Raw genomic sequence first — 72,089 nt, 5'->3', positions numbered from 1 at the left:
TGCAGAGTTCCAAAGAATAGCAAGAAGAGATAAGAAAGCCTTCTTCAGTGATCAATGCAAAGAAATAAAGAAAACAACATAATGGGAAAGACTAGAGATCTCTTCAAGAAAATTAGAGATACCAAAGGAAGATTTCATGCAGAGATGGGCTCGATGAAGGACAGAAATGGTATGGACCTAACAGAAGCAGAAGATATTAAGAAGAGGCAGCAAGAATACACAAAAGAACTGTACAAAAAAGATCTTGACTACCCAGGTAATCACGATGGTGTGATCACTCATCTAGAGCCAGACATCCTGGAATGTGAAAAGTCAACTGGGCCTTAGAAAGCATCACTACGAACCAAGGTAGTGGAGGTGATGGAATTCCAGTTGAGCTATTTCAAATCCTGAAAGATGATGCTTTGAAAGTGATGCACTCAATATACCAACAAATCTGGAAAACTCAGCAGTGGCCAAAGGAGTGGAAAAGGTCAGTTTTCATTCCAATCCCAAAGAAAGGCAATGCCAAAGAATGCTCAAACTACCGCACAATTGCACTCATCTCACACGCTAGTAAAGTAGTGCTCAAAATTCTCCAGGCCAGGCTTCAGCAATACGAGAATTGTGAACTTCCAGATGTTCAAGCTGGTTTTAGAAAAGACAGAGGAACCAGAGATCAAATTGCCAACATCCGCTGGATCATGGAGAAAGCAAGAGAGTTTCAGAAAAACATCTATTTCTGCTTTATTGATTATGCCAAAAACTTTGACTCTGTGGATCACAGCCAACAGTGGAAATTTCTGAAAGAGATGGGAATACCAGACCCCCTGACCTGCCTCTTGAGAAATCTGTATGCAGGTCAGGAAGCAACAGTTAGAACTGGACATGGAACAACAGACTGGTTCCAACTAGGAAAAGGAGTATGTCAAGGTTGTACATTGTCACCCTGCTTATTTAACTTCTATGCAGAGTACATCATGAGAAACACTGGACTGGAAGAAACACAAGCTGGAATCAAGATTGCTGGGAGAAATATCAATCACCTCTGATATGCAGATGACACCACCCTTAAGGCAGAAAGTGAAGAGGAACTAAAAAGCCTCTTGATGAAAGTGAAAGAGGAGAATGAAAAAGTTGGCTTAAAACTGAACATTCAGAAAACGAAGATCATGGCATCCAGTCCCATCACTTCATGGGATATAGATGGGGAAACAGTGGAAACAGTGTCAGACTTAATTTTTCTGGGCTCCAAAATCACTGCAGATGGTGACTGCAGCCATGAAATTAAAAGATACTTACTCCTTGGAAGAAAAGTTATGACCAACCTAAGTAGCATATTGAAAAGCCGAGATATTACTTTGCCAACAAAGGTCTGTCTAATCAAGTCTATGGTTTTTCCTGTGGTCATGTATGGATGTGAGAGTTGGACTGTGAAGAAAGCTGAGAGCCAAAGAATTCGTGCTTTTGAACTGTGTTGTTGGAGGACACTCTTGAGAGTCCCTTGGACTGCAAGGAGATCCAACCGATCCATTCTGAAGGAGATCAGCCCTGGGATTTCTTTGGAAGGAATGATGCTAAGCTGAAACTCCAATAGTTTGGCCACCTCATGCGAAGAGTTGACTCATTGGAAAAGACTCTGATGCTGGGAGGGATTGGGGGTAGGAGGAGAAGGGGACGACGGAGGATGAAATGGCTGGATGGAATCATTGATTCGATGGACGTGAGTTTGAGTGAACTCCGGGATTTGGTGATGAACAGGGAGGCCTGGCATGCTGCAATTCTTGGGGTCTCAAAGATTCGGACACAACTGAGCGACTGAACTGAACTTCTTGCCAATATGAAGACAGTAGGAGCAGCATAAGTGTTCAATCCTACTGAGAAACCACAGATATATTCTGGGTGGCCTGTTTGTTCTAAATGCATCTCTCTGTTCTTTTTCACATTCAAGAATGGATTGCTCAGTTTTTTTGTTCTCCAGGTCCTTGGTTCATAAATTATATGTTTCTTGGCTGGAAAAAACCTCATACTATAGCATGTGTAAAATACTCTATGTGTTAATGAAGCTATAATGATTATCTTCACAGATTCATGCAATTTTTCCTGTGTTAATGACTAAAAATGTAAAGATAAATAAATCAGATACTGAGTCTTGAACTGACTAAAGATAAAATGCAGTTGAGTAATGGCTGGATTAGCCAAGAACCTAGCTGGGATTAGTATGAAAAACATGCATTTTGTGTCTTGTACTGAATTTCTAGCACAGGTTTGGAGTAAGAGATGGAAAGTTAGGGTTATAACATGGCCCTCCCAGGAGGACTGGCCTGCTGGCATAAGTTCTTTCAAAGGAGGTCACCATTCATACCCCTACTGTAGGTTGGCCTCAGTCCAAACTACAGGGTGGGAACACAGCCCTACCTATCAGCATAAAATTTGATTAAAGAATTACTGAACAAGACCTAGATAAGCAGATACATTACTTTGACAACAAAGGTCCATCTAGTCAAGGCTATGGTTTTTCCAGTGGTCATGTATGGATGTGACAGTTGGACTGTGAAGAAAGCTGAGTGCCAAAGAATTGATGCTTTCGAACTGTGGTGTTGGAGAAGACTCTTGAGAGTCCCTTGGACTGCAAGGAGATCCAAGCAATCCATTCTAAAGGAGATCAGTCCTGGGTGTTCTTTGGAAGGAATGATGCTAAAGCTGAAACTCCAGTACTTTGGCCACCTCATGCGAAGAGTTAACTCATTGGAAAAGACTCTGATGCTGGGAGGGATTGGGGGCAGGAGGAGAAGGGGACGACAGAGGATGAGATGGCTGGATGGCATCACTGACTCGAAGGATGTGAGTCTGAGTGAACTCCGCTAGTTGGTGATGGACAGGTAGGCCTGGTGTGCTGCGATTCATGGAGTCGCAAAGAGTCGGACACAACTGAGTGACTGAACTGAACTGAACTGAACTTAACAAGGCCTTGCCCATCAGAATAGGACTTAGCTTTCCCCACAGACAGTCCTACCCATCAGGAAGCTTCCATACGCCTCTCATCCTTATCCATCAGAGGGCAGAGAGAACGAAAACCACAATCACAGAAAAGTAACCAAACTGATCACATGGACCACGATCAGAAAAATATCTACTTCTGCTTCATTGACTATGCTAAAGCCTTTGACTGTGTAGATCACAACAAAATATGGAAAATTCTTAAAGAGACAGGAATATCAGATCACCTTACCTGCCTCTTGAGAAACCTAAACGCAGGTCAGGAAGCAACAGTTAGATCTGGACATGGAACAACAGACTGGTTCCAAATAGGAAACGGAGTATGTCAAGGCTGTATATTGTCACGCTGTTTATTTAACTTATATGTCGAATACATCATGCAAAACACCAGGCTGGATGAAGTACAAGCTGGAATCAAGATTGCTGGGAGAAATATCAATAACCTCAGATATGCAGATGACACCACTCTTATGACAGAAAGAGAAAAGGAACTAAAGGGCCTCTCACTGAAAGTGAAAGAGAGTGAAAAGGCTGGCTAAAACGGAACATTCAAAAACAAAAATCATGCATCTGGCCCCATCACTTCATGGTAAATAGATGGGAAAACAATGGAAAGAGTGACACACTTTATTTTCTTGGGCCCCAAAATCATCACAGATGATGACTGTAGCGATGAAATTAAAAGAAACTTGAGCTTTGGGAAAAAAAGCAATGGCAAACCTAGACAGCATATTAAAAAGCAGAGACATTACTTTGCCCACAAAGGTCACTATAGTCAAAGCTGTGGTTTTTCTAGTTCTCATATACGCATTTGACTGCTGGACAATAAAAAAGGCTGAGTGCCAATGAACTGATGCCTTTGAACTGTGGTGCTGGAGAAGACTCTTGAGTGTCCCTTGGACTGAAAGATCAAACCAGTGACTCCTAAAGGAAATCAACCCTGGATATAAATTACAAGGATAACTGATGCTAAAACGGAAGCTCCAATACTTTGGTCACCTGATATAAAGAGTCAACTCATTTAAAAAGACCCTGATGCTGGGAAAGATTGAAGGCAAGGAGGAGAAGGGGACAACAGACGATGAGATGGTTAGATGGTATCACTGACTCGATGGACATAAGTTTGAGCAAACTCCAGGAGATGGTGAAGGACAGGGAAGCCTGGCATGCTACAGGCCATGGGGTAACAAAGAGTTGGACATTACCAAGTGACTGAACAACAACAAGAATATTGTGATAAAAATATGCATAAATTAACTTGCATCAAAGTCAGCATCAAAGACAGAATGGCAGAACCCTGGTCAATCATTTAAGCACCAGACTTCAGATCTTTCTCATTCCATGTCTTCTAATGGCCTCTCTTGGGAAAAGCTTGGAAAGATGGCCCATGACAGGCCAGGCATGTGGAGGCAAGAGCCAGAAACAAAATTAGATTAATGCTTTTAAGTAATAACCCACTAGCCACTTCAGAGCATGAATCAGAGCATTAGTATAAAGAGAGGGTGGAAAGTTTCATTTTACTAAAAAAGATGATGAAAAATCAAAACAACTTGTCAGTCCAAACAAGCATTAGGAAAAGAATAATTATTGCAAATGTCAGGAACCTTGGTTTGTACTTAATTGAAATGTTACAACTACAGAAAAAAAGGAGTCACTGTAAGGATGACATTTGCTATAAAATTGTTGCTAATAGTTTTTTTCTGAAGCATAAATATATAAACTGAAAGTTTATTTGGTGAATCATTGGCTTCTTAAACCCATATAAGTGGTATGGCTGCAATGCCTCAGCAAAGAAAGAGATGCTTTGAACACTAAAGATTATTGGAGATATTTTTGGTAGTTTAATTAAGAAGGCTGTTGCTGATTGTGTTAATAAATTGGCACAATTTCAATTCAGAATGACAGTGCTCAAGGGAAGACCCCTCTCTTTCTCTGTCTTCTTTCCCTTTTTTATATAAGATATGGCATATAATACACAGGAATATGCTTGATGTCATTCCTGTGAAGAGCAAAAATAGAAATTTAAAATTTCAAACCCATTTCTTAGAGAAATGGAGCAGATTGAAATGACCTCTCTCAACAGATTGTGTCAGAGGAAAAGGGAAAGAGGCCATTCCTCTAAGACAGCAAAATCACATAAAGTGACAGAACCTGATGCCTTAACAGTTTATGTACTTCAGCAACAAACTGAACTAGTAGAGGCATTTGTACAGATCACATAAACCAGTGGGGAATACAATTAATCAAGTCAATCAAATTAGCATGCTAAATTCAATAACCGAAGACATAGGGTAAAGAAAAATGTTTCAGAAGGAAGACTCAATCCAACCACAAGTTGACAATAAAATATTATGTGTGCCACAACAGAAGATCCTATGTGCCGCAACAAAGACCCAAATTAGCCAAATAAATAAATAAATAAAAAGAAAAAATGAAATCGAAAGTTTTGATAATCCATTGCTTTGTCACAATATATGGCTTTATTGTAAGACTTTTTATGTGGGTCTATGAAACCATTCCTGGATTCCTAGCGAATAAAATTCTGTCTTCCTGGAATGGCACTGTCTCCTGTTCTCTCCTTTGGAGGCTTGAATCTTGTCGTGGGGTCACATTGTAATCAAATCATTAAGGCATCATCAGTTCAGTTCAGGCATTCAGTTGTGTCCAACTCATGGACTGCAGCATGCCAGGCTTCCTGGTCCATCATCAACTCCCAGAGCTTGCTCAAATTCATGTCCATCAAGTCAGTGATACCATCCTCTGTTCCCTTTTCCTCGTGCTTTCAATCTTTCCCAGAATCAGGGTCTTTTCTAAGGTGTCAGTTCTTCACATCAGGTGATGAAAGTATTGGAGCTTCAGTTTCAGCACTAGTCCTTCCAGTGAATATTCAGGACTGATTTCCTTTAGGATTAACTGGTTGCGTCTCCTTTCAGTCCAAGGGACTCTCAAGAGTCTTCTCCAACACCACAGTTCAAAAGTATCAGAGTTCACAGCAAAATTCCTGAGATTCTTGTATTTCTAGTTGACATAAAATGCCATTTTTCACTTCCATAATAGTGCTTATATTATATCCATCACGACTGAAATCTGGCTAATCTGACTTGAAATTTACTGCAAAATCAAAAATCCTAGAACTGAACAGAAACTCAAAATCCATTTAGTATGAAGACATACAGAAAAGAAAATTGAAGCTCAGGAAAGTGGAAAGGGTTACCAAGTAGCCATAGGGATTTAGCATAAAGTTAAACGTCTTACACCCAGAGTTCTTTTATTCTTTGGTGATGCACACAAAAGCCTTTTCATTGGAGTAGGGTGTTGATCAAAAGCAGTCGCTATAATCATTTTTTAAAAATTGAAATAGTCACTTAAAGTTAAATTTATTAAATTTAGTAATAAAAAAGGCTTAAAACTCACATACATACTGAGGAAACCAGAATTGAAAGAGACACATGTACCCCAATGTTCATCGCAGCACTGTTTATAATAGCCAGGACATGGAAACAACCTAGATGTCCATCAGCAGATGAATGGATAAGCAAGCTGTGGTACATATACACAATGGAGTATTATTCAGCCATTAAAAAGAATTCATTGGAATCAGTTCTGATGAGATGGATGAAACTGGAGCCAATTATACAGAGTGAAGTAAGCCAGAAAGAAAAACACCAATACAGTATACTAACACATATATATGGAATTTAGGAAGATGGCAATGATGACCCTGTATGCAAGACAGGAAAAAAGACACAGATGTGTATAATGGACTTTTGGACTCAGAGGGAGAGGGAGAGGGTGGGATGATTTGGGAGAATGGCATTCTAACATGTATACTATCATGTAAGAATTGAATCGCCAGTCTATGTCTGATGCAGGGTGCAGCAAGCTTGGGGCTGGTGCATGGGGATGACCCAGAGAGATGTTGTGGGGAGGGAGGTGGGAGGGGGGTTCATGTTTGGGAACGCATGTAAGAATTAAAGATTTTAAAATTTAAAAAAAAAAACAACTCACATACACTTTATTTTTAAGGTCAAATTTATAAAAATATGCAATGTCGGAATGAATGAAATGTAGTAGTCTCAAATATTTAACAGATAAATCGTGTTATCTGTTTTTCCTTTCCTTTCTCACTTTTCCCCTTTTTTCATTGTCTTCACTGCCTCCTCCTCCACCTTTTTCTTCTGCTGTTCTTGCTTCAGTTCTTCTGTTGGTACTGAAGTGGCTTTCAAATGTCCATAAATTCCTCAACACTTTTCCTTTATAAATGTGGAGCCTATTTTCCAGTGATATAGACTCGGTTACTTTATTTGAATGAATAAAAAAGTGTGGGGGATATAACTTATGTAACTTGTGACACCGGTCATAATTCTTGGATCATTTGCTTTGGAAGAAGCCAGTTACCATGTCGAAAGATGCTCAAGCAGCCCTCTGGAAAGACCCATGTGGTGAGGGCCTGAGGCCTCCTGCCATTAGCCATGTGAATGAGCTATCTTGGAAATGAATATTATGGCTCCCAGTCAGGCCACAACCCTTCCCAGTGGCTTAGTGGTAAAGAATCCCCTGAAATGCAGGAGATGCAGGAAGATCTTTGGGTCAGGAAGATCTCCTGGAGGAAGGCATGGCAACCCATTCCAGTATACTTGCTGGGAAAATCCCGTGGACTGAGGAGCCTGATGGGCTATATTCCATAGGGTAGCAAAGAGTCAGATACAACTGAATCAACTGAGCATGCGCGCACATGCCATCAGAGGTCCGCAACCCCAGCTGACGGAAACTAGAATGTAAACTCTCTCCTGCATTTCAGACAGATTCTTTATTGTCTGAGCCACGAGAGAAACCCTCTAGAAGAGTTTACTTTCTAATAGCTCAGATCAGTGACTGTTTTCTTCACTGCCTGCAACTTCTTGAGAGTCTCTGAGCTGGACCCACCCAGAAGAGCTGTTCATGATATCCTTACCTACAGAAACAACAGATACGTATTTGTTCCTTGAGCTTCTAAATTTATGGGTAACATTACATAATTGTTGTTGTTGTTGTTGTTCAGTCGCCCAGTCATGTCCGACTCTTTGAGACCCCATGGACTACAGCATGCCAGGCCTCCCTGTCCCTCACCATCTCCCGGAGTGTGCCCAAGTTCACGCTCATTGCTTTGGTAATGCCATCCAGCAGTCTCATCTTCTGACGCCCTATTTCTCCTTCTGCCCTCAATCTTTCCCAGCATCAGGGACTTTTCCAATGAGTCATCTGTTTGTATCAGATGACCATAATACTGGAGTTTCAGCTTTAGCATCAGTCCTTTCAGTGAATATTCGGGATTGATCTCCCTTAAGATTGACTGGTTTGATCTCCTTGCTGTCCAAAGGACTTTCAGGAGTCTTTTCTCCAGCACCACAGTTTGAATACATCAATTCTTTGGTGTTCTGTCTTCTCTACAGTCCAGCTCTCTCAACTGAATGTGACTGCTGGGAAGACTATAGCTTTGACTGTAAGGACCTTTGTTGACAGAGTAATGTCTCCGCTTTTCAGCGTGCTGTCTAGGTTTGTCATCAACAAACATTATGTTATAGGAGATATCTTATACAGGAATCCTACTTTTATCATGTCAAATTTTATGATAGGCTTCCTAAAATTAATTTTCTTTAACAAATGTAATTATACAATTATCACATATTTTCTCTACAAAAATAAAGAATTCAAATAAACAAATAAAAAAAAGAAAACACTTATAATTGAAGTAGTCCAGATAACAGTTATTCAAATTTTTGTGTAGATCTTTGAGGATCTTTGCTAGGCATTAAATTAAGCCTAATAAGGCTACCAGTTGGGGCCACATTAAGATAATTAAGAACGTAAACTCTGGAGCCAGGCTGCTTGGATTTGAATCCAGATCATACCACTAACTAGCTGTGTCACCTTGAATAAGCTACTTAACTTTTTTTTTTTTTACTCAGTTTTTACATCATAAAAATAAAGATAATAACTGTATTATACAAGCCAGGCTTCCAGGCTTGTTGTGAGGTTAAGTTAATGGAATTAATATACATAAAAGCAATGGCAAAAGAACTTTATTTGAATCATGGAAATCATTCTATACATTTGTGCTGTTATTATTGCTAGGTTGTCACAGACAATGAATTTTTTCCTATTCCATTGTTGTCTTTATTTTCATTTTTAGCAGGCTTTGGCACAGTCTTACCACTCCCTCCTTGAAACATCTTCTCTTTTGTCATTATAAACTTTCGAATGTTTTTATTTAACCAGCTGTCCTTTATTACTTTGCTTATTTCTCATTTTCTCATTCTAAGATCTGGAGTACCCCTATATCTGTCTTTGGATTTTACATATTCCTTTCCCAGAGTATCTGTCTCTTTTAGTCTGATGATTTCATTCTCCAAGGACCTGAAGAGCCTGGATTCCAACTCTTCATGCAACAACTTTTCTTTTCCTTTAAAATTAATTAATTTTTATTTATTTTTTTTGCCACAACCCACAGTGGGTATCTTAGTTACCTGACCAAGGATAAAACCCATGCCCCCTACAATAGAAGCACATAGTCTTTGCCCCTGAACTGCTAGCAAAGTTCCCAACAGTCTTTCTCCTCACTCACTACATAGTAACTACACTGGCGTCCTTTCTGCTCCCCAAACAGACCAAGCACTTCAGTGCCTTCAAGTCTGTGCAAGTACTATTTCAGATGCCTTCCTCCAGCCCTCTGTAAGGCTTGTTCTCATTCTTTATCTTAGAAAAGGCCTTCCTGACCACCTCAATTTTTCTCCCTTGCAAAATCTCTCAGTTCACCCAAGAGCCAGTGGGAATGCATGGCTTTTCCTTGAAAAATGCCTATGTGACACTAGAAAGGAATCTGCAAGTGGAGGATATCTGAGGGGGCAGTCCAGGGACTTAAATACAAGCTGGAGAGCAGGGCACAGGTGGGACAGCTGACAGCACAAGGGACATGGATTCCTAGGTAGGGAACCAAGTGTGTTTTTCTTCAGGAAGAAGCTATGCCAGAGCACAGGGATCTAGGATCTTTGGTAGGAGGGGGTGAACAGAAAAGTTCCCCCAACTTGGGGTTCATCCACACATCCCAGGGTATAAGAACCAAAAGGGAATGAGAATCTGCCCCTGTAGGCTCCAAGGGATGGGAGGGTGAGAATTAGCCAGATGGACTGCCTCAAGGGAAAACTCTTCCATTTCTCCCTTTTATACAATCTAATTATGCTGCTATGTTACGTTTCATTTACTTTTGTCACACACAAATACTTTTGAGTACCTGCTATGTGGCCGGCAATATTCTAAGTACATCAGTGAAGAAAACAGTGATCTGATCTGAAAAAGTCTAAATAGTCAACTAGTAAATGAAAGATGTAATAGATGTGTAAATTACATATTATGTAAAAGATCATTAAGTCCCATATTTAAAAAGAAAAAGGAAGTGGAAGAAGAGGGTATGGATTGGGGGTCAGGCAGGAGAACAAAGATTGAGTATTAGGGCAGGACTCTTTGCTACATACTGTGTTGTTGTGGTTCAGATGGTAAAGAATCTGTCTGCAATGCAGGAGACCTGGGCTTGATCCCTGGGTCTGGAAGATCCCCTGGAGAAGGGCATGGCAACCCACTCCAGTATTCTTGCCTGGAGAATCCCATGGACAGAAGAGCCTGGCAGGCTGTAGTCCATGGGGTCACACAGAGTCAGACACGTGACTAACACACACACACACACACACACATTCTTTGCTATGGTAAGAAGATTTGGGCGAATTCTTGATTATGTCTTTTTGGAGGAAAATGATTCCAGACAGAGGGAACAAATGGAGCAAGGACTGTAATGTAGAATCATACCTGGAGAGTCAACCAACTGCAAGGAGCCAAAGCTGAAGAGACAGAGCACAGGAAGAGGTGAAGCCAGAGAAAAAAACTGAGAGTCGGGAGAGACCATTAATGGGGAAGTTGTAGGTTGTTTTAAAGACAAGGATTTTTATTACAATTTCCTTATATTTTACTTTGTTAGTTAGGCAAGTCTATTTATTGATAAAAGATTAATTTGGCCAGCATATTTCTAGGTGTCTCTCACTCATTTTCTCTGGAAATCAGTAAGACTGTTAATCTAATCATCCAGCAATGTTTTCATCTCACGAAAGATTTCTTTAGCTTGAAATTTAAATTTTGTTTCTGTTACATTTGTTCAGATTTATCTGTTAGGGATTCCAATGATCCGCACCTTGGATGTTCAAACCCTGTTTTAAACCATTGTGTTCTCTGGCATTATTTTTGTCTTCTCTCCCACCTTGGCATTCAGGACTAGTTCTGTTTTTTAAATTTAAATTTATTTATTTTAATTGGAGGCTAATTACTTTACAATATTGTATTGGTTTTGCCATATATCAATATGATTCTGCCACGGGTGTACACGTGTTCTTGAATACAGATCTCATATTGTCATAATATAGTATTAGTCACTTTTAATTCTTACTTTACCGCAGATTACAGTCTCTTCATATCAATTGGCTATATTAAAAACCTCCTTTCATCTTTTTTTTCCCCCTGCAAAGGCATTTATGACTAAGAAAGCAGTCAACCTTTCTAAAACTACTTCCTGTTTCCCATAATATTTTCTTAATAAATATTCCCTTTTTAAAAGTAATAGCCTATTTTATGTTACATAATCTTTTCCTTGCATATGTTTGTTTTAGTCTCCCCTTGAAAAAGAACAGTCTATCCATGCTTGACATTTTACAAAACTCCACTTGAATGGATTCTTCCTGTTAGTCTTCAATAAAAAAATAAACTTTAGATATCCCTCCTATCTTAATTGCCAGAGTTGATAAACCTGAGTGTGCATTACCTGACAGTGATCTACAATTGAATGCAGGAGGAAACTTGGCTGGTCCAAGCAGGGAAACTACATCTGCAGTCCTTGTTCTGGATTTGATAAAATGTGGTACTTCCAACCATTTATGTCCTGTGGTTTTCTTTCTGGTTCAGCCTCTGCTCTAAGCATGTACATGGCACTTTATTGCCTGATGTACTCTACTCACCGTGTCTGGAAAAAGTCACACCAGCATGGGTAAAACCTCACCAACCCAAATTTCTCAGTGGTGAGACTGAGGCCTTATGGCTCTCCTGTCCGATAGTGGCCCCTCCAAAGATAGAAAGTCACACCAGTGAAGTGTGCCTAGTGGTTCTCTGTTGACACCAGCCCTCCAGTTTGAGATGTTTTTTCAAGAACACCTTGTAGCTGTAAAACAGTATTTCCTGTCATATCAGTAAACAAGCATGTCACAGCCATCAGTTATTTAGGGCCTCCAAATGTGAAGCTTGATGTCAGGAGGGCCCTAAAAGGGAAAATAATGCCTGCAATCCAGCATCTGTGAAAAACCAAGAAGCAGGATGCTGGCCTCAGGTAGCTGAGATACATAAGAAAGGAATGATTTCAGTGAGCCCAGACGCTTGCATCTTCCCACACATAGAGAAGCACTAAATTCCTCGGGATATCTGGTTTTCCTTAATCAACAATAATATTTTGTTGTTCAGAGTACCTGCTCCTTGCTACAAAATTCTATATGACTTGACTCCTCCCCTGCCTCTTCTGAGCAGCTTTCTCCAGGTCGCTTGAGAAGCTGTCTCCCCGGGTTTGAAGGACTAACGATTCCCACCAAAAAAACATAACTCTCAGCTCTTATGTTGTGTGTATTTTTTCAGTCGAAATGGCTTCCTCCAAAGAGGGCATTGTTGTTAATCTTGGAAGTTACTCCGCTGGTCTCATTCTCTTACTCTGTAATGATTAAACAAAATTAAACAGGAAAGAGGCTTTGCTCCCAAATGTACACATTTTAAGCAGATGAGCAGGTAGTTCCGTCCCTACTTTTCTCTTCCACAAATGCTCAGAATCTCCTGCCAGAGGAAGAGTACAGAATACATCTTTGAATTTTGAACTTTTCTCACCAATTCGATCATGCCCCCAAAGCTATTTATCCTTTTTATACACTATGTCCTAAGCATCTAGAAAAACACTAAACACGAATTGTGATATGGATGAAAAACTGTATCTTGCCATTGGGAAGTTAGTTATAACCCAACATTTGCATTCAAACCAGTGAGCCTCTGAATCATTAAATCTGATTCAAGCTCAAAAGAAATGATGTTACTCACACCATTCTGTGGCTTTTTTAAGCTCCCATATGGTTGTCTTGAGGTAGGAGGCAGGTCAATAAAATTCAAGCAGGAATTGCACTGAGATTTCAGACAGTCCCTGCAGACATGGCTTGGTAATTTTGTCTCCCAATTTCAAAGTTTGCCCTTTAAGTTTAAGAGAAAGAAAGGGCAGCAAGAAGTTCATCCTGAAAATGTAATCACTATCTATAAGAAAAAGAAATTCATATCATATGTTAAATTTAACTTAAATCAGCGTAGAGAATTGGAGATCTAATGAAGCTAATACATTAAGGAGCTGGACTAATACAGGACTCCAATGGTTCTGTAATTGTTAAGTCTGTTTTCAGATAATAATTCTTTAAGTACATTTTATATTTGAACTCCCGACTGACAATTGATATGGGTGAGACAAGTAGCAAAATATTTTGCCCACCCTAAATTGCATTATATTTTGTTTCTAATGATAGGTGTTGTCAGCTGTTAGTTTTGTGAAGAAGATGCATCTTGTTTTATTTCAGTTGCATGTGTAGTTTGTATAGAATGATTGTATAATCAATGTAGATTATGGAACTGATGCTCATGCATCATTAATGTCATACCCTTTCCTTTGCCGCTGCTTTAACTCTAACAGTAGAAGACAAACATGCCTCTTCTTTTCTTTCTATTGTGCTGCATGTCATTAAAACTGAAAAGAAATGCCATATTTAGCTTAATATATATTAAAAAATAATGACGAGGATAACTATCAAGGTTACATTGCAATTTCACGGAATGGCTGTCAGTTTTGAACTGCCCGATCCATACTGTTTTAGTTCATAATGTCAGGGTAAAAAATTGTGTGATTGAAATACAATCATTTAATTAATTCCTCTCTATTGTGGCTTTAAGTGCTATACTTTGATATGGGCTCAGGGATGTGAAATGCAAGTTGGGAAAAAGAGAAGACTATGAATGCTGGTCATTCATTTTGGTTTTATTTGGGTAATAATCTCAGCCCTGAGTGGCATTTGAAGTGCTACAGATTTCAAAATATCCAACTTATATTAGATGTCAACAACAGCAATATTGACAGAATGGTTTTGCATTTGCTGGCTCTTAACTACAAAAGCTATTTGGTTTCAGTTCAGTTCAGTCACTGAGTCGTGTCCAACTCTTTGCAACCCCATGGACTGCAGCACACCGGCCTCCCTGTCCATCACCAACTCCCAGAGTTTACTCAAACTCATGTCCATTTAGTTATTGATGCCATCCAACCATCTCATCCTCTGGCATTCCCTTCTCCTCTTACCTTCAATCTTTCCCAGCATCAGGGTCTTTTCAAATGAGTCAGTTCTTCGCATCAGGTGGCCAAAGTATTGGATTTTCAGTTTCAGCATCAGTACTTCCATGAATATTCAGGACTGATTTCTTTTAGGTTGGACTGATTGAATCTGCTTGCTTTCCAAGTGACTCTCAAGAGTCTTCTCCAACACCACAGATCAAAAGCATCTATTTTTTGGTGCTCAGCTTTCTTTATAGCCCAACTCTCACATCCATGCATGACTACTGGAAAAGCCATGGCCTTGACTGGACAGACATTTGTTGGCAAAGTAATGTCTCTGCTTTTTAATATGCTGTCTAGGTTGGTCATAACTTTTCTTCTAAGGAGCAAGCATCTTTTAATTTCATGGCTGCAGTCACCATCTACAGTGATTTTGGAACCCAACAAGATAAAGTCTGACACTGTTTCCACTGTTTCCCCATCTATTTGACCATGAAGTGATGGGACCAGATGCCATGATCTTCGTTTTCTGAGTGTTGAGCTTTAAGAGAACTTTTTCACTCTCCTTTTTCACTTTCAAGTTCTTTGCTTTCTGCCATAATAAGGGTGGTGTCATCTGCATATCTGAGGTTATTGATATTTCTCTCGGCAATCTTGATTCCAGCTTGTGCTTCTTCCAGCCCAGTGTTTCTCATGATGTACTCTGCATATAAGTTAAATAAGCAGGGTGCCAGTATACAGCCTTGACGTACTCCTTTTCCTATTTGGAACCAGTCTGTTTTTCCATGTCCAGTTCTAACTGTTGCTTCTTGACCTGCATACAGATTTCTTGGGAGACTGGTTAGATGGTCTGGTATTCCCATCTCTTGAAGAATTACCCACAGTTTGCTGTGATCCACACAGTCAAAAGCTTTGGCATAGTCAATAAAGCAGAAGTAGATGTTTTTCTGGAACTCTCTTGCTTTTTTGATGATCCAATGGATGTTGGCAATTTGACCTCTGGTTCCTCTGCTTTTTTCTAAAACCAGCTGGAACATCTGGAAGTTCAAGGTTCATGTACTATTGAAGCCTGGATTGGAGGATTTTGAGCACTACTTTGCTAGCATGTGAAATGAGTGTAATTGTGCAGTAATTTGAGCATTCTTTGGGATTGGAATGAAAACTGACCTTTTCCAGTTCTGTGGCCACTGTTGTTTTCCAAATTTGCTGGCACTTTCAGAGCATCATCTTTTAGGACTTGAAATAGCGAAACTGGTATTCCATCGCCTCTACTAGCTTTGCTCATAGTGATGCTTTCTAAGGCCCTCTTGACTTCGCATTCCAGGATGTCTGGCTCTAGGTGAATGATCACACCATCATGATTAATGGCATTCATTTCAATGTGTGATAAATGTTGATGAGCATCCATGTGGCCCTGAGAATGCTGCTTTCCCATTTTAGAGTCAGAATTTTTCACTACCAAATCTTAGTATGGCTTCCAAGGTGGCTCAGTGGGTAAAGAATCCAGTTGTAATGCAGAAGACTCAGACGTGCGTTCAGTCCCTCCATCGGGAATGTCCCCTGGAGGAAGGCATGACAATCTACTCCAGTGTTCTTACCAGGAGAATCCCATGGACAGAGGAACCCGGTGGGCTACAGTCCATAGCGTCACAAAGAGGCAGACATGACAGAAACAGCAGCATACATGCATGCAAGGCTTAGTATACTTGAAACACAAGACTGTCTTTTTTCTCTCATCTGCCAAAATAACCACATACTGAAAGAGTTGACTTTTGGAAATATTAATCAAAAGTGAATATACAACTAGATTTATGGAACACTCTGATAATGGTTTAAAACAATTGTCAATTGCAAAGTCCTCTGACCTCTATTATAATGAAGAGTTCTTATAACTGAAGTTTTCTAACTTTTTAAATAGGAATCTTGTGTTATGGTCGTGAAATCTTGATTGGGTAGTTATCTGATAAGAATACAGATGTGAATGGTTCAATAGAAAAAGGGATCAAGAATCCATATAAAGGAGATTCAGAAAATAATTGAAGATAATTGAAATTTATAAGAGTAATAAAAAAGACTGAGTGCCAAAGAATTGATTCTTTTGAATGTGGTGCTAGAGAAGACTGTTGAGAGTCCCTTGGACAGCAAGGAGATCAAACCAGTTGGTCCTAAAGGAAATCAACCCTGAATATTCATTGGAAGGATTGATGCTGAAGCTGAAGCTCCAATACTTTGGTCACCTGATGAGAAGAGCCAACTCATTGGAAAAGGCCCTGATGCTGGGAAAGATTGAAGGCAAAAGGAGAAGAGGGTGGCAGAGGATGAAATGGTTAGATAGCGTCACTGACTCAAAGGACTTGAATTTGAACAAACTCCGGGAGATGGTGAAGGGCAAGGAAGCCTGGCATGCTGCAGTCCTTAGGGTTGCAAAGAGTTGGACACAATCTAGCAACTGAATAACAACAGTGAGAGTAATATTGAGTATGGATTAGTTATGTAATACCTTTTCATCTTCCCTTTTCATTGTTTTACTGGAACTAGTTAAGTGAGTTAAATTCAGCTTGCCTTCTCTTTGTTTATCTTAGTGGGGAGGAATCTATTTTCCTCTACCCTTTCAGGTTTTTCTGGCTTGTTGAAGAATTAAACTGATGTGAGATAGATTATCAGGAGGAAATCAAACAAATTCCAATAACATGTATACATAGGAGAGACCTAGGAAAACTGAGTAACTCATCAAAATGGATCAAATCTTCATCTTCAGTACCATCTTCAGCTGAAGATGATGAGGATGGTGGGGGTAGTGGTTCAGAACTTCACAGGCAATTCACAGGAGAAGAAAAAGCAAATTTTTGGTAAATAAGTATTTGCTGGGGCCCTGCAGAGGCAGATTTTAACTGACTTTTCCAGATTCCCCCCTGTCTGCAGATCTAGTTCATATGTTAGTTATCTATAGTGATAGTTCCCTTCTTGATACAGGTTTCTGTCTACATTCCCTAGGCAATTCCAGGGGGAAGGTCAAAGTTCCTTCCTGAGTCTTTTGGGCCTTGATTGATTTCAGCTCAAAATAATCCACTAGCCAAAGGGACATTTTGGTGTGGAAAGTACTGCTCTCCTAAAATCCTATTTCTATAAATTAATATTAAAATGACTTCATTTTGTAACAAACTTTATCATTGAGGTGTTGGTAATTTATCTCTTGATTAGCTTAAGCATTAGATGTGAACTGTCTTTAAGGCAAAATTCATGTTGTAATGATCTTTTTATCTTCATCAAGGAGTGCAACCCTCTTTGGTTGTGTTTGTATTGTTGTTTTTTAGTCACTGAGTCCATGGGACACCATGGACTATGCCTCACTGGGCTCTTTGTCCATGGGATTTCCAAGACAAGGAAGGGGAATGGATTGTCATTTCCTTCTTCAGGGGATCTCCCTGATCCAGGGATCAAACACAGGTCTCCTCATTGCAGACTGATTCTTTAACAATGAGCCACCTTTCGGTTAGCTGCCAAATAAGTTTCTTATACAAAACAGAGGAAAAAAATAATGAAATTAACTTCCATTAATAGTTTCCCAAATTGTGTGTATTACAGCATGTTTAGCTATTTTCCACTCTTCAACTGTCTCTATTGCTATAATTTTCCAAGTATTTTGACTTCATAGCCATTTTAGGTTTTCCATAAAAACTTTAAAATCTATCTCTTTTTTTCTAAGTGCTTCATGTTCTCACTATTCTTATCTGCTTTAAAAACCTGAACTTAGTTCAGTTCAGTTCAGTCGCTCAGTCATGTCCAACTCTTAGCGACTCCATGAATCGCAGCAGCCAGGCCAAACTGTCCATCACCAGCCCCTGGAGTTTACTCAAACTCATGTCCATCGAGTTGGTGATACCATCCAGCCATCTCATCCTCTATCATTCCCTTCTCCTCCTGCCCCCAATTCCTCCCAACATCAAGGTCTTTTCCAATGAGTCAACTCTTCACATAAGGTGGCCAAAGTATTGGAGTTTCAGCTTTAGCATCAGTCCTTCCAATGAACACCCAGGACTGATCTCCTTCAGAATGGACTGGCTGGATCTCCTTGCAGTCCAAGGGACTCTCAAGAGTCTTCTCCAACATCACAGTTCAAAAGCATCAATTCTTCGGCATTCAGGTTTCTTCGCAGTCCAACTCTCACATCCATACATGACTACTGGAAAAACCATAGCCTTGACTAGATGGACTTTTGTTGGCAAAGTAATGTCTCTGCTTTTTAATATGCTATCTAAGTTGGTCATAACTTTCCTTCCAAGGAGTAAGTGTCTTTTCATTGCATGGTTGCAGTCACCATCTGCAATGATTTTGGAGCCCTCCAAACAATGTCTGACACTGTTTCCCCATCTATTTCCCATGAAGTGATGGGACCATATGCCATGATCTTAGTTTTCTAAATGTCGAGCTTTAAGCCAACTTATTCACTCTCCTCTTTCGCTTTCATCAAGAGGCTCTTTAGTTCTTCTTCGCTTTCTGCCATAAGGGTTGTGTCATCTGCATATCTGAGGTTACTGATATTTATCCTGGCAATCTGGATTCCAGCTTGTGCTTCATCCAGCCCAGTGTTTCTCATGATGGACTCTACATAGAAGTTAAATAAGCAGGGTGACAATATACAGTCTTGACGTACTCATTTTCCTATTTGGAACCAGTCTGTTGTTCCATGTCCAGTTCTAACTGTTGCTTCCTGACCTGCATATAGCTTTCTCAAGAGTCAGGTCAGGTGGTCTGATATTCCCATCTCTCTCAGAATTTCCCACAGTTTATTGTGATCCACACAGTCAAAGGCTTTAGCATAGTCAATAAAGCAGAAATAGATGATTTTCTGGAACTCTCTTGCTTTTTTGATGATCCAGCAGATGTTGGCAATTTGATCTCTGGTTCCTCTGCCTTTTCTAATACCAGCTTGAACATTTGGAAGTTCATGGTTCATGTATTGCTGAAGCCTGGCTTGGAGAATTTTGAGCAGTACTTTACTAGCATGTGAGATGAGTGCAATTGTGCGGTAGTTTGAGCATTCTTTGGCATTGCCTTTCTTTGGGATTGGAATGAGAACTGACTTTTTCCAGTCTTGTGGCCACTTGTGAGTTTTCCAAATGTGCTGGCATATTGGGTGCAGCACTTTCACAACATCATCCTTCAAGATTTGAAATACCTCAACTGGAATTCCATCAACTCCACTAGCTTTGTTCAGAATGTGGTCCACTGGAGAAAGGAATGGCAAACCATTGGTATTCTTCCCTTGATAACCTCGTGAACAGTATGAAAAGGCAAAACGATAGGATACTGAAAGAGGAACTCCCCAGGTCGGTAGGTTCCCAATATGCTACTGGAGATCAGTGGAGAAATAACTCCAGAAAGAATGAAGGGATGGAGCCAAAGCAAAATCAATACCCCGTTGTAGATGTGACTGGTGATAGAAGCAAGGTCCGATGCTGTAAACAGCAATATTGCATAGGAACCTGGAATGTCAGGTCCATGAATCAAGGCAAATTGAAAGTGGTCAAACAGGAGATGGCAAGAGTGAACGTCGACATTCTAGGAATCAGTGAACTAAAATGGACTGGAATGGGTGAATTTAACTCAGGTGACCATTATATCTACTACTGTAGGCAGGAATCCCTTAGAAGAAATGGAGTAGCCATCATGGTCAGCAAAACAGTCTGAAATGCAGTACTTGAATGCAATCTCAAAAATGACAGAATGATCTCTGTTCATTTCCAAGGCAAACCATTCAATATCACAGTAATCCAAGTCTATGCCCTAACCAGTAATGCTGAAGAAGCTGAAGTTGAATGGTTCTATGAAGACCTACAAGACCTTTTAGAACGAACACCCCAAAAAGACGTTCTTTTCATTATAGGGGACTGGAATGAAAAAGTAGGAAGTTAAGAAACACCTGGAGTAACAGGCAAATTTGGCCTTGGAGTATGGAATGAAGCAGGGCAAAGGCTACTAGAGTTTTGGCAAGAGAACTCACTGGTCATAGCAAACACCCTCTTCCAAAAACACAAGAGAATAATCTACACATGGACATCATCAGATGGTCAGCACCGAAATCTGATTATATTCTTTGCAGCCAAAAATGGAGAAGCTCTATACAGTCAGCAAAAATAAGACTGGGAGCTGACTGTGGCTCAGATCATGAACTCCTTATTGCCAAATTTAGACTTAAATTGAAGAAAGTAGGGAAAACCACTAGACCATTCAGGTATGACCTAAGTCAAATCCCTTATGATTATACAGTGGAAGTGAGAAATAGATTTAAGGGACTAGATCTGATAGACAGACTGCCTGAAGAACTATGGACAGAGGTTCATGACATTGTCCAGGAGACAGGGATCAAGACCATCCCCAAGAAAAAGAAATGCCAAAAAGCAAAATGGGTGTCTGAGGAGGCCTCACAAATAGCTGTGAAAAGAAGGGAAATGAAAAGCAAAGGAGAAAAGGAAAGATATAAGCATTGAATGCAGAGTTCTAAAGAATAGCAAGGAGAGATAAGAAAGCCTTCCTCAGTGATCAATGCAAAAAATAGAGGAAAACAATAGAATGGGAAAAACTAGAGGTCTCTTCAAGAAAATTAGAGACACCTAGGGAACATTGCATGCAAAGATGGCCTCAATAAAAGACAGAAATGGTATGGACCTAACAGAAGCAGAAGATATTAAGAAGATGTAGCAAGAATACACAGAAGAACTGTACAAAAAAGACCTTCATGACCCAGATATCATGATGATGTGATTATTCACCTAGAGCCAGACGTCCTGGAATGTGAAGTCAAGTGGTTCTTAGAAAGCATCACTATGAACCAAGCTAGTGGATGTGATGGAATTCCAGTTGAGCTATTTCAAATCCTGAAGGATGATGCTGTGAAAAACCTTAACTAGTTCAGCTTTTTTTTTTTTTTAAAGAAAATCACTTAAAATCTTTCCAAACCTCAGCTCACACTGTAAATTAAGTAAACAATTCTATAATATTTGAGGATAGGTTAATTTCAATTTTGTGATGCTTTTTTCCTAAAGTTTTCAGGTCATACTATTATTTTGGAGATTTGCTGACTACTAGTATCCTTTGAAAGGGAATGAAGTCTTTGAAACAGATATAATCCTTAATAGTTCAGCTGGTCAATGTGGCCAAGGAAAATATTCTATTTTTCAACAGTCAGTGGAAAAAAAAAAATACAAGACAAGAGGATATCAAAGGTTTCAAGAGTTTAAATGTTGGTGTTTCTGCTTCACTTATTGTGACACATTAGGTTATTGATAGGTAAATTTAGGATAAGAGGAGTTTACAAGAAGGAGTTGGGGGTGAGGGGAGAAAGAAAGAAATAGAAAACATCTAGGGCCTATACAGCAAAAAGCTTTAAGAGAATTATGGAGGAAACAGCAGAATGATTTGACATCCCCAGTAAAGTGATTACTATAAACTATGGAAAACTAAATATGACTTTAAGATTTTTCATGAAAATGTTGCTATTACAGACAGCATCATATGTTGAATATAATATTAGCTTTGGCTTTTCAGAAAATTTGTATTTGGAAAAGGAGCAACTTTTCCTTCCATTCTACGTCCTATTTGTAAATATGAGCAACTGATGTAACATTTTCTTGCTTATAGGATTAAGTGTATCTGTGTTATTTGAAGGCAAAGAGTTTGAGAATTACTCAAACATTATCACTGAACACTTCTTCTCAGTGTTTTAAAATGTAAAATGATTTATTTTTCCTTAAATATGCTCCCTTTCTAAAACCTAAAATTCTCCAGCATCATGAATATTTTTGCCTGATGTCCCACTCCATCTGACATTTTTTTTCCTGAATAAACCTGTATAGGTATAATTTCAAATCATACTTGAGTTTTAAGCAGACCTAGTTCTTCTTCAGAATAAAGTTGTAAAGGAGATTAAATTGCAGCAGGCATGGTGAAACCAGAGTATCAAAAATGTTGAAGGAAGAGAATAAGATTTTATCATCAGCTACATTTGAAAATCTGAGAATAACCTGAGATATGCAGTAGGAATTATTTGAGACTTGAATTGGTCATAAAATTGACCCAGTTTTCTCAGAATCTTTTTTGACACAGGATTCACTAGTTCTTTCAACAAAAATCTATTGAATGAACATTATTGAACATTTGCTGTAACAGACACTAGAAATAAAATAACCACCTGAAACAGACATGGCTCCCAGCTTCAGGGAATTAACAACCTAGTTGGAGAGAAAGACATCACATTACTACAATTGTGTAATTATATAGTGTATTCAAAGTAAAGGAATATGATTCCATAAAGCATGTAAGAGAGGATTCTATGTTATACAGTGTTACCTGAAAACTAGGTTCACCTCTTGGTCTCTTGAGACAAAGATACAACTCAGCCAAAGAACTAGAGAAGGAAAGATTTATGGCTTGCAGCAAGTAAAGAGAATACCAAGAATCTTTCCTGAGTCAATGTCACCCAAAATAGCAAAATTGGGGAGGTTTTAAGCTAAAAGGGCACATACATATCATAAAAAGGCTTAGGTCATCAACACATCCTTCCCCAGGGTATCTGCCCAATCTAGGGGTCAAGCCCATGTCTCCTGATTGGCAAGCAGATTCCTTACCACTAAGCCACCTCAATATCCTTTAGGTTCCAGTTGATCTGGTAGTTGAGCCCTTCAGGCTGATCTTTATCATTGAAACAGAACCAGGACTCTTTAAAACTAATATATTGTCTTTACTATTGTTACTTCTCTTGTCTGATAATAGTCCTTTGTTTCTGCATTCTTTTGTCCCCATAAGATGATTAATTACACAGGCCTATTCAAGGACAAACATTGTGGCCAGGCTTAGATCATATAATGGCTTAGGTCCAAAATGGCTTTACTTATGTTAAGAAAACCAGGCCTGGTTCTCTTACTCTGGGGACCCTCTAATCTTCTTGGTTACAATAGAAAGGCCTCCTGAGGAAGCAATATTTAAGCCAAATGAAGGAGACAGAAGTAAATGGTGAATAGATAAAAGAGGGCACAGAACAGATATGTGCAAATGGCTTCTAGTAGGAGAATGAAAGTTGGATGGGTTTGGGAACTTGCTTTATAAATATATGTGGCACCACAAATCGAATGAGCAAAGAGAGTATTATTTAATTTAGGGTCTACATGCAAATTATAGCCCATACTACAAATCCAGCCCTCCTGCCTGATTTTGCACAAAATATTTTTTTTGGAACTCAGCTACTCCCTTTTATTTATATATTATTTATGGCTGCTTTGGTGCTACCACATTAGAGTTGAGGATCATTTTGTCTCAAAAATCAAGATATTTACTTTCTGGCACTTTGCAAAAAATTGCTGACTCCTGGCTTAATAGACAATGTTAAAGAAACTAATTTTATACACCTGATGTACAAAGGTGACTTGCAGGTGCCAATGGTATCGGAATAATGTAGTAAACTTTTGTGTCTTAGGCATGAAAAAGATTCCTTAGCAGCCTGATAAATTACAACCAAAGCAAATTGGATGTTTTTGACTTTACCAAACTGAAATTTTCTACTCAAAAAAGTATCCCTCTGGAATTCCCTGGTGGTCCAGTGGTTAGGACTTGGTACTTTCACTGCCATGGGCACGGGTACAATCCCTGGTCAGGAAACTAAGACCCCAGAAGCCATGTGGCACTCTCCCCTCCAAAAAGTGCCCAAAGTATTCCTCAGAGAAATTATCAGATGTATCACTCACTGGAAAAGATGCTATAATTTCTACAACCAATTAGACACTTCTGTACAAACTTATGTAGAGACTTATGTAGAGACTAAATGCACAGGAAACTCTTTCAAGGAAAACACCAATATCTGACACAAAAATGAGCAAAAGATATGAATTAGCAATTCACACAAAAAAAGAAATCTGTATGGGTAAAAAGTGTGTGAAGATATGCTTAAACTCAGTAAAAAGAGAAACACAGTGAAAGTAAAAACCCCTATTGTGAACACTAGAAAATAGTAAAATACCAAGTGTCTGCAAGTATGTGGAGAGTCAGGGATGTGTATAGAGTGCTACTGAGTGTTGTAGCTATTCCAAAAAGCAGTATATTTATTGAAATTATAACCCAGCCATTATGCTCTATAGGCCTGCAGCACCACTTGGAGCATATATCCCAGAAGAATGACGGCATTGTCTATGAAGGAAGAAGCTCAAGGATGCTCACTACATTGTTGCTTATAGTACTGAAGAATTGGGGGCACCACAGTGGTCTGTCACTCTGTCACTAGAGGAGTACATAAGAAAAGAGAAGGGATATGTATTGAAATGCCATACAATAGTAAAAACATAGTGTTGAATGAAAAGTAAGGTCGATAAATATATATAGTTATCCCTGGAGGAGGGCATGGCAATCCACTCCAGCATTCTTGCCTGGAGGATCCCATGGACAGAGGAGCCTGGTAGGCTGTGGTCCATACAGTTGCAGAGTTGGACACAACTGAAGCAACTTAGCACACACACACCCACGTATATATATTTGTTGTTGTTTAGTCACTAAGTAATGTCCGACTCTTTGAGACCTCATGGACTGTAGCCTACCAGGCTTCTCTGTCCATGGGATTCTCCAGGCAAGAATACTGGAATGGATTGCCATTTCCTTCTTCAGGGGATCTTCCAGACCCAGGGAAAGAACTCCCATCTCTGGCATTGACACACAGATCCTTTACAGATGAGCCACCAAGAAAGCATATATATATTCGTATAGATTTCCCATTTTACAATGATTAAAAACATGTTTCAAACATATTAGAAACAGAGAGAGAAATAAGAGACAAAGCATGAAGGGGAAAATAACATTATAAAATAGTGAGGCTTCTCACAAAATCATGACAGCATGTTATAAGGTAAAGCATATTATTTACTCAGCTTCCCACACCAGAGGTACAGGGTCACTTTTCGAAAAGTCACTCTGGTTACTATGCAACATGCAGATGAATAGGGGGCAAAAGAAGATACAGGAGCAAGGTAAGAGTGAGATGAGAGGATGGCAATGAAAGATTAGAGGAAAATGCCGACTCTGAAATTTGTCAAATGTGGCACACTTCCAAAGGACACAGTGTAAGGATTTAGGATTTAAGGGAGAAGAGAGATGCTTCAGTTTGAGGTTAAATATAGCTTCCCAGAGATACTGGTATTGTAGGACTAGTGCTGGAGATCTGCCACTTTGGGCAGGGACTAGTGAATATAAGGAAGAAAAGTGGAAAGTTCTACTATTCAAGAGGACATGGATCACTAGGCCTGGGGACCTTATGGACCTAAGATCAATCCATGTAGTCACTGCTAGAAAAGCGGGTCACAGTCAGAATGAACCATCACGTTCTGTTGAGCATATTATATATCAGGTCCTCTGCCAGTGCTTTACACCAGTGGTCCCCAACCTCTGGGATGTAATGTCTGATGATATGAGATGGATCTGATGTAATAAAGTAGGAATAAAGTGCGAAATAAATGTAATGCACTTGGATCATCCTAAAATCATCCTTCCCTCCCACCCCTCCAACCCCTGTCAGTGGAAAAGCTGCCTTCCACTTACACAAAACTGGCCCTTGGTGCCAAAAAGGTTGGGGATTACTGCTTTACACTATCTCACTTAATCATCACAATTACCTTCTAAGGTAGTATTATTATACTTACTAATAAAAAAGACTGATTAATTAGCTAGCCCAAGGAATTTTAGAAATCTTTCTTCATATTTACCCTTCTAGAGCTCTTAGCAGGTTATGAAGAGCTACAGGAATACTGCTAATGCTTTTGAGTAGGTTCTGCCACATTTTAAAATGGTATGATCTTGTGTGTGTGTGTGTGTGTGTGTGTGTGTGTGTGTGCATGTGCATGTGTGTGTATGCATGGGCTGGGGTAAGGTAAAAGTAAGGTTTCTAAAGACGCTGGTTGCTGAGTCTATCCGACTTACATATGTCTCGCACTCCTTGCAAGTTCAGATGCCAGTGTATGAACAGTCATGAACATCTAAGTTTGCAAAAAAAAAAAAAGGCCTTTATGAACTTAAGTTTCTCTCATGTCTATTCATGGCTTGATAGCTCATTTATTTTTGTGTTGTTATTGTTCAGTCACTAAGTTGTGTCCAGTTCTTTGTGATCCCATGGACTGCAGCATGCCAGCGTTCCCTGTCCTTCACAATCTCCCAGAGTTTGTTCAGATTCATGTCCATTGAGTCAGTGATGCTAATAATGATTTCTGTCACTCTCTTCTCCTTTTGCCTTCAATCTTTCCCACCTTAGGGTCTATTTCAACAAGCCGGCTCTTCACATCAGATGGCAAAAGTATTGAAGCTCCAGCTTCAGCATCAATCCTTCCAATAAATATTCAGGGTTGATTTCCTTTAGGATTGACTGGTTTGATCTTGCTGTCCAAGAGACCCTTAAGTGTCTTCTCCAGCACTGCAATTTGAAGGCATTGATTCTTTGGCACTCAGCCTCTTTATAGTGAGAAACAAATAGGCAAAACACAAAGTTTTTAGGGCAGGAAAACTGTATGATACTACAAAGGGAGATACGTGTTAACATACATTTGTCAAGCCTTAATCTACATTTGTCAAATATTCATAGAATATACAGGGCTTTCCCAATGGCACAGTGGTAAAGAGTCTGCCTGCAATGCAGGAGACTCAGATAACATGGGTTTGAAGATCCTTGGAGGAGCAAATGACAATCCACTCCAGTATTCTTCCCTGGAAAAATACCATGGACAGAGGAGTCTGTAGCCCAGTCCATAGGATCACAAAGAGTCAGACATGACTGAGTGAGCACATACAACATGCAATACCAAGAGTGAACCATAATGTAAAGTATGTACTTTGGGTGATGAGTGTCATTGAGTGTCAGTGCAGGTTCGTTAGTCATAACAAATGCATCACTCGAGTGGAAGATGTTGGTAATGGGGGAGGCTATGCATGTGTAGTAGCAGGGGTACGTGGAAACTTTCTCTTCTTTCTGCTCAACTTTGTTATGAATTAAAACTGCTCTCCAAAATAAAATCTATTTAAAAATGCCCCCCAAAAAGGCCTTTGCAAAGAGCCCATGTATCAGGAAAGATTTATGTTTCAATGTAAAGGTTTTATTGTCAATCATTCTTTGAAGAATAGTTTTTAACTTTAAAAATTTTTAGTAAAGCAACTCTTCATATAGAATTATATTTTAAAAATGCCCAAAGTACAAACAGAGCTCTTGCTACTGAAAGGGTGTCTGAGAGAACAGAGTCCAGCTCTTTGTTTTTTCTTTCCCTTTATTCTTATTCTAAAGCACCTTTGCTGAATCCTTGGTGCTCTGAGAAGAAAAGAAGTTCTTCTATGGATTAAGAGATAATATCAACAAACACTTTTTACTAACCTCAACAGGAACGTACAGGTGGCTGTATCAAATCTCACCAGTAAAAGAATTAATAGATAAATAGAAAAGGAAAGCATGCTCAAGTGTTCTTATACCCTTGGTAAATTCTATTTCTAATCATGTCCCTCAAATCATAAAATATAGAGAGCTATCTTTTGTCCATATAGAATTCAAAACATCTGAATAAAAATAAATGAACAAGTTTTAATATTCAGATATAGCTGACAAAGAGAAAACAGGAGTATTGTTTTTAAACAATGGAAGCAATGTTTATATAAAACACTTAAAAATATAAAGAAGGGATCACAGCAATAGAAAAATGATCAATGTTTAAAATTACTTAAAATAGAAATACACATAAAATCATAAGAAAATCTTAGAACTTACTAATAACCGAATACATGAAAATTAAAACACTGAGATATTTTTTTCTCTTATACAGGCAAAGAGTAAAAGGATTGTTAATACTTAGAGAAATAGGCATTCTTACACACTACTGATCATGACTGAGTGACTATCACTTTGACTTTTCATATGCTACTAATGGGGATGTTAATTTGTACAATCTGTCTGGAAGGCAGTGTGTTGATATGTGGGTGCATGTTCAGTTGCTCAGTCATGTCCAACTCTTTGCAACCCCATGGACTGTAGCCTTCTAGGCTTCTCTGTCCATAGGATTTTCTAGGGAATAATACAGGAATGAGTTGTCTTCTCTTTTCCATGGGATTTTCATGACCCAAGGATCAAACTCGTGTCTCCTACATTGGCAGGGGGATTTTACCACTGAGCCACCTGTGTATCAGAACATACATTGTGCATTCTCGTTGACTCAAAAGTCTCACTTCTTGGAATGTACCCAAAAGAGAGAAACAAACATGGTGAACAAAATGCATGTAAGAGTGGTCATTGCAATCCCTCACACTCGAATTTCACAAGAAACATCTAGAAGGTCAGTTGTATATTCTTCTTTCAAGTCTTGCTTTATGCACTAGATTCAAGAAGAGAAATTGCTTCAGACTTTTAGGAAGACACTTTAAGTTATAAGTAGTTTGTACAAAAGTTCTTGAAAGAGTTTTAAAACATTCAGTAAAGGTTTTGATACTTGATCAAAACACCATTTTCTTCATTCTGGTATCTTAAAGTCCCCACCCCATCCCTGTGGAGATGAAAGAGAGCAAATACACAATATTGCCAGCATGTAGAGAATAAGCCATTTCAATTTTTTTTTTCCTAATGTGAGATCAGACTAATGGGTGCAATGATCATATCCATAATATTTACGTCTTCTAGCGGACACACCCATCACAATGTCCTATCTTAGTAGTTACATTACACATGAGTGTGTGATGGAAATCTATACAGAGCAAGCACGTACCAAACTATTTGCTTTGATTTGTCTTAATTCAAGCCATTTGCCTTATCCTTTTCAGCTTAGCCCACAGATTTTGGACATAGTATTTTCAAGGGTTGGTTATCTCAAATTTCCAATTCTAGGAAGTCATCTCATCTCATTCTCTTTTTGGTGTTTAGTGAAAAAATTTTCTTTCCAGTTTCTCTACCTTTGTAACTGGGGAAACACCATCAGCATGACTCACTGGGGTGTGGTGACAGTTATTTTTTCTTAATTAGTCAAAATGTACAATGTGCTAATTACTTGATTCACAAGGAAGAAAAATCATTATATAAAAATCAGATTCAAGTGGTTTTAGCATATTAGGGTATATATTTTTATTTAAATGCAGAGAGCATCTGAATGTTAAATAAGCCACAAAATATGTTCTTGGTGAAACTAATTAACACTACAACCATGAGCACAATTCCCTTATGGGTTAATTTCTCAATGAAACTCAAAGATACTTTTTGACCTACTATAATGCTCCTTCTGCCAAGGTTAAGAGAAAGATATCAGCATAATTGGAGCATATGAGTCTATATTAACCTGATTTAGTTTGGGGAATCAAAGATTTGCACAAGGAAGGAATTCATAATAATTAGGGTGTAAAACATGCAAGCATAGGGTCTTAAACACAGCATGAATTAATTATTCAGTGTTGTTCAGTCCATTTGGACTTATAAATTACAAAAGGTCACAGAGAGAAGATTGTAACCCTTATTCCCTTTCCAGTCTAATAGCCTAAGATTTCTTAAGCCTCGGTCCTTGCAGAGCATGGGCGAGCATATTTAAAACTGTGAAATAATAATATACACAGAAAAAAATAGGTAGATACATAAAACATAGGTAGGGGCAAAGAAAAACCATGTACCCTTTTTAGGTAATCCTAGGAATCAAGAATGCTTAAATTTCACATATCACTATATTAGTTTTCACTTGTTTGGTAATCTGTATTATAATTAATGTTGTTTGACTAATGATTTCATTGAAAAAAATTGGTATAGTCCTTCCTTGGTGATGCAAGTCTCAGAAAATTGATGATTTCATGATTTATATGTATAATTTGTATTGTGAAAAAACCCTACAAACTAACAAAAATAAACTTGGAGAATGTGGTAGACTGAATAATGGCCCCCACAAAATATCCACAAGCTGAGAATATTTTACCTTATATGGCGGAAGGGAACTTCACAGATGTGATTAATTAAGAATCTTAAAGTGGAGAGATTATCCTAGAATATCCAGATGGTCCATTATAATCCCCAAGAGTTCTTATGAAAGTCAAGAGGGCCAAATTGAGAGACAAGAACATGAAGTGATGGAAACTGATGTGGAAAAGGTGATGAGATATGGGACAAGGATGGAAAGAATGTGAGCCGCCTCTAGAACCTGGAAAAGGCAAAGAATTGATTGTTCTCTAGAGTCTCCAGGAAAAAATACAGCCCTGACAACACTTTTTATTTTAACCCAGAATGACTGATTTTGGCTTCTGATCTACAGAAGTGTGTGATAATCATTTTGTGTTAATTTAAACCACTACATTGGTAAGAATTTGCTGGAGCATCAATGGGAAACTAATGTTAAAAACTATAAGAAGTCCACAAGACACAATATATCCCCTACTACCTGACTGTATTAGTGTATAATGTATGATATCACTCCCCCAACCCCCGGCCTCCACAAAGTAATCAATGTGAATATTAGAACTAGAAGAAGATTTGAGCATTTCTTAAGGGTCCATGTCTTTGTTATTAGAGAAATATTGAAACTAAACACATCATTTTGCCCCTACAGCTAGCATTAATTTAATTTGAATCAACAAAAAGATATGAAGAACTTTTTAAAGCAATGTGGTCTATTGAATTACAGTTGAGGATAAAACCATAAAAAACATGTTTTTCTCTCTTTAGGCTGCTTTTAGTTTAGAAGAGATAAATGCAAAATACATGTAGAATAGGAATGACACGTGAGATTTGTAGTTAAATAAAGTGCTGAGAGTTTACAGATTACAGGGTCCAATTTTACAGAGAAAAGACAGCATTAGATATTGCAAGATGTGGTGATGCACTAAGAAAGAAGCAAGTGAAAAGAGTAAAGATGGTGAAAACCAGATTAGAGGTGGCTGAAAACTGCGGAGTGAGGAAGTGTTGACAGTGTAAAAGCATTATTGTTTCAATAAGTTTTATTAAACCTTTACAAAATTCTTTACTGTGGATTCTACTCAGCCTATGCACATGCTTGACCCTCTCCCAATTTTTAAACCCCACTCTCTTCTCTCCCAACACCTCAGGTATGATCTTGTATTTCCATTCCAACTGCAGGCAGCCTTTTTGAGAGACTAGGAAACAATTGGTGCCACCAATTTCTTAATTTTCATTTTCTCTGAAATCCATAGCAAATCTGGTTTTCAGTCCAGTCATACCCTATACCTGTCCCAGCCAAAAGTCAGTCCACATTTAGTGGATAGATTTATGTCCTCGACATATTAGAGTTAATCAAGTGTTAGTCTTGATTTCTCTCTCTCCGCTTCTCTTCCTTCTGGCTTTTTCCAGATCTCTCCTACTTTCTTTGTTTCATTCTTTGGCTCATTATTTTGCCCTTATTTCCTGCTCACTCAACTTACTTTTTTCAGTCACTCAGTCATATCTGACTCTTTGTGACACTGTGGACTGTAGCCTGAAAGGCTCCTCTGTTCATGGGATTTTCCAGACAAGAATACTGGAGTGGGTTGTCATTCGCTCCTCCAGGGGATCTTCCTGACCCAGGGATTGAACTCACGTTTCCTGTATCTCTTGCATTGGCATGAGGCTTCTTTACCACTGTGCCACCTGGGAAGCCACTTACTTTGGATGAACCACCATGAGGCAGATACTGTAAATTTCCTTAGTTCCATGTCTTATGGGCACTGTAATTCATTCTTTGGCTTCTCTGTGCTTTACTCTTAATGGTTGTCATTTCCATCCTTCAAAGGACTTCCCGAAGACTACTGGAAACGCTCTGCCCTTTGCAGAGATCTGAAAGTACCTGATGGTATATGTACCCTTGGTGGAAGCCTATAACTAAGACTGACTGATACAGAAATAAGACAATCTGGCTTCCTTGTCTCTATGTGAAACAAATGCTGAAGTATTGTTTAAGCTTCAAAACTTAAGGGAGAAAACTCAGTACTTTGCCTAAAATTGAGCTCTTCTTCTGTGCCTTCCCCTTCCATCCTCTCTCACTGTTTCTCTCTCTGTCATGCTGATTTTATTTTTTCCTAGAAGCACTTTTTCAATAAATCACTTGCTCATGAATCTTATCTGCTTCTGGGGAAATTCCCTAAGACATTCCACATGCTATTGATTGTACATTCTATATTATGCTAACCCCCAGTAAGTATCTTTAGTTCTAATCTCTTCACTGAAGAAACCTTCATATGGCTGCTGCTGCTAAGTCGCTTCAGTCATGTCCGACTCTGTGCGACCCCATAGATGGCAGCCCACCAGGCTCCCCCGTCCCTGGGATTCTCCAGACAAGAACATTGGAGTGGGTTGCCATTTCCTTCTCCAATGCATGAAAGTGAAAAGTGAAAGTAAAGTCGCTCAGTCGTATCCAACTCTTCGTGACTGCATGGACTGAAGCCCACCAGGCTCCTCCGTCCATGGGATTTTCCAGGCAAGAGTACTGGAGTGGGATGCCATTGCCTTCTCCAAAGCTTCATACTGGGGGTATTCAAATCAAGGAGTCTTCACCTGTTTGTCCAGTGGACAACTCAGACTTAGCTTAGCACAATCTATATTCCTATCACTTTCTTCCTTATTGTCAGCGTTATTCTTATTCCTGTATTTACTATTTATCTTTGCTAATAGGGAACTCAATAATATGAATTGGCAATGAATATTTGTAAACAAGAAATTCAGTAGCAGAAACATAAAATGAAGCATAATTAAGACTAAAAAAAAAGACACACCAAAGACTTTTATACATTTCCAGAAATGTAGCTGTAAGCCTTAAGGCAGCTAGAAGTTAAACAATTGAATACTCATAAGTAAAAATTAATCAGTTTCTTAGAAACTTAGTTCACTTATATTTGAACTAGTTAAAAAGAAATTTCCTAGATACCCTCTTTAAGAGAACATGAGTTTCCCTGAAACATAGGAATTTTCAAAAGGATGATGCTGATATTTATCATATCAAGCTTAAATTTATTAAAAAGAGACTAATAAGGGACTGAGAAGGCAATGGCAACCCACTCCAGTACTCTTGCCTGGAAAACTCCATGGGTGGAGGAGCCTGGTAGGCTGCAGTCCATGGGGTGGTGAAGAGTCGGACACGACTGAGCAACTTCACTTTCTCTTTTCACTTTCATGCATTGGAGAGGAAATGGCAAGCCACTCCAATGTTCTTGTCTGGAGAATCCCAGGGACGGGGTAGCCTGGTGGGCTGCCGTCTGTGGGGTTGCACAGAGTTAGACACGACTGAAGTGGCTAGAAGAAGCACAAGGTGGCATCAAGATTGCAGGGAGAAATATCAATAACCTGATATGCAGATGACACCACCCTTATGGCAGAAAGTAAAGAGGAACTAAAAAGCCTCTTGATGAAAATCAAAGTGGAGAGTGAAAAAGTTGGCTTAAAGCTCAACATTCAGAAAATGAAGATCATGGCATCTGGTCCCATCACTTCATGGGAAATAGATGGGGAAACAGTGGAAACAGTGTTAGACTTTATTTTTTGGGGGCTGCAGAATCACTGCAAATGGTGATTGCAGCCATGAAATTAAAAGATGCTTACTCCTTGGAAGGAAAGTTATGACCAACCTAGATAGCATATTAAAAAGCAGAGACACTTCTTTGCCAACAAAGGTCCATCTAGTCAAGGCTATGGTTTTTCCAGTGGTCATGTACGGATGTGAGAGTTGGACTGTGAAGAAGGCTGAGTGACAAAGAATTGATGCTTTTGAACTGTGGTGTTGGGGAAGACTCTTGAGAGTCCCTTGGACTGCAAGGAGATCCAACCAGTCCATTCTGAAGGAGATCAGCCCTGGGATTTCTTTGGAGGGAATGATGTTGAAGCTGAAACTCCAGTACTTTGGCTACCTCACGCGAAAAGTTGACTCATTGGAAAAGACTCTGATGCTGGGAGGGATTGGGGGCAGGAGGAGAAGGGGACAACAGAGGATGAGATGGCTGGATGGCATCACTGACTCGATGGATGTGAGTGTGAGTGAACTCCGGGAGTTGGTGATGGACAGGGAGGCCTGGCATGCTGCGATTCATGGGGTCGCAAAGAGTCGGACAGGACTGAGGACTGAACTGACTGACTGAAGTGACTTAGCAGCAGTGGCAGAATGCTACATGAAATTTATTCTATTATTGTGTAGACTTAATGTTCCAGGCACTTGAGATATAGTAGTAAACAAAGAGACAAAAAAGATATTTAATTTTATGGAGCTTCTACCTGTTTAAAAAAAAAAAAAAAAAGGAAAGAAAACAGGCTCCAAGTGGAGTCACTTTGCTAAGGCCACATCACCAAACCAATATTTAACACCTATCTTAATTACAGTTTCAGCTTCCCCCAGGAATGTAATCTTAATGAGTCAGGGGGGAATTTCTTGGTCAGAACTAGTGAGATAATCCGTTAGATAGACCCTTGCCATTCTCCAAAGGAAGGTGACTCTACCTGAGATAATTCACTCTTTGCTAATAATTTCCATATCTTGTCTCCTCCTGCACATAAAAGTCTTCCATTTTGTAAAGCTCTTTGGAGCTTCCTTATTGCTAGATGGAATGCTGCCCTGCTCATGAATCATTAACTAGAGACAATTAGATCTTCATATTTATTCAGTCAAAATTTTTCAGCATATCTTAATGGGGGAAGATAGATAATAAACAATAATCATAACAAATAAATAAGTAGTGCAGTTTAGTGTAAGGAGATGAGTACAATATAGAAACATAAGAGTAGGTAAAGAAATCAAGAGAGTGAGTGTTTGGGGTGAGGCTATGATATTAGATTCATTGAGAAGCTGCCACTGGGGAAACTTGGAATGTAGTTAAGAATAAGCTATATGTATATATGGGAAAAGATCATTCCAGGCAGAGAGAACAGCCAGAATAAAGGCTATTTCTAGAAGATTTTATAAGATCTATCAGGCCAGCATAGCTGAATCAAGGTAAGTATGGAGGATGGTTGTAGGATGCAAGGTGAGAGAGGTCATGAAGGCCATAACAGGCAGGTCCTTGAAGACCATTGCAAGGACATTGGCTTTTACTCTTAGTAAAATACAGAACTATCGCAAGGGAATCACTATCACATTGTGTTGAAAATAGAAGGTGGTCAATAAGTATAAGAAGCAATGAGACCAGTTGGGAGACAATTGCAATAGCACAGAGGAGAGATAATGGTGGCTCAACCAGTTTGGCAGTAGAAGGGGTGGCATGAAATGGTTGGATCCTGGTTGTAGTTTAAAGTTAGAACCAATAGGATTTCATCAGAGGTTGGATGCAGGATGTGAAAGAAGAATAAACAGACTTTAAGTTTTTGGCCCGAATGAATCAAAAGATTGAGTTGCCACCAATTAATGTGGGAAAGGTGGAACAAGTTGAAGCAGACCCTGTTTGAAATGCCTGTCGGACAGCTGCATGGAGATGTCGAGGGCAATGTATATGCGAGTCCAACCAAAGATTGAGATCTGAGATCTAGAGGAGAGGTATACTAGCCAAGAAGATTGACAGGAAGCAAGAGAAGCAGAGGAGGAGGAGGAAAACAAACAAACCAACAAAACAACAAAAAACCCAAAACATATTTGGGAAGCCAAGTAAAACAGATATGTCAAAGAGGAGAGAGTGATCTACCAAATCAAAAGTTGCTAACAGGTCAAGTAAGATGAAGGTTAAATGTTTACCATTGGATTTAGGAACATGAAGTTTATTGATGACTTAAAGAGATAATTTTTGGTAAATTGATAGAGGTGAATAACCTGATTGGAGTGAGTTTGAGAGAAGCTGGGGAGAGAAGAAACAGGAAACATTAGATCTTTCATAAGTAGATAATTATCTTACAAAGGACTATTCCCAATTCTTCCCTCCTGTCCTTTGTGACATTTCTATCTTTCATTTCAATGATATAACAATGTATGCTGTAATCACTCCTTATGTTATTACCACTATTACTTTTAAAAGTTATCCTTTAGGTCAATTAAAAAGAAATATAAAATATTTTATCTAACTTCATTTATTCCTCTTCAGACACTCTTTCTTTCTCTATGTAGATCCAAGTTTCTGACCTGTATCATTTTTCTTTTGTCCAGAGAACTTATTTTAACATGTTTTGCAGGGAAAGTCAGCTGGCAATGAATTCCTTTAGTTTTTATTTGTCTGAGAAAGGTTTTATCACTTCTCTTTTGAGGAATAATTTCACTGGGTAAAGAATTCCATGTTGTTTTTCTGTTTCTATCAATAATTAATTATCTTTTGTTTGCATTCTATCTGATGAGAAGTCATTTTCCTCTATAAGTAAGGTTTGTTTCATTTTGTTTTGTTTGTTTTTGCTCTAGTTTCTTTCTGGAATTTTCCTTTTGTCTTTGGTTTTCTTAAAATTGAGCACAGTAATCCAAGATGTGGTTCTGATTTATTTGTTTTAGAATTTATCATGGTGATGGTGGTTGGTGGTTTAGTTGCTAAGTCGTGTCTGACTATTGTGACCCCATAGACTGTAGCCTGCCAGGCTCCTCAGGGAACTTCCCAGACAAGAATACTGGAGTGAATTACCATTTCCTTCTCCAGGAAATCTTCCCAACGTAGGGACTGAACCTGGGCCTCATGCATTTGTAGGCAGATTCTTTACCGACGGAGCCACCAGGGAAGCCAGCATTTATCATGCTTGTAATAGGAGATTCTTGGATCTGTAGTTTGGTACTGTTCTTGACTGTTATTTCAATAATGTTTTTTCTTTTTTGTTCTCTCTTTTCTCTCATATACTGTGATTATATGTATGGTACACCTTTTGAAATTGTCCCACATTTCTTAAGTGTCTGGTCAGTTGTTTTTGTTTTCACTTTCCTTTTTTTTTTTTTTCTCTTTGCATGTCAGTTAGGAGAGTTTTTATTGCCTTTTCTTTAGGCTCACTGATTCTTTCTTTGGCTGTGTCAAGAATACTGATGTGCTTACGAAATACATTCTTCATTTCCGTTATAGTGTTTTTTCTTTTTTTTTTCTTAGCATTTTATTTTGATTCTTTTTTAGTGTTTCCATCTCTCTGCTTATATCATCCACATGTGTTTGCACATTTCCACTTGTTTCACTCTATGCTTTAGCATAGTAATAAGAGTTATTTTAAATTTTCTAACTGATAATTCCAGATATGGGTCATATATGAGTCTAGTTCTGATGATTGCTTTGTCTCTTCAGACTGCATTTTTTTCTTGTTGATGGCATGCCTTGTAAATTCTTTCATTAAAAAAAAATTGTATCTGGTAACAGAAATTAAGGGAATTAGACTTTTAGTGTAGGGATTTGTGCTAATCTGACTATAACTTGGTTTTTGTTTCTTATTTGCTGCAGAGGCTTTAAATTCCTCTAGTGACCTTGTTTCCACCTACACTCAAACCCCCATCCACAACCTGTCTTTATTTTTTAGTTTTCCTGGGTACTTCTTCTCAGTGAGAGTGTGTGTTTAGTAGTTTTTTCAGCTGTTATCTAATGTTTTTATATTAGAGCCCATTTGTTGTGATGTTAAAGTGTGTGTGACAGGGGTGGGTGAGGATGTTATACTCTTTAGACTTAGTCTTTTAGTGGGTTTGTGTCTTGGGCTGAAATCTTTAAAAACTGTTTATTCCATGCAATTGATTTTTTTTGGGGGGGGGTGGGGGTGAAGTTCATCCTTCACCCTAATCCTTTTCCTTGCTGTAGAGTACTAAATTTATTTTCTTAAAGATCTAACCCATATTTAAATTATTTTTTTCTTCTATTAGGTGAGCCAGAAGGCTATGAGACAGGACTGGAAGCAATGACTTTTTCTAACTGGAATAAGGCTTTGAAAAAGTATCTTCTCTTGGACTTAGGCTTTTGCTATGAAGAAAGCTCTGGGTGTATTTTGCAATGCTTATACGTCTTCTCTTCTGGCCAGGGCCACAAGGGAATTTTTCTCAGATCTTCCCAGTGAGAACCTGGTGGAATCCCTGGAGGTAAAAGCCAAGAAAATGTATGAGTTCCTCTAGACTGCAGCCCTTAGGAGTTTCTCACTCACATGCTGGTTCAAACTCAACCTTTAAGTGTTTGCAAAAAATTGTAAGTATTCCTATCTGTTCATGGCTTCTGAAGCTTCTGCTTCCAGGTAAGCAGAACTCAGCCATGTCTTTTTGGATGAATTTCTCTCCAAAGTTTAAAGTGGTGATTTGCCCTGCGATTCTCTGGTGTGTCCAAGTTTTAATCAAAAGCCAATTACCACACAGTTGCACTCATCTCACATGCAAACAAAGTAATGCTCAAAATTCTCCAAGCCAGGCTTCAACAATATGTGAACGTGAACTTCCAGATGTTCAAGCTGGATTTAGAAAAGGCAAAGGAACCAGAGATCAAATTACCAGTATCTGTTGGATCATCAAAAAAGAAAACGAGTTCCAGAAAAACATCTACTTCTGCTTTATTGACTACTCCAAAGACTTTGAATGTGTGGATTACAGCAAACTGTGGAAAATTTTGAAAGAGATGGGAATACCAGACCACTTGACCTGCCTCTTAAGAAATCTGTATGCAGGTCAAGAAGCAACAGTTAGAATTGGACATGGAACAATAGACTGGTTCCAAATCAGGAAAGGAGTATGTCAAGGCTGTATATTGTCACCCTGCTTATTTAATTTATACGCAGAGTACATCATGTGAAATGCCAGGCTGGATGAAGCACAAAATGGAATTGAGATTGCCAGGAGAAATATCAATAACCTCAGATATGCAGATGACACCACCCTTATGGCAGAAAGTGAAGAAGAGCTAAAAAGCCTCTTGATGAAAGTGAAAGAGGAGAGTGAAAAAGCTGGCTTAAAACTCAGCATTAAGAAAACTGAGATCATGGCATACATCCAGTCACATCAGTTAGTCAGTCAGTTCAGTTGCTCAGTCGTGTCCGACTCTTTGTGACCCCATGAATTGCAGCACGCCAGGCCTCCCTGTCTATCACCAACTACCGGAGTTCACTCACACTCACATCCATCGAGTCCGTGATGTCATCCAGCCATCTCATCCTCTGTCGTCCCCTTCTCCTCCTGCCCCCAATCCCTCCCAGCATCAGAGTCTTTTCCAATGAGTCAGCTCTTCACATGAGGTGGCCAAAGTACTGGAGTTTCAGCTTTAGCATCATTCCTTCCAAAGAAACCCCAGGGCTGATCTCCTTCAGAAGGCGATTTGTTGGATCTCCTTGCAGTCCAAGGGACTCTCAAGAGTCTTCTCCAACACCACAGTTCAAAAGCATCAATTCTTTGGCTCTAAGCTTTCTTCACAGTCCAACTCTCACATCCATACATGACCACTGGAAAAACCATAGCCTTGACTAGATGGACCTTTGTTGGCAAAGTAATGTCTCTGCTTTTTAATATGCTATCTAGGTTGGTCATACCTTTTCTTCCAAGGAGTAAGCATCTTTTAATTTCATGGCTGCAGTCACCATCTGCAGTGATTTTGCCAGTCCCATCACTTCATGGCAAATAGATGGGGAAACAGTGGAAACAGTAACAGCCTTTATTTTTTGGAAGGATCCAAAATCACTGTGGATGGTGACTGCAGCCATGAAATTAAAAGATGCTTGCTCCTTGGAAGAAAAGCTATGACAAACCTAGACAGCATATTAAAAAGCAGAGACATTGCTGACAAAGGTCCATCTAGTCAAAGCTATGGTTTTTCCAGTAGTCATGTATGGATATGAGAGTTGGACTGTGAAGAAAGCTGAGGGCCAAAGAATTGATGTGGTGTTGGAGAAGACTCTTGAGAGTCCCTTGGACTGCAAGGAGATCCAACCAGTCCATCCTAAAGGAGATCAGTCCTGAGTGTCCATTGGAAGGACTGATGCTGAAGCTGAAACTCCAATAATTTGGCCATCTGATATGAAAAACTGACTCATTTGAGAAGACCCTGATGCTGGGAAAGGTTGAAGGTGGGATAAGAAGGAGACGACAGAGGCTGAGATGGTTAGATGGCATCACTGATGCAATGGACATGAGTTTTGAATGGATATAGGCTCCAGGAGGTGGTGATGGACAGGGAGGCCTGTAGTGTTGCAGTCCATGGTATCCCAAAGAGTAGGACACTACTGAGTGACTGAACTGAATTTGTTCAGCTTTTTCTTATTGTCAAGGTGGGAGGGATGACTCCTAAACTCTGTATGTTGGAGTTAAAACAAGGGGTCCTTTAACTCACTTTTTAAACTTTAACAACATAGTTTTGTGATTTTAAACAGTGAGCTAAGGACTCTTCCTACAAAGACAGGTAATGTTTGAATAAAATTTTAGTTATTATGAAGATGAAAATCAAGAGCAGATTTGAGGATGAAAGTCCAAGAAAGAAGTAATGTCCAGTGTAAGGATTATGAGGCAAGTGGCCAGAGCAGACTGAGTGATAGGGAACATAATAAAAGACTGACCCAGAGAAGCAATGAGGAAAATGGTGTAAATCTTTTAAAAGCAATTGTAAGGCTTTTGGTTTATATTCTATGAAAAATGGCGTCTTTGGAACGTTTTTAACAGAGGGATGACATGGTCTGATGGGTTTTAATAGAATTGTTCTGGTTTCTGTAGCAATTACAGTAGAAAAGTACAAGGGAAAAAGTGGAGAGTCCAGTTAGGATATAATTGCATAATCCTTGGATAGGGTCATGGTGATTTTGACCAATGTGGAAATGGTGGGCATAGAACTGCTCAGCTTCTGGACATAAGATTAAGGCCAATAAGATTTGCTGGACTGGAACTGGGATGTGACAGAAAGTATGACATAAAGCAGAACTCCATATAACTTCTCACTGAGCAATTGAAAGAACTGACTTCTTCCAGATGACAAGATAGTTTTCTATTTATCTATTTACTTATGTATGGTTGTGCTGGGTCTTCGGTGGTTGCAGTAAGCAGGGACTACTCTTTGCTGTGGTTCTCGGACTTCTCAATGTGGAGGCTTCTCTCATTGCAGTGCATGTGCTCTAGGCACATGGGCTTTAGTAGTTGCAGCATGCAGGCTCAGTAGTTGCTGCGCACAAGTTTAGTTGCTCCTGGCACGTGCAGTTCTCCTGGAACAGGGATTGAGCTTGTGTACTCTGTATTGATAAGCAGATTCTTAACCATTGGACCACAAGGGAAGTCCCACAGGGTGGCTTTCTAAACCATGTGTCTGACTAAATCTCATGCATGATTGCAGTCATTGAACACCTCTCCACTATGTCCAGGCTAGTTTGCTCAGTAGGGCCCCCAAGTACTCTCTGCCCACCATGACTAGGCGTTTGGTTTTTGTCCATCTTTCTAGTCCCAGACTTACACTTCCCTGTTTTTTGTACCATTCATGCTGAGATCTTTGAGGTTCTACTAAAATGCCATATTGTCTTAGATTTTAGCATATTTATTGCATCATTTCTTTTATTCTTCATTCCCCTCAGATGGCTATCTCCTGCTGATCTTTACAGATTCAGTTTAGATGTTCCTGCCTCTAAAAAATCTTCTGTTCTTTTGGGCTCACTTGTTCCAAGTCTAGGAAGGCTGCCTGTGTCTCTGATACTCCTGGGACTCTGTGCTTACTGCATGGAACTCCCACAAGTGCCAGGCTACCAGAGGGACCCTGCATGACTGTAATTATCTTTGAGGATAATAGTGAACAAAGACCCTATAACATTTATCTTGTTTTAAGTTTTGGACTTCAGAGGGCTCAACAAGCTTTGGAAAGTGTAACATGTAAAGAAAAATTCTTTTCATTATTTCATGGGCAAAACTAAAGGCAAATAACTAACCAGTGCTTCCTGGGTAGCACACTCTGTTTAACAATTATAAAGTCACTTTCAGTTTTAAGAAAGAAAGAAGAACTCACATGTGTGCAGTTTTATAGAAATCAAAATTTTAGGCATGTTATTAGTAGCTAAAAATATATCAGCAGATTTTCAAACACTTTTCCCTGAATATTAATGAAACCTTTTATTTTGGACAATTCAATTCACTCATATTGCTTTTATGCTCATAGCTGATAATAAATAGCCGTGACTACTCTGGGTTTTTTTTTAGAACACCATATTTTATTTTTTTCAGAATCAAATAATTCTATGAAACAATGGATAATTATATAGTGAACTCAATAAAGTCTGCTATGTATTCATCAAAAAATAGTGTGAATCCATAACTTGGAGAAAGAACTGCCTTCTTTGACAGTGTTCACTAAAAAGAAAATAATAGGATAAAATATATAATAAGATAATAAAATAATCAGATAAAATGACCACAATCTAGAAAAAGCCAGATGAAATTTGTGTTTACACTTCAAAATAAAAGGTCTAGGTATAAGTTAACTAGGTCAGCAGTACCAGCCAACACTCAGCTTTTAGAAATTAATTAAAATCCAAAGACAGATTTATGGATGTCAAAAATCAGTTTTGAAGAAAATCGTATCTTAATGAAAAAACATGTGTATGTCGTGTAATAAATGCAAAGGCCAAATGTGTTACAATAATTTGCTTCAGGATTTAGTCTGTTCTTTCATGAACAAAAGATATATATACACATATATACAGTTGTTTGGGTTTTTATAGTTACAAGAGTACAAAAGAGAATCAATATGTCAAAATGCATTGTTCTATGTTCAAAATCAACTTGAACTTCAGGGGTTCTGATTTTTTAGTGAAACTGTAAGTGTCAGGGCTTGAGTTTCTTTTAAGAGTAGGAAATATATATTTTTTCTTATAGAAAGATTGAGGTACAGGGAAGGGGGACTCTTTGACACGAACAGTCTTTGAAAACCCAAACATTTTGATGTTACACATACCACTCAGAAAACTTATTGTTCTCTTTTCTGATATTTTCCTTTGAGGAAATGGAGAAGAATTTGGAAGATAATCTACAAAGATGTGCCTAAGAAACTCGTCTTACAAACCTTCTTTTTCCTCTAAGGCCCTGGCACCATAGACCCTTAGGAAACTCTGGAGTTAGAGGGAGTTGGGATATTGGATGAGTAGAAAGACACACAGGGGATTTTTTTTTTCTTTTATATACTTCTTGACTGTGCCCACTGATTATGTATGACAGGGCAGATGCCTGTATCCAAGGCAACTCTGGGACAGTAATCTGGGCAATTTGGATATACTCAATAAAGATATATCCCTTTTGTGCTTCCAAAAAATTAATAAAAATGCAGCACTTTTTTGACAAATGGAGAACTAGCACAAAATTAAATATGCAGTTAATGACTAACAGACAAGTTCAATATTTACATATTTGGAATCAAATCTAATATAGTAACTTGTTTAGAGGATAATTTATTAAATGCATACATACTTAATTGTCCTATTTATTTTTAATTACTCAGTGAAAATATATGTTCTTCATGTAATGTTCAATCAATAAAGAGCTCATTTTGATTAACACTCTAAATGCAGAACTGTAATAGAAATAAGCAGTGTTATCACCTTTTACACACACATAAGAATATGTTAAAAATATACACTTTGTACAGTTTTTGACTGATGTCACTCATTACACATTATTCTACAACTTGCTTTTCTCCTTGTCCACATGGTTGAAAAATCTTTCCATGTCAGGGCATATACATGCAATTTCTCCTTTCTTACTTAATTTCTGGGTAATATTGTATGAAATGGATTATCTATAGTTCATTTAAACCATCCTCCTTACTGGTGGGTATTTAAATATTTTTCTCTTTCCTTTATTCCCTCTCTCTTGTTATTTTTTTAATTTATTTTTTAATTGGAGGAAAACTGTTTTACAATGTTGTGTTGGTTTCTTCCTCTTTATAAAAAGTTTTTTTTTTCTATTAATACAATGTCTCTCCGTAATTGAGCCAAGAGGGAAAATTTCTGTATTAAAGGATATAAACATTTATATTTTTATAGGTATTTCCTAATTATCTTCCCAAAATTTATATTGAATTATACTTTCATCAGCACTATATAAGAATACTAATTCCTTCCCACCCCAGTAACACTCAATATTATTATGTGCCCCGTGGATAAAATATGTACCTCATTGTTGTCTACACCTACTCTGTTCTCATGAATAGTAAAGCTGAGTATCTTTTCATATGTTTATTGGCCATTTGTACTTCCATGACACTGTATAAATATTAAATAAATGAATGGTTAAATTACTGAATGAAACAATACATTTAGAGTGCTAGAGAAATGAAAGTTAATCACTCACACCCAGGAAAATGAAAATGTTTCCCTGGCATAATGATTACAATCTTATTATGCCAAACACAGAAATTAAATAGCACAACTTTATTTTTATTATACACAGAGAGGTCATATGTGATTCCTGGTTAACAACTGGACTACATTTAATATGAGTTTACAAGCCCACTAGGTATCAAAATTCATCCCCATTATATTTATTTTCCTTTTGTGTGTGTGGAGGGAAGATTCTAGATTTAGCACCTGTAATTCAGTGCATTATACTACAACTCATTACATTTGGTTGTAAATTAGGTTCATGGGTAGTGTGTGTGTGTGTGTGTGTGTGTGTGTGTGTGTTTACATGCATGTTTTATTTTTTATCTTTGAAAGAATTGTGTGACAGTTCACATTTGAAGTTCTTTTCTTTCTCCCGTCATCTTACAATTTCAGCATCTCCTTTTCTACTCGTGATCCTCTTTTTCTCATCTCTTTACATCACCATAATATGCTTTCAGAATCTTCATATACACTGGGGACTCAAAATATTACCTCTCCCAATAGTACTTTATTCTAACTGTAATCCAAGTCTTAAACTAAATGACAGAAATTCCAAATGACAATTGCTGAAATCAGCTAGTGTAGGAGAAGCTAGTGTACTTCTGATCAGTAGGAACAGTTCTGAAGCTAACATCTCTTTGTTAAATAGGCTATTGTCCAGTGTTAAATTAATTGAATTCGACCATCTAATTGCCATGGGTATAGCTAACTTACTATGCGTGAGGTAATCCTTGACTGCAACTTGAAAATTTAATCCTTATGGCATCCTATTCATCTCTTTAAGAGGTTAGGAAACTGAGGCTTGAGCACATAAACATGAAAAGAATGTATGAAATATGCCTTTTATAATGAATATAGTGCTCATTCTCAAAGCTGCTTTGTTGGAGGTTAAGTATATTAGGACACTGCAGATGGTCATGAGATCATGAAAATTCTGTAAACACTCCCAAGCATTTAAAGTGTCTCAACTTTATGCAGAATTATATAAACAACTGGAATAAAAGCCATTTCCAAATTAAGCAAACTCATTTTAGAGCACTGATTGAGTTCTTTTGACATTGCATTAAAAAACAAGGAACAAAAGCATAAAATCAAAACCAACAACACACTAAACTGGAAGGATCTTGATCTTGAAGGATCCAGCAGAGAAAAGGAAAGCACCATTAAGCATGTGGCATATCTGATGTCGAATTTCTTCATATAAGGACATTGCTATAAAATGTAAATATCTTCAAAGGATTAACCCTTCACCATCATGAAAATATGCACATTTTCAAAGGGGGTGAAGCATTTTCTAATCTGAACATCTTTAAAGGGGGAAATCAATAAATGGCATGAAAAACTTCAAAGCAGGACCTCCTGTCAATGACAGAAGTTCCTCAGCAATGCAGAGGCTTTGAAGGAGGACTCCCAGTGCTGGGAAAGCTTTGAAGTGACTGAAAACAGACATTTATAATTACGGAAAGGTGCAGTGTCCAGCAGGGATCGTACAAAGACACGTCTGAGGTAGGTACAGACGGAGATTGGAAGGTGGCAGGGACACTGACCTTGCACCTCCCAACCTAAAAGTCTTTTGGGTCAACTCAATAATCATATGTAAAGCGGCAAGTGTGGAGTGAGAACAGTGGCAAGAGGCAAAAAACCAAATTATTTTAGAGCTCACATTTCAAAAAAGAAAAAACCCTTGGCACCCCCAAAGCAGATCTTAATACAGACCGCCTGTGCTGGTTTCTTGTGTCGCTGCCCAATCTATTAAGCTGTTATCACCACTCAGCTTTCTGCTAAGTGTCCAGAGTGTGAAAAAGTCTCAGAAGCAGCCTTTTTAGGTCCCTTAGTTCCCATGTTGATGACATTGAAATTTTTTCCATATAGCTATTATAAGTCAGGCAATGTTCTAAAAGGTAAATATTATTAAGATCTATGACTTCTCTGTTGTTTAATTTGAGTCCGAAGTATTCTGAGCCATGAGTTGGTATCTATTTCCCAGAAGTCAATTAATGACATTTTTGAACACCATAATAGGTGGGATAGCACTGCCCTGGGTGTCAAAGGCAACCTATGCAAAGTCATAGGAGGCTGATTTTAATGTCTTATTCCCTAAATGAGTTTTCTTTTTTTTCCCTTATTTTGCCTGACATCCTTGGGGTGCAGTGAGCTAATGACATCTGTTATTTCTTAGTGCCACTTGTTATGGCATCTGCTTTCCCCAAATGACTCTTTCATTCATTGATAATTTTTGAATGTAAAACATTCTAAGCTCTCAATAATTGCAGTACAGTGCCATGTGAAGACACTCTCTTGTCCTCATGAAAATTGCAATTTAAGGACACAGACATTATCCAATAAACAAACAGAAAAATGTGAGCTATACTCTGATGGGGTTTGAAAAGAAGGATACATAAGGGATGTGGGATGTTCTGAAGAATCAAGTAGGTTACCCTAAGAAACTGAGACCTGACTGAAATCTAAAGGATGAGCAGTGAGAAAGCAGGAGAACTTGGGGGTATCTGGGTGCATCAGGATTGGATGGCAGGTGCAGCAAGTACAAAAATGATGAGACCGGAGGTCAAAATGAATGATGCTTTTATGAAGGAGGAGTGGACAAGGCAGGGAGAAGCCAGATGGAGGAGACCTTGTTTAGGGCTCTGATCTTCAACCTAAAATCAATCAGAAACCTTTGAAGAATTTTAGGTACATGTTTGGTGGAATCAGATTTGCATACTGATCTATTCAAAGAGTGGAGATGATTAAAGTGACTTAGCACAAAAGCACAAAGACGAACCGTATGTGAGACCAAAAAAGACTAATCAAGGGAGATGAAGAAAAGCTAGGGAATGAGCTATATAACAGGGATGAAAGTTAAGCAAAAAGGAAGGCAAAGTCAGTATGCAGATACTTTCTCTGAAAAGCACTTACTTGTATCAACTCAAGTTCTGCCTCCTACGGAGCACCTCCTTCTCTCCCACACATTTTTAGGAACCCATATCCTTCCATTGGCTTCATACATACACCTTGATGACTGGAGTTTCATAGTGGAGGTGATGGAATTCTATTTGGATTATTTCAAATCCTAAAAGATGATGCTGTGAAAGTGCTGCACTCAATATGCCAACAAATTTGGAAAACTCAGCAGTGGCCATAGAACTGGAAAAGTCAGTTCTCATTCCAATCCCCAAAACAGACAATGCCAAAGAATGCTCAAACTACCACACAATTGCTCTCATCTCACACGCTAGCAAAGTAATGCTCAAAATTCTCCAAGTGAGGCTTCAACAGTATGTGAACCATGAACTTCCAGATGTTCAAGCTGGATTCAGAAAAGGCAGAAGAACCAGAGATCAAATTTCCAACATCCACTGGATCATATTTATGCTTTATTGACTGTGCCAAAGCCTTTGACTGTGTGGATCACAATAAACTGTGGAAAATTCTGAAAGAGATGGGAATACCAGACCTCCTGACCTGCCTCTTGAGAAATCTGTATGCAGGTCAAGAAGCAACAGTTAGAACTGGACATGGAACAACAGACTGGTTCCAAATTGGGAAAGGAGTACATCAAGGCTGTATATTGTCATCTTGCTTATTTAACTTATATTCAGAGTACATCATGAGAAATGCTTGGCTGGATGAAGCACAAGCTGGAAATCCAGATTGCTGGGAGAAATATCAATCACCTCAGATATGCAGATGACACCACCCTTATGGCAGAAAGCGAAGAACCAAAGAGCCTCTTAATGAAAGTAAAAGTGGAGAGTGGAAAAGTTGGCTTAAAGCTCAACATTCAGAAAACTAAGATCATGGCATCTGGTCCCATCACTTCATGGCAAATAGATGGGGAAACAGTGAAAACAGTGTCAAACTTTATATTTTAGGGCTCCAGAATCACTGCAGATGGTGACTGCAGCCATGAAATTGAAAGATGCTTGCTCTTCGGAAGAAAAGCTATGACCAATTTGAATCAGTTCTGTTGAGATGGACGAAACTGGAGCCGATTATACAGAGTGAAGTAAGCCAGAAAGAAAAACATCAATACAGTATACTAACACATATATATGGAATTTAGAAAAATGGCAATGATGACCCTGTATGCAAGACAGCAAAATAGACACAGATGTGTATAGCGGACTTTTGGACTCAGAGGGAGAGGGTGAGGGTGGGATGATTTGGGAGAATGGCATTGAAACATGTATACTATCATGTAAGAATCGAATCACCAGTCTATGTCCGATGCAGGATACAGCGTGCTTGGGGCTGGTGCATGGGGATGACCCAGAGGGATGTTGTGGGGAGGGAGGTGGGAAGGGGGTTCATGTTTGGGATCGCATGTACACCCGTGGTAGATTCATGTCAATGTATGGCAAAACCAATACAGTATTGTAAAGCAAAATAAAGTAAAAATAAAAATTAAAAAAAAAAGAGAAGCAGAGACATTACCTTGCCAACAAAGGTCCGTCTAGTCAAAGTTATGGTTTTTCAAGTAGTTATGTATGTGTGTGAGAACTGGACTATAAAAAAGTCGAGTGCCAAAGAGTTGATGCTTTTGAACTGTGGTGTTGGAGAAGACCCTTGAGAGTCCCTTGGACTGCAAGGAGATAAACCAGTCCATCCTAAAGGAGATCAGTTCTGGGTGTCCATTGGAAGGACTTATGTTGAAGCTGAAACTCCAATACTTTGGCCACCTGATGCAAGGAACAGACTCATTTGAAAAGACCCTGATGCGGGTAAAGATTGAAGATGGGAGGAGAAGGGGATGTCAAAGAATGATATGGTTGGATGGTATCCATACTCACAGGACATGAGTATGCATAAACTCCAGGAGTTGGTGATGGACAGGGAGGCCAGGCATGCTGCAGTCCATGAGGTCTCAAAGAGTTGGACACAACTGAGTGACTGAACTGAACTGAACTGAATATACACACTACTTGTGTTTTGTTTTCTTCCCTATTACAACCATCATCAGGTTCTTCCAGTTCTGTTTCATTATTTTACCTTTGAATTAATCTGCTTCGCTTTGTCTCCCCTGCTTCAAGTGTCTCCCCTGAAACTACTCTTGTCTCTGTCCTAGCGATAGTCTCATAACCTCTTTCTCTCACGGCTTTTGTCACCCACATCTCTCTCCCAACACTACATCCTGACCAGGGCTTTACGAGTGTAAGTTTCACCATACTTGGTAATTTTTCTTTCAAAAAACATTTTTTTTTGATGCATAAGAAGAAAAGTGCTGCACCTATCATCATTATGCATGTGTGCTAATTTGTTTTAGTCGTGTCGTATTCTGTGTGACCCTATAGACTGTAGCCCACCAGGCTCCTCCTCCATGGGATTCTCCAGGTAAGAATACTGGAGTGGGTTGCCATGCCCTCCTCCAGGGGATCTTCCCAACCCAGGTATTGAACCTGCATCTTTCATGTCTCCTGCATTGGCAGGTGGGTTCTTTACCGCTAGCACCACCTGGGAAACTTACTATCATTATACAGCTATTTAAAACTAGATCACTTTCTAACACCGTACACAAAAATAAACTCAAAATGGATTAAAGATCTAAATGTAAGATCAGAAACTATAAAACTCCTAGAGGAGAACATAGGCAAAACACTCTCAGACATAAACCACAGCAGGATCCTCTATGATCCACCTCCCAGAATTCTGGAAATAAAAGCAAAAATAAACAAATGGGATCTAATTAAAATTAAAAGCTTCTGCACAACAAAGGAAAATATAAGCAAGGTAAAAAGACAGCCTTCTAAATGGGAGAAAATAATAGCAAATGAAGCAACTGACAAACAACTAATCTCAAAAATATGCAAGCAACTTATGCAGCTCAATTCCAGAAAAATAAACGACCCAATCAACAAATGGGCCAAAGAACTAAATAGACATTTCTCCAAAGAAGACATACAGATGGCTAACAAACACATGAAAAGATGCTCAACATCACTCATTATTAGAGAAATGCAAATCAAAACCACAATGAGGTACCACTTCACACCCGTCAGAATGTCTGCGATCCAAAAATCTGCAAGCAATAAATGCTGGAGAGGGTGTGGAGAAAAGGGAACCCTCCTACACTGTTGGTGGGAATGCAAACTAGTACAGCCACTATGGAGAACAGTGCGGAGATTCCTTAAAAAATTGCAAATAGAACTACCTTATGACCCAGCAATCCCACTGCTGGGCATACACACTGAGGAAACCAGAATTGAAAGAGACACATGTACCCCAATGTTCATCGCAGCACTGTTTATAATAGCCAGGACATGGAAACAACCTAGATGTCCATCAGCAGATGAATGGATAAGAAAGCTGAGGTACATATACACAATGGAGTATTACTCAGCCGTTAAAAAGAATTCATTTGAATCAGTTCTGATGAGATGGATGAAACTGGAGCCAATTATACAGAGTGAAGTAAGCCAGAAAGAAAAACACCAATACAGTATACTGACACATATATATGGAATTTAGAAAGATGGCAATGACGACCCTGTATGCAAGACAGGAAAAAAGACACAGATGTGTATAACGGACTTTTGGACTCAGAGGGAGGGGGAGAGGGTGGGATGATTTGGGAGAATGGGAATTCTAACATGTATACTGTCATGTAGGAGTTGAATCGCCAGTCCATGTCTGACGTAGGGTGCAGCATGCTTGGGGCTGGTGCATGGGGATGACCCAGAGAGATGTTGTGGGGAGGGAGGTGGGAGGAGGGTTCATGTTTGGGAACGCATGTAAGAATTAAAGATTTTAAAATTTAAAAAATAAAAAACAATTTAAAAAGTTAAAAAAAATATTACAAGTTAAACAGACTCACAAAACACAAAACAAAACAATAATAGATTCACCAGAAGATCTTCTTCTGTCCCTCTTACTACCCCATCATCATCTTTTCTTCCCATATATTAGCCAATGGAATTTTTTTCCCTATTTTTGAACTTGTAAGCATAGCATCACACATTGAACTTTTTAAAACTTGGGATTATGTTTGTGAAATTCGTTCACATTTTGTGTGTAATGATAGCTTCCCCCCCCTTTTTTTTTTACTGCAATATAGTATTGCAGTGAATGAATATACCAAAATGTGTTCATTTGTTACATTATTGATGGACCATTTCTACTTTGGTATTATTACAAATGATGCTGCTACGAAAATTCTGAAATTTGCCTGGTGATCAAGTGTTTGTATTTCTTTTAGATACATTTCTAGGAGTAGAACTGATAGCATTTAAAGAAAGTTCTAGTTTTTCCACATCCTTAACCAACAGTTAGTATTTTCTGCTTTCTTTATTTTGACAGAAAATACTAGTGGGTGCATAGTGTTGCTGCATTATAGTTTTATTTGCATTTCACTAATGTCTAAGAAAATCGAGGTACCATCTCTTTCATGTATTTAGTTTATAGCTGGATGTGATCTTTTGGTAAGTGGTTATAAAAACTCTTTCCCATTTTCAAAAGAGTTGCCTGTGTGTGTGTGTGTGTGTGTGTGTGTGTGTGTGTGTGTGTGTGTTTGTTTGTGTTAGTAACTCAGTCCTGTTTGACTCTTTGTGACCCCACAGACTGTAGCCTGCCAGGCTCCTTTTGTCCATAGAATTCTCCAGGCAAGAATACTGGAGTGGGTTCCCGTGCTCTCTCCAGGAATCTTCCCGACCCAGGGATGGAACCCAAGTCTCCTGCATCGCAAAGAACACTTTACCATCTGAGCCACCAGGGAAGCCTGTTTTATCTTTTATGTCTATAATCCATACGAAATTGGTTTTTATGTTTGGAATGAGTTAAAACTGAAGATCCACATTTTTCCCCACAGGTACTTCCAATTAACCCACACAGTTTATTGAAAAGGACATACTTCTGCTGATGTATTTGTGTCAACTTTATCATAATTCACATAACCACATGGTGTGTGTCCATTTCTGGATTCTCTCTTCTGTCCTATTGATATTCGTCTCTCCTTCCCCTCTGGTAACACTGGCTTAATTACTATAGCTTTTATTAAGTCTTATTTTTTATAGTGTAAACAAATCAGCTTTGTTTATGTGTCATGGGTCATAACTGATGACTCCCAGAAGTCCAAACTTCATGAATGTACAGTCACGCCTCTTCTGCCAGTTCATCTGGCACTCGTCACCACTGCTCAGCAGGATGAGGGCAAGGAAAATTCTCACTCTACTTGAGAAAAATAAAAGCACCTTCTCTGCCATGTGTTTCAAAAATTTCCTCTAAATTCCAAACTTGGTCAAAACCATAACTGAGAACAACCTTAGAAATGTTTTAGTGTACCACATTCACTTAACAAAGTTAGACACTAAGTGGCTGAGGGTAGAAGGGACCTGTGTCAAGTTAAGCAGCTTTGTGATCAGAGTCTCAGCCGGGGGAATCCTGACTCCCCATGCTGTATCCCCACCCTTCCTTCTCCTCTGCGCTGACCCCTTGCTATTATTTCTCTAGCTCCATTTGCTGGCAATACTTAACATCTTTTTCATAGATATATCACTTCCAAGCAGGAAGAAAACTTACATTAGAGGCTATGAAGACAAAACTGGCAAGTTGGGACTCAGAAGCAATTTTTTATGCTGTTTTCATCCTAATTTTCCTTCTCTATTCCAACTATCACTGGGTCATACTTTTCTTTCTGTAACTCTCCCGTTCAATCATTTGAAGTAGATCATATTACAAACTTTCCAAAAACTAACTTTGTTATTAGTCAACACAGGCCCAATAGTATGTCCAGGAGAAACATTTCTCCAAAACATGGTTGCTAATTCTATGTGATTTTCTCAAAATTCTTGCATATTTTTTCTTGATCTTCTGGTTTAATTCCTCTAAAGCCCACATCAATAATCATCTTCCCATTAAATCTCTTAGAAACAACTCTACACTTACACTGACATTGTAACTTTTGTGGCTGAATTTTGGCTAAAAATCTACTAATGACCAATATAATTAATAAAAATTGCATGAATAAGACAGTAAAAGTAATTAATGTTCACCAATTATGTAAACGATTAGGGTTAGAAATGATTTAGTTTAAGATAAATGACATAGATTTGTTAAAGATATCAGACTTTAGATTTTACTATTAGACTTTAAATTCCTGATATGAGTAAAATGCAAAGTTCAACTATGTTTGTGAAAAGTCATTATTTGGGGGAAGGTAAAGACTGCAGTCAATATGCCAGCAAATTTGGAAAACTCAGCAGTGGCCACAGGACTGGAAAAGGTCAGTTTCCATTACAACCCCAAAGAAAGGCAATGCCAAAGAATGCTCAAACTACCGCACAATTGCACTCATCTCACATGCTAGTAAAGTAATGCTCAAAATTCTCCAAGCCAGGCTTCAGCAATATGTGAACTGTGAACTTCTTGATGTTCAAGCTGGTTTTAGAAAAGGCAGAGGAACCAGAGATCAAATTGCCAACATCCGCTGGATCATGGAAAAAGCAAGAGAGTTCCAGAAAAACATCTACTTCTGCTTTATTGACTATGCCAAAGCCTTTCACTGTGTGGATCACAATAAACTATGGAAAATTCTGAAAGAGATGGGAATATCAGACCACCTGACCTGCCTCTTGAGAAATCTGTATGCAGGTCAGGAAGCAACAGTTAGAACTGGACATGGAACAACAGACTGGTTCCAAATAGGACAAGGAGTACGTCAAGGCTATACTGGCACCCTGCTTATTTAACTTCTATGCAGAGTACATCATGAGAAATGCTGGACTGGAAGAAACACAAGCTGGAATCAAGATTGCTGGGAGAAATATCAATAACCTCAGATATGCACATGACACCACCCTTATGGCAGAAAGTGAAGAGGAACTCAAAAGCCTCTTGATGAAAGTGAAAGAGGAGAGTGAAAAAGTTGGCTTAAAGTTCAGCATTCAGAAAACGAAGATCATGGCATCTGGTCCCATCACTTCATGGGAAGTAGATGGGGAGACAGTAGAAACAATGTCAGACTTTATTTTTTGGGCTCCAAAATCACTGTAGATGGTGACTGCAGCCATGAAGTTAAAAGACGCTTACTCCTTGGAAGAAAAGTTATGATCAACCTAGATAGCATGTTCAAAAGCAGAGATATTACTTTGCCAACAAAGATCCGTCTCTTCAAGGCTATGGTTTTTCCAGTCGTCATGTATGGATGTGAGAGTTGGACTGTGAAGAAGGCTGAGCGCCAAAGAATTGATGGTTTTGAACTGTGGTGTTGGATAAGACTCTTGAGAGTCCCTTGGACTGCAAGGAGATCCAACCAGTCCATTCTGAAGGAGATCAGCCCTGGGATTTCTTTGGAAGGAATGATGCTAAAGCTGAAACTCCAGTACTTTGGTCACCTCATGCGAAGAGTTAACTCATTGGAAAAGACTCTGATGCTGGGAGGGATTGGGGGCAGGAGGAGAAGGGGACGACCGAGGATGAGATGTCTGGATGGCATCACGTACTCGATGGACGTGAGTCTGAGTGAACTCCAGGAGTTGGTGCTGGACAGGGAGGCCTGGCGTGCTGCGATTCATGGGGTCGCAAAGAGTCGGACACGACTGAGTGACTGAACTGAACCGAACTGAAAGATTGTAATTAATTCCAGTTAATAATGACTGCAATTAATTAGAAACCTTTTAATTAATGTAAAATTCGATTTATAATATTTGTGTAAACAAGAAAGTAGTTATCTTATTTGCTGGTTTTTTTTTAAATTTAAATATTAGCCAGCCTTCTGGCCATAGCAATGGCATTAATGGTTTATGCTTTATTTCTGTGTTCTAAAAATAGTATGTGGTATTAATATTTTAACATAAATAGAATAACAAAAATTAAACTAGAGAATAAGAAACAGGCAATCAGAGTTTGCATTGTGCAATATTTTGTTCTTATGTTTGCCTCATACTATTTTATCTGGCTGGTCCACATTTGATCATTCAACTAAAATGTTCATTCACAAACATTAAAGAGATTAGAACTTTTCATAAAGCTATTGTTTGATATGTGAAATTTGAATATCAAAGGCCTTTCTCAAATTGTTACATAGCTGTGACATGGTAGAATTTTCTGGCTTTTATTTGCTACCTGAGAAAGAGTTGGCTGGTTTGTTACAATTAAATTAGCAATTATCACTAAAACCACATCCTACAGGGTGACTCATGTCTGTGACCAACGAATGTGGCTCCATCATTGTGTGCAAATACATACATATCTGGTGCTTAAACACAACCTGATTTTCTTACCTCCTCATTTGAGCCTCTGCTTTAGTTTTCACGCTAGATAATTCTATAGCTTTTTGTGGTCATTTATACCTCATCGTTTCAACTGTGAGCAAAAGGGAGACATGAAAGGACCTAGACAGTTTTTCAAGAAAGCATCAGATTTTGCGAATCAAATTTAACTCAGTGTATCACTTTTTTCAGATTGTTTTATGTTTCCTATATCACAACAAGTGCAATTGATTGAAAAAGAGCTAAGAAATGAGATTTCGCACATTCTCTATGGGATAATCTGAGTTAAATTCCCTCATTCCAGTCCATTTTAGTTTGCTGATTCCTAGAATGTCGATGTTCACTCTTGCCATCTCATGTCTGACCACTTCCAGTTGCCTTGATTCATGGACCTAACTGGAGAAGGAAACGGCAACCCACTCCGGTGTTCTTGCCTGGAGAATCCCAGGGACAGGGGAGCCTGGTGGGCTGCCATCAATGGGATCGCACAGAGTCAGACACGACTGAAGTGACTTAGCAGCAGCAGCAGCAGCATGGACCTAACATTCCAGGTTCCTATGCAATACTGTTCTTTACAGCATCAGATCTAGCTTCCATCACCAGTCACATCCACAACTGGGTGTTGCTTTTGCTTTGGCTCCATCTCTTCATTCTTTCTAGAGTTATTTCTCCACTGATCTCCAGTAGCAGATTGGTCAACTACCAACCTGGGCAATTCATCTTTCAGTGTCCTACCTTTTTGCCTTTTTATACTCTTCATGGGATTGTCAAGGCAAGAATACTGAAGAGGTTCGCCATTCCCTTTTCCAGTGGACCACATTTTGTCAGAACTCTCCACTATGACCCGACCATCTTGGGTGGCCCTACACAGCTCATAGTTTCATTGAGTTAGACAAGGCTGTGGTACATGTGATTAGATTGGTTAGTTTTCTGTAATTGTGGTTTTCAGTCTGTCTGCCCTCTGATTGAGACAGATAAGAGGCTTATGGAAGCTTCTGATGAGAGAGACTGACTGAGGGGGAAACTGGGTCTTGTTCTGATGGGTGGGGCCATGAATCTTTAATGCAATTTTCTGTTGATGGGAGGAGCTGTGTTCCCTCCCTGCTGTTTACCTGGGGCCAAACTATGGTGGAGGCAATGGAGATAATGGTGGCCTCCTTCAAAAGGTCCCATGCATGTACTGCCACACTCAGTGCCCCCAACCCAGCAGCAGGCCACCACTGACCCACGCCTGTGCTGGAGACTCCTGGACACTCACGGGCAAGTCTGGGTCTGTCTCTTGAGGGGGTCACTGCTCCTTTCTCCTGGGTCCTGGTGCCCAGGTTTCTCTCTGTGCCCTCCAAGAGACTATTTCCCAGTCCTGTGTAAGTTCTGGCAGCTCTGTGGTAAGGTTAACGGTGACCTCCTCCAAGAGGGCTTATGCCATAACCCAGTCTGCTGCACCCAGAGCCTCTGTCCCTGTGGCAGTCTACTGCTGACCTGTACCTCCACAGGAGATGCCCAAACACCATTCTGTCTCAGTCTCTGTGGGGTCCTTGGGGCCTGGTGCACACAAAATTTGTTTGAGCCCTCTGAGTGTCTCTGGCAGGAATGGGGTTTGATTCTAAACAGTGAAAACAGTGGCTGACTTTATTTTTGGGGGCTCCAAAATCACTGAAAATGGTGACTACAGCCATGAAATTAAAAGATGCTTGCTCCTTGGCAGGAAAGTTATGACAAACCTAGACAGTATAATAAAAAGCAGAGACATTACTTTGCCAACAAGGGTCCATCTAGGCAAGGCTATGGTTTTTCCAGTAGTTATGTATGGATGTGAGAGTTGGACTATAAAGAAAGCTGGACACAGAAGAATTGATGCTTTTGAGCTGTGGTGTTGGAGAAGAGTCTTGAGAGTCCCTTGGACTGCAAGGAGATCTAACCAGTCCTTCCTACAGGAGATCAGTCTTGAGTGTCCATTGGAAGGACTGATACTGAAGCTGAAACTCCAATACTGTGGCCACTTGGTGTGAAGAGCTGACTCATTTGAAAAGGCCCTGATGCTGGGAAAGATTGAAGGTGGGAAGAGAAGGGGATGACAGAGGATGAGATGGTTGGATGGCATCACCAACTCAATGGAGAAGAGTTTGAGTAAACTCTGGGAGTTGGTGATGGACAGAGAGGCCTGGTGTGCTGCGGTCCATGGGGTCTCAAAGTGTTGAACACGACTGAGTCACTGAACTGACTGACTGTGGGATAAAATATGCCTTAAAAATACATTAATGATTACTGAAGACCTACAAGACCTTTTGGAACTAACACCCAGAAAAGATACCTTTTTCATTATAGGAGACTGGAATGCAAAAGTAGGAGGTCAAGAAACACCTGGAGTAACAGGCAAATTTGGCTTTGGAGTACAGAGTGAAGCAGGGCAGTTTTGCCAAGAGAACGCACTGGTCATAGCAAACACCCTCTTCCAACAATACAAGAGTAGACTCTACACATGGACATCACCAGATGGCCAGCACCAAAATCAGGCTGATGATATTCTCAGCCAAGATGGAGAAGCTCTATACAGTCAGCAAAAACAAGACCGGGAGCTGACTGTGGCTCAGATCATGAACTCCTTACTGCAAAATTCAGATTTATTTTAAAGAAAGTGGGGAAAAACACTAGGCCGTTCAGGTATGACTTAAATCAAATCTCTTATGATTATACAGTGGAAGTGAGAAACAGATTTAAGGGCTTAGATCTGATAGAGAGAGTGCCTCATGAACTATGGATGGAGGTTCATAACATTGTCCAGGGGACAGGGATCAAGACCATCCCCAAGACAAAGAAATGCAAATAAGCAAAATGGCTGTCTGAAGAGGCCTTACAAATAGCTGTGAAAAGAAGAGAAGCAAGGAGAAAGGAGAAAAGGAAAGATATATGCATTTGAATGCAGAGTTCCAAAGAAGAGCAAGGAGAGATAGAAAGCCTTCCTCAGTGATCAGTGAAAAGAAATAGAGGAAAACAACAGAATGAGAAAGACTAGAGATCTCTTCAAGAAAATTAGAGACACCAAAGGAACATTTCATGCAAAGATGGGCACAATAAAGAACAGAAATGGTCTGGACCTAACAGAAGCAGAAGATATTAAGAAGAGGTGGCAAGAATACACAGAAGAACTGTATAAAAAAAAATCTTCATGACCCAGATAATCACCATGGTGTGATCACTCACCTAGAGCCAGACATCCTGGAATGTGAAGTCAAGTGGGCCTTAGGAAGCATCATTACAAACAAAGTTAGTGGAGGTGATGAAATTCCAGTTGAACTATTTAAAATCCTAAAAGATGATGCTGTGAAAGTGTAGCACTCAATATGACGGTAAATTTGGGAAACTCAGCAGTGGCCACAAGCATGAAAATGTCAGTTTTCATTCCAATCCCAAAGAAAGGCAATGCCAAAGAACGCTCAAACTACCACACAATTGCACTCATCTCACATGCTAGCGAAGTAATGCTCAAAATTCTCCAAGCCAGTCTTTAAAAATATATGAACTGTGAACTCTGAAATGTTTAAGCTGGATTTAGAAAAAGCAGAAGAACCAGAGATCAAATTGCCAACATCCACTGGATCATCAAAAAAGCAAGAGAGTTCCAGAAAAACATCTATTTCTGCTTTATTGACTATGCCAAAGCCTTTGACTGTGTGGATCACAGCCAACTGTGGAAATATTCTGAAAGAGATGGGAATACCAGACCACCTGACCTGCCTCTTGAGAAACCTACATGCAGGTCAGGAAGCAACAGTTAGAACTGGACATGGAATAACAGACTGGTTCCAAATAAGAAAAGGAGTATGCCAAGGCTGTATATTGTCGCCCTGCTTATTTAACTTATATGCAGAGTATATCATAAAAAACGCTGATCTGGAGGAAGCACCAGCTGGAATCCAGATTGCTGGGAGAAATATCAGTAACCTCACAAATGCAGATGACACCATCCTTTTGGCAGAAAGTGAAGAACTAAAGAGCCTCTTGATGAAAGTGAAAGAGGAGAGTGTAAAAGTTGGCTTAAAGCTCAACATTCAGAAAATTAAGATCATGGCATGCAGTCCCATCACTTCATGGCAAATAGATGGGGAAACAGTGAAAACAGTGTCAGACTTTATTTTTAGGGGCTCCAAAATCACTGCAGATTTTGATTGCAGCCATGAAATTAAAAGACGCTTACTCCTTGGAAGGAAAGTCTTGACCAACCTAGACAGCATATTAAAAAGCAGAGACACTACTCTGCCACCTTAAGTCCTTCTAGTGAAGGCTGTAGTTTTTCCAGTAGTCATGTACTGATGTGAGAGTTGGACTATAAAGTCGAGCATCAAAGTATTGGAGAAGACACTTGAGAGCCTCTTGGACTGTAAGGAGATCCAGCTAGTCTATCTTAAAGGAGATCAGTCCCGAGTGTTCATTGGAAGGACTGATGTTGAAGCTGAAACTCAAATACTTTGGCCTGATGGGAAGAGCTGACTCGTTTGAAAAGACCCTGATGCTGGGAAAGATTGAGGGCAAGAGGAGAAGGGGATGCCAGAGGATGAGATGGTTGGATGGCATTACTGACTCAATGGACATGAGTTTGGGTAAACTCTTGAAGTTGGTGATGGGCAGGGAGGCCTGCTATGTTGGACATAACTATCTGAACTCAATGATTACTGATACTGAAATGTTAAATAGTTCAAGTATGTTCATCTGGATTAGAAAATAACCATCTTATTTCCTATACATTTTTCTCAAGTTTATTGTTATTTTGTAACTTTAGTATTTATTTTTTCCTCTATATAAAGAAGGACTCATTTTATAAGTTGTTTGAGTAAATAACATTATAGGTGATATACCAAGGAAGACTGATTGATTAAGAGATTCAAGATTGACAAGCGAATCTACTAAGAGAGATTAATTAGCAGCAAAGGATTGACCACAGGATTTCTTTAAGAAACATGACTGTATAATATGCTTTATATACAGAAACATGGTTACACATAATTTCCAAGAAGACAGGCGCAATATAAGAATGTACCTATTCTGAAATGGGAAAAAATGGGGGTACTGTAAGGATTTTGGAAAACTACATTTTCCTTTTTCATGTCTTTCATTAGTTGGGATTATTTCAGACATATTATTATCCTATGATAGAAAACTCTAGTCCATACCACATAGAAAATGCTCAGTCAGCAAATGAAAAGTGAAAAGTCAGAATGAAGAAATTTAAAGCAATTATTCATTCACATCAGAAAATGTTTCCAAGCCAAGCCTTAGTTGTGCTGTTTTTTGAAAATTACTTCATCATTTGGATCAGTTCTGTGGTGTGATGTACCGTTGTCTAGTTGTGATTACAAAGTAACTGCTTTTACTTTAGAGGCATTTCAAAGCAGTAGTTTGGGTTCACATTACATGTGGACAGTCTTCTGTTTTGAAGAGAATCAACATTTCATGTAAAAAAACTTTCCTGCCAATACCCCTTCCAAGCCTGAAGGGCTTATGACTGAAATATCATCAGCATATGCCTGAGCCACTGCAATTTCTTTCTACCTAATGCCTCCCTACAATCTCTACTCACTCTAATTTGGCTTTTGACTTTCTGCTAAATTAAACTCCACAAGATCCTTCATGTAATATATTTTAAAAATTTTGAAAAAAATTAATATGTTCTGCTGGAGTTCCAACCACCTTAGATGATAAACTAGTTTTACAGGCCCCTCAGACCCTAGGATTGAGGAATATGCACCAATAAGGTACTCAAGAAAATGCTAAATAACAGAGAGTATGCTATCTGCTTCCAGTCCCTTACTTGGATTACTGACTACTTAAGTCAAATAAGTGTCAGTGTCCCCTTTTCATAAGTGAGGACAATAGCAGTATTTACGTCATAGCATTATTCTGAAAATTAAATTAATAATCTGTGTGACACATTTATCATAGTAGCTGCCACATATTAAGCCATCCTGAATATTGCTAGAGATTGATTGCTACTAGTGTTAATAGGAAATTATCCTCCAATCCTTCCCTGCCACCTTGTCATCCAAAAAAAAAAAAATACCCCTTACTATTCATATAAAGGAATGTCTCAATAACTCATGGACAAGAAAGAACCTAGTGAGTAGACTGCTCATAGAACATATGGAATTTACCATGAGATGGGATGGAGTGGGTCTAATCCTGAGCCTTCACTCAGGTTATCTTTTTTTAATCACAGCATTTTTAATAACTACCTTGAGAGATAGTTATAAAGATTAACCATTATGTAGTACAAATTGCTAATAATTACTTATCTACTTACTTACTCTGAGCCTCAAGCTTCTCATCTGGAAAATGGGGATAATAATATATATCTTGCATGGAAGTTGGGAAAATTAGAAATGATAATTCTGAAATTGAAAGTAACAGTCACTCAGTTGTGTCTGAATCTTTGCTACCCCATGGACTATATAGTCCATGGAATTCTTCAGGCCAGAATACTGGAGTGGGTAGCCCTTCCCTCCTCCAGGGGATCTTCTCAACCCAGGGATCAAACCCAGGGATCAAACCCAGGTCTCCAGTGTTTCAGGCAGATTCTTTACCAGCTGACCCGCAAGGGAAGCCCTAATGATAATACTAATACTTCATTAATACTTACTATGTGCTAGGCACTGTGCTAAGCCCTTTATGTAGACTGGACTCAATAGTGTGTGCCCAATGGTGGGCACACAGTAGGCACTGAGTAAATGTTAGCTATTGTTATTGGCAACAGTGACCTAACCTAAGTTCCATCAACAGGTGAAAAAAAAAGTTGTATATATATATATATACACACACACAAACACACAAATGATGAAATACTACTCAGCCATAAAAATGACTGCAATTTCGCCATCTGCAGCAGCATGCATATTTGGAGGGCATTATGCTAAGTAAAATAAGTCAAAGAAAGACAAATACCATATGATATCACTGATCTAGTGGTTACCAGAGGGGGAGGGGGAGGGGTAGTGAAAAGATAGTGAATAGAGAGATACAAATTATCAGGTATAAAATAAGCTGCAAGGATATATTGTACAACATGGGTAATATAGCCAATATTTTACAATAACTATAACTGGAATATAACTTCTAAAAATTATGCATCACTAGATTGTATATCTGTAGCATATAATATTATATATACATCAGTAAAAATAAATTTAAAGAAAATGGTCTCATTATCTTAGTATTTTAGTCTCCAAATAATATTTAATTTTAAATTAAATATGTATTTTAAAATATATATTTCCCTCTGGATGGTAAATTCTAGTTTCATGGTAAATAATTTATGACAGTTCTTCAGGCCATGGAATTGGTTAAGTGGGAGCCACAATAGAAGAAATGATCAAGATAGAAAATGTGTGATAATCATAGTGGATGTGTTTGTGGAAGCTGGGTTTCAGAATTCCTTGAAGTAACTGCTTTAGATACATGGGCGGTAGAGTTGGAGCATTTATTCTATTTATTCATATTTAAGGTATTTTATCATCCCCTCCTCCTCCTCTTCCTCCTCCTTGTAGGAGACAGGAATAATAAAAGAAAAGTAGGCCCCGGCAAGGGCTGCAAAAGAAATTTATAATTATTGATAAACTGGATGCTATAAGGCATGAGACTTGGAACAAGTCCACAGGGAACAGTTCATAATCTTGAAAAAGACCCCAGACTTTCTCAACTGGTGTCTCAGAGTCACATGTTTTACATATCTAGTGGAAAATCTATAGATAAGAATATTAGTCTTAGTTACTGATTTGTTATTGATTACTGTTTCCTAATTACTCAATGGTTAATGATCATTTTGTTCTTTGGCCCTGAAGGCCACATGAGTTATAGTTTAACTCCTCGCATATTCTTTCACTCACGGCTGCGAGTATAATAAAGCTGGCTTGGATTCAGTTCTGGCACCTTCACCTTGGAGCGGTGTTGGTCTCCTGATCCTCACCTTTCCCTGAATTCTTGGGTCTTGTTTCTCATTCGCTTGCCGAATCACGCTTTCGGAAACCCTGCTTGTCGAGCTGGTCTTGACACTCCTCTTCCTCTTGTTATTATCTTATTGGCGCTATTTTTATTTCCCTGATCCACTCATGGTAAGTGTAGAGATATGACAAAGTAACCTGAAACACAAGGCATTATAGTCAGAGATGAATTTCTTCAGTTTCCTAACTTGAACTACAGAATGAGACCTCATGTTTATAGCTCATTTGCGCCTGATAAGCAATTTCTGAATAAATTTTGTATTCTTTAATAATTCTTTTTTTTTTTTTGCTGACTTGAAACAAAATAGGGGAAAAAGTAAGTGAAAATTTGCTGTTTTATGTGTGTGTGTTCTCATTCTTAGGTATTTTAAGCTATTATCTCAGAGAATTCCTCAAACTGAAATTCTCCTGAGGTATACACAATAAAGCATGTTATACAATTTAATTAATACACGTTTGAATTGTTAATGATCAAACAAATAAAACAATTTGTCAATCTCATCTATTTTTCTTTAAAAACGCAGTGAAAGAATCATAGTTAAAATGAAAAAACAAAAATGTATCATAGTTACTAATCATATTTTTGAATAGCTATCCATGTGGAGATCTTACGAATATAGCATTTTTTTCTAATGACAAGGAAATTAAAATGGAATTAAAACCAATTGTGAAATGGTGAAATAGAATTGACCTACAGCTTCAGCTCCATCTCAAGGAAATTAAAGAAAAAGTCCACTACACCTTACTTTCCTTAGATATTTATAAATGCTTTACCAGGATGGGATAGAGCAGTTGATAAAACAATTTCTGCTAGCAAGACACGAAGAAAAAATACCAATAAATTAGTTTTCCAACTTGCAAATATTTACCTAATGTAGATAACTTACTTCAGTGCCAAAATGAAATATTTTCACAATTTTTTAAGCATCTCTTATTTCATGTCCTATCTTAAAAACACAGAAGATTTTGCCCTCTGTATTTCCTAAGTAGTAGAAAAATCCTTGTGCTCTTTCCTGATGCAACATCCCCATCTGCTGAATATAGATCTTCACAGTCAATCGCTCATTAAGGTAGGAGCCATTGGTGGCATTTGCAGACATAAATAAAGTTACCCTAGCATAAAAGTTCATACCACTAACTTTGTTTTTAAAGACCATTTTGAAATGACTTGCTTTAGATTCAAGTTAAAAAAAATTACAACAATTTTTTTTGTTGTTGTTGGGGGAGGACAGTAGGGAAGTTTCAGGAAGAGAAGACCGTTTCAGGTGCAATTATAATTGGTTAAATCTGGGATGCATTTTAGTCCTCCATCACTTGGCAAAAACTAATACTGAATCATTTTAGAAATGGTGAAATAACGTGCAGTCAAATAAACAATGACAAGGAAAACGCAAAACTGTGGACAAAAAAAATATCGGATATTTCATTGCTTCTTAATATTTTTCAGTGAAAAAGAAGCATAAATGATAAGACAAACGATTCAACACTGGTACTAATTGCAAAAAGTAGACAGTGAGTGAGCCAGAAGACTAGACGTATGATGTTTGGTGTGACACTTTCTTCACAGTTTTCCATGTTCTCAGTGTTCCTACTACTAGAGCTAATGAACAGTTGGTCCTACTATTACACATGTTCAAAAAACCAAAAAACACATATTTAATTGTTCCTTAACTGTAGCCTGTATTTAAAGAGGCAGTTTGTGAAAAATATGTGAGAACTATCAAAATATGAGTAGATATTTAAGCTGTTTTTAGAGAAGGAAATGGCAACCCACTCCAGTGTTCTTGCCTGGAGAATCCCAGGGATGGGGAAGCCTGGTGGGCTGCCTGTCTATGGGGTCGCACAGAGTCAGGCATGACTGAAGCAACTTAGCAGCAGCAGCAGTATGCTTTTTGAATGATTTGTGAAAGAATATATTACAAATACTCTTGATAGACCTAATTTTTTGTGTCCTAGAAAAAAGTATATGAGATTGAGGTAAGTGAAGACTAGGAGAGAAGGTGGAAATTTTCATCACAGAGACAATTGATAAAATATCTCCAGGTTGTCCATTACCAGCTGAGAATAATAATTCTTGGCATCCCCCAATTTTTTTTTCTCTCTCTCCTCTGTTTCTCCATATATACATACATATTATGTGCACTGTAATATATATATATATCATATATATTATATACAATCTGTAATATCATATCTATCTATCTATCTATCTATCTATCTGTCTATCTATCTATCTATACAGTCTTCCTTGGTAGCTCAGCTGGTAAAGAATCCACCTGCAATGCAGGAGACTTGGGTTTGATCCCTGGGTTGGGAAGATACCCTGGAGGAGGGAAAGGTTACCCATTGTAGTATTCTGGCCTGGAGAATTCCATGGAGAGAGGTGCCTGGCGGGCTACAGTTCATGGGGTTGCAAAAGTGTCGGACATGATCTAGCTACTAAACAACAACATCTATATGTAGAAAATACATATACACATATTTACTTATTTCTATTCCTCCCATCTCCACAGGTGTTTTGTGGTTAACTACAATTAAATACGGGTCTATTATAGCTATGAAATAACTGACTGCATACATATTTATACAAATATGTATGCAGTCAGTTATTTATATATGTATACACACAAGGACTTCCTCCATGGCTCAACAGTAAAGAAAGTGCCTTCAATGCAGGAGACACAGCTTTGATCCCTAGATCAGGAAGATTCCCTGGACAAGGGCATGGCAACCCACTCCAGTATTCTTGCCTGGAGAACTCCATGGGCAAAGGAGCCTGGTGGGTTACAGTTCCTGGGTACAGTTCATTGCAAAGAGTGGGACAGGACTGAAGCAACTTAGCACACACGCACATGTATACAGACAAGCGCCCAAGTGCTATGATGGCTCTGGCAAATTGGGTAATGAATTTGACTAGAACCTTTGGAGATTATTTTTTAGGAAGACTTAAAACTCTATAAGCTGCCAGTCAACTGTTTATTAGTTTAGTTCTATATTCATACACAGCTGTGTTGTCAGTACTATCATCTCTCATCCTCTCTGTGTCCCTCTTTATTTATAGCTCAGTCTCTGAGTCATACTATAGGAAAGAGCAATTTTTGTTCTTAGAAAAATGGCTTTCTTATTTTCTTTGCACATTAGTGACTAATGTATAAAAGCCCTTTATCTGGCTAACAGCTCAATTTAATTTTTATTCCATTAAAGTTCTATAAGATTTTAATGTTGCTATTGTTCACAGAATAATAGAAAAAATAATCTAAATTAAAAAAAATTGTGCTTAAAATAATAAAACACTCATTTATATTTGAAAGAGCAGAAGCCTTCTTAGTGGGTAGAAATATATGTAATAAATTAAATACAAACTAAATACAAATTAAATACAAACAATATATTTAAAATAGGTGGCACAGTATCACTGTGAAATGAAAATAGTTGCATTTAATGATTTTTGAAGTTTCTGGTTCTAAAATACTAATACAGCTTTTTCTCAGATCTCATGTCCTTGGCAAGTAAAAAGCTGAGTTATATAGTTATCCCGTCTCTTTTCTGACTTTTCTGCTGCCAGTTCCTGTTTCTACATAAAGAGGACACCTAAAATATAAACAGCCTTCAGTCAAGTCTGGGTGATTCTTTGAAGGCTGTTTGCCATAATGGTTATAATCATGAACTCTGAGCTTGAATCCCAACTTCTTCACTTATTAACTATGTGATTTTTGACAGCAGATTGAGACAAGGCACAGTTTCTATGCTTCATTTTCCCCATCTAAAAAATATTTTATATATATATGCTGCTGCTAATTATGTAATTAAAAATAATTAAATAGAAAGAACAGTGCCTGCCACATAAGATTGTTCTATACATTCAAGTAATGATTTATATCAGCCTGGAAATTTCTATTGAATCATTAATTCTAAGTATTCATGGATTACCTTCCTAACTAATTTTGCATTGTTTCAGTAAGTCCCTTGAATAAACAAAGGGTTTAGTAAATAATTTTAATGATACTTTGGAAGAAAATAACTATTGTTTATTTCTAGTAATCTAAGAAATTGATTTAAGCACAGTACAATATATAGTAAAAGAATATTTTTAATGTTTAAAAAAGTATGTGTTCTCACAGATTTCTTCCTCTTTCTTATTAAAGTTCCTATTTAGAAAGTTGGTTCAGCTATTTCTTTCAAACTGGTGCTGATTTTCAGTAAAACTGTGGCTATTATCTATACTTCAGTAGACAATTCTATTACATATTACATATCAGTGTCGATATATTGACAATTTTTAAAGAAAATCTTTTACTAACCTCTTAAGAAGTACAGTACTAAAACTGAAGTGACTAAGGCTACAAATGGAAAATTTTATTTAAGCACTTAAATTGAGATAGACCATCCAGGATTTCAGGGAAGTCATGGACCAGCACAGGTCCATGCTTTGAGCTGTCATCCAAAACCACACAACTTGGGCTTCCGTGGTGGCTCAGAGGTTAAAACATATGCTTGCAATGTGGGAGACCTAGTTTCGATCCCTGGATGGGGAAGAAATCCCTGGAGAAGGAAATGCCAACCCACTCCAGTATTCTTGCCTGGTGAATCCCATGGATGGAGGAGCCTGGTGGGCTACAGTCCACGGGGTCGCAAAGAGTTGGACACGACTGAGCAACTTCACTTCACGTCATCATTTCTTTGAAATTTAAATTGTGTCATGTTAGAAACAGTTTGAAACACTGAACACTTCTAAAGTATTTCAGATCATTTTGCATTTTCATTCCAGAAGCAAAAACTTCTAGTTAAAGATTTTTAGCAAAGGGTTGAGATTAATTTATTAGATGTAATGGGCAGGGAAAGTCAGAGAAAAAGTCTCTCTTAGTGTACCAAACTGCTATATTTCCTCAAAATCATTAAAGCTTTTCACTGTGGAGTCTCCAGTTCAATGAAATCTAAATTACAAAAACATATATGTAAAGTCAGGACTTTGAAAGCATAGATATGAGACACAAACCCATTTTAAGCCTTCTGGTGGCCTGAAGTTTTTTAAAACATTATCCAGCGATGCCGAATACTTTTTGTCCTACCAGAGATTTCTGATTTAGAAAGTAATTCTACTCTGTAATAACACCCACAAAAGAAAGTTATAGTTGTATACAAACTATTTGTGCAATCTAAAAAATGACAGAATGATCTCTGTTTGTTTTGAAGGCAAATCAACCAATATCATAGTAATCCAGCCTGTGCCCCAACCAGTAATGCTGAAGAAGCTGATGTTGAAAGGTTCTATGAAGACCCACAAGACCTTTTAGAACTAACACAAAAAGATGATATCCTTTTCATTATAGGGGACTGGAATGCTAAAGTAGGAAGTCAAGAAATACCTGGAGTAATGGGCAAATTTGGCCTTGGAGTACAGAATGAAGCAGGTCAAAGGCTAACAGTTTTGCTAAGAGAATGCACTGGTCATACTAAATACCCTCTTCCAACAATACAAGAGAAGACTCTACTCATGGACATCACTAGATGGTCAAAACCAAAATCAGATTTATTATATTCTTTGCAGCCAAAGATGGAGAAGCTCTATACAGTTCAATTCAGTCTCTCAGTTGTATGCAACTCTTTGCAACCCCATGAATCGCAGCACACGAGGCTTCCCTGTCCATCACCATCTCCCAGAGTTCACTCAGACTCACGTCCATTGAGTCCGTGATGCCATCCAGCCATCTCATCCTTTGTCGTCCCCTTTTCCTCCTGCCCCCAATCCCTCCAAGCATCAGAGTCTTTTCCAATGAGTCAACTCTTCGCAGGAGGTGGCCAAAGTACTGGAGCTTCAGCTTTAGCATCATTCCTTCCAAAGAACACCCAGGGCTGATCTCCTTCAGAATGGACTGGTTGGATCTCCTTGCAGTCCAAGAGACTCTGAAGAGTCTTCTGCAACAACACAGTTCAAAAGCATCCATTCTTCGGCACTCAGCCTTCTTCACAGTCCAACTCTCACATCCATACATGACTACTGGAAAAACCATAGCCTTGACTAGAAGGACCTTAGTCGGCAAAGTAATGTCTCTGCTTTTGAACAAGCTGTCTAGGTTGGTTATAAGTTTTCTTCCAAGGAGTAACCGTCTCTTAATTTCATGGCTGCAGTCACCATCTGCAGTGATTTTGGAGCCCCAAAAATACAGTCTGACACTGTTTCTACTGTTTCCCCATCTACTTCCCATGAAGTGATGGGACCGGATGCCATGATCTTTGTTTTCTGAATGTTGAGCTTTAAGCCAACTTTTTCACTCTCATCTTTCACTTTCATCAAGAGGCTTTTTAGCTCCTCTTCACTTTCTGCCATAAAGGGTGGTGTCATCTGCATATCTGAGGTGATTGATATTTCTCCTGGCAATCTTGATTCCAGCTTGTGTTTCTTCCAGTCCAGCGTTTCTCATAATGTACTCTGCATAGAAGTTAAATAAGCAGGGTGACAATATACAGCCTTGACGTACTCCTTTTCCTATTTGGAACCAGTCTGTTGTTCCATGTCCAGTTCTAACTGTTGCTTCCTGACCTGCATACAGATTTCTCAAGAGGCAGGTCAGGTGGTCTGGTATTCCCATCTATCTCAGAATTTTCCAGTTTATTGTGATCCACACACTTAAAGGCTTTGGCATAGCCAATAAAGCAGAAGTAGATGTTTTTCTGGAACTCTCTTGCCTTTTCCATGATCCAGCAGATGTTGCCAATTTGATCTCTGGTTCCTCTGCCTTTTCTAAAACCAGCTTGAACATCAGGGAGTTCAAGGTTCATGTATTGCTGAAGCCTGGCTTGGAGAATTTTAAGCATTACTTTACTGGCATGTGAGATGAGTGCAATAGTGCAGTAGTTTGAGCATTCTTTGGCATTGCCTTTCTTTGGAATTGGAATGAAAACTGACCTTTTCCAGTCCTGTGGCCACTGCTGAGTTTTCCAAATTTGCTGGCGTATTGAATGAAGCACTTTCACAGCATCATCTTTCAGGATTTGAAACAGCTCAACTGGAATTCCATCACCTCCACTAGCTTTGTTCATAGTGATGCTTTCTAAGGCTCACTTGACTTCACATTCCAAGATGTCTGGCTCTAGATGAGTGATCACATCATCATGATTATCTGGGTCGTGAAGATCTTTTTTGTACAGTTCTTCCATGTATTTTTGCCACCTTTTCTTAATATCTTCTGCTTCTGTTAGGTCCAGATCATTTCTGTTCTTTATTGACCCCATCTTTGCATGAAATGTTCCCTTGGTATCTCTAATTTTCTTGACGAGATCTCTAGTCTTTCCCATTCTGTTGTTTTCCTCTATTTCTTTGCATTGATCACTGAAGAAGGTTTTCTTGTCTCTTCTTGCTATTCTTTGGAACTCTGCATTCAGAAGCTCTATACAGTCAGCAAATATAAGACCAGAGGCTGACTGAGGCTCAGATCATGAACTCCTTACTGCAAAATTCAGACTTAAATTGAAGGAAGTAGGGAAAACCACTAGACTATTCAGGTGTGACCTAAGTCAAATCCCTTACAATTACACAGTGGACGTAACAAAGAGATTCAAGGGATTAGATCTGATAGAGTGCCTGAAGAAATATGGAGAGAAGTTGGTGACAAGAGACAGTGATCTAGACCATCCGCAAGAAAAAGAAATGCAAAAAGGCAAAATGATTGTCTGAGGAGGGCTTACAAATAGTTTAGAAAAGAAAAGAAACCAAAGGCAAAGGAGAAAAGGAAAGATATAAGCATCTGAATGCAGAGTTTCAAAGAATAGCAAGGAGAGATAAGAAAGCTTTCCTCAGTGATCAGTGTAAATAAATAGAGGAATAGAATGGGAAAGACTAGAGAGCTATTCAAGAAAAGTAGAGTACCAAGGGACTATTTCTTGCAAAGATGGGCACAATAAAGGACAGAAATGATATGGACCTATCAGAAGCAGAAGATATTAAGGAGAGGTGGCAAGAATACACAGAAGAACTGTGCAAAAAAGACCTTCATGACCCAGATAATCACATTGGTGTGATCACTCACCTAGACCCAGACATCCTGGAATGTGAAGTCAAGTGGGCCTTAGGAAGTATCACTACAAGCAAAGCTAGCAGATGTGACGGAATTCCAGTTGAGTTATTTCAAATCCTAAAAGATGATGCTCTGAAGGTGTGGCACTCAATATGCCAGCAAACGTGGAAAACTCAGCAGTAGCCACAGGCATGGGAAAGGTCTGTTTTCTTTCCAATCCCAAATAAAGGCAATGCCAAAGAATGCTCAAACTACCGCACAATTGCACTCATCTCACACTGGCAAAAAAATGTTCAAAATCTTTCC

This window comes from Capra hircus, chromosome 1 (genome assembly GCF_001704415.2).
Source record: "Capra hircus breed San Clemente chromosome 1, ASM170441v1, whole genome shotgun sequence".
Lineage (NCBI taxonomy): Eukaryota > Metazoa > Chordata > Mammalia > Artiodactyla > Bovidae > Capra > Capra hircus.
The sequence above is the reverse complement of the archived record's forward strand: the minus strand, read 5'-3'. Positions refer to the sequence as shown.